Source organism: Solanum stenotomum, chromosome 5, assembly GCF_019186545.1.
Source record: "Solanum stenotomum isolate F172 chromosome 5, ASM1918654v1, whole genome shotgun sequence".
Lineage (NCBI taxonomy): Eukaryota > Viridiplantae > Streptophyta > Magnoliopsida > Solanales > Solanaceae > Solanum > Solanum stenotomum.
This window is the reverse complement of record NC_064286.1, coordinates 19,228,766-19,280,247: the sequence shown is the minus strand read 5'-3', so window position 1 is coordinate 19,280,247 and position 51,482 is coordinate 19,228,766. Positions and strand designations below refer to the sequence as shown.

The 51,482-nt window shown below is 35.1% G+C and overlaps 3 protein-coding genes and 1 long non-coding RNA gene across 15 annotated transcripts; 3 read left to right on the top strand and 1 right to left on the bottom strand.

The window, feature by feature from the left end:
* The first annotated feature begins 8,062 nt into the window (after nt 1-8,062).
* On the top strand, nt 8,063-12,084 carry LOC125864896 (beta-xylosidase/alpha-L-arabinofuranosidase 2-like). Its single transcript, XM_049544998.1, has 7 exons — nt 8,063-8,525; nt 9,719-10,006; nt 10,115-10,284; nt 10,361-10,458; nt 10,534-10,884; nt 10,966-11,376; nt 11,458-12,084. The coding sequence occupies exons 1-7, from the start codon at nt 8,106-8,108 to the stop codon at nt 12,027-12,029; spliced, it is 2,310 nt and encodes a 769-aa protein (XP_049400955.1). The 5' UTR covers nt 8,063-8,105; the 3' UTR covers nt 12,030-12,084.
* Nucleotides 12,085-13,300: 1,216 nt separating this feature from the next.
* LOC125864906 (uncharacterized) lies at nt 13,301-17,412 on the top strand. Of its 9 annotated transcripts, none has more exons than XM_049545014.1 (7): nt 13,301-13,515; nt 13,867-13,929; nt 14,013-14,101; nt 14,179-14,769; nt 14,953-15,012; nt 15,129-15,560; nt 17,170-17,412. In XM_049545014.1, exons 4-6 carry the CDS (start codon nt 14,197-14,199, stop codon nt 15,510-15,512), a joined length of 1,017 nt encoding a protein of 338 aa, XP_049400971.1. In that variant the 5' UTR covers nt 13,301-13,515; nt 13,867-13,929; nt 14,013-14,101; nt 14,179-14,196; the 3' UTR covers nt 15,513-15,560; nt 17,170-17,412. The 9 variants fall into 9 exon arrangements, with proteins under 9 accessions (XP_049400971.1, XP_049400973.1, XP_049400974.1 ...); XM_049545016.1 differs by having other exon boundaries at nt 13,786-13,929; nt 14,013-14,051; XM_049545017.1 differs by having other exon boundaries at nt 13,301-13,571; nt 14,013-14,051.
* Nucleotides 17,413-17,863: 451 nt separating this feature from the next.
* Nucleotides 17,864-24,596, bottom strand: LOC125864915 (uncharacterized). The gene is made up of 4 exons (XR_007446298.1): nt 24,474-24,596; nt 24,336-24,404; nt 24,153-24,254; nt 17,864-18,334 (listed from the first exon to the last, which is right to left on the bottom strand). It is a non-coding gene; the product is annotated as an uncharacterized LOC125864915 (long non-coding RNA).
* A 3,518-nt stretch (nt 24,597-28,114) lies between these two features.
* Nucleotides 28,115-46,084, top strand: LOC125864895 (dynamin-like protein ARC5). Of its 4 annotated transcripts, none has more exons than XM_049544995.1 (18): nt 28,115-28,514; nt 28,603-28,767; nt 28,849-28,971; nt 29,240-29,461; nt 30,989-31,122; nt 31,208-31,300; nt 31,484-31,547; nt 31,799-31,847; nt 35,270-35,352; nt 35,893-36,050; nt 36,166-36,226; nt 38,798-38,860; nt 38,983-39,083; nt 42,517-42,574; nt 42,868-43,218; nt 44,395-44,559; nt 44,647-44,753; nt 45,668-46,084. In XM_049544995.1, the coding sequence occupies exons 1-17, from the start codon at nt 28,164-28,166 to the stop codon at nt 44,719-44,721; spliced, it is 2,316 nt and encodes a 771-aa protein (XP_049400952.1). In that variant the 5' UTR covers nt 28,115-28,163; the 3' UTR covers nt 44,722-44,753; nt 45,668-46,084. The 4 variants fall into 4 exon arrangements, with proteins under 4 accessions (XP_049400952.1, XP_049400954.1, XP_049400953.1 ...); XM_049544997.1 differs by lacking the exon at nt 45,668-46,084 and having other exon boundaries at nt 42,868-42,931; nt 43,046-43,218; nt 44,647-44,934; XM_049544996.1 differs by lacking the exon at nt 45,668-46,084 and having other exon boundaries at nt 42,868-42,931; nt 43,019-43,218; nt 44,647-44,934.
* Nucleotides 46,085-51,482: the final 5,398 nt, after the last annotated feature.

Genomic DNA, 51,482 nt, shown 5'->3' with positions numbered 1-51,482 from the left:
GCACATAATGAGCTCTGATACCAAAATTGTTGGGTTTAAGGTCTTTTCTCCTTCCTATGTGGATAAATAAAAGTCTTATTTGTATCATTCATTTTTGTCCATAAGCCCAATAATATGTGGCATATATAAGACATGTTAAAGTCTTATTTTCAGACACACACGAGAGAAAAATTAAGAAGGATCCGATTTAGAGATTGAGAGAAAGAGAGAAAAAAATTTGTTTGAGAAAAGTTCTGCTCAATCAGTCTATTATAAACATAATTTGCTTCTTTGTTAACCGTTGGATCATGCTCAAATGTGAACTAAGAGTTCTCAGCATCTAGTTCTTTGAGCAAAGTTGAAATATGTTACAGAAATTTCAATCAAAGTTTATGTATGTGTTGAACTATCTTCCCTACATTTTTTTTTACAGAATTTTGGCAATTAGTTATATTGAATACTTACTTTACGATTCTTATAGTCCCTATTTTTGCGTCTTCAATGTCCATTCTAACATGATCTGATGAATTAGTCATTAAATCCATCTTTAGTTCCGCCTTCATACAACTTAATGATTTTTATTGATTGTAGTGGTCATGCCAAGATGTAGGGGTGTAACACCTCAAAATTTCTAAGCTAAGACCCGAACTATTCTTCATTTACGTAAAAGGTCATGTCGGGTGATTCTTAAATTGCCCATATACGTAAAGGTAAATTCCTTAGTGTGGGAATTATTTTGGATATCAATTAAGGTCACTAGAAATTCCTAGCACAAAGTTGAGTTGAAAGTTTCCTTACCGATTAAGTTTTGATGTAAGATTCTCTTTGGGTCAACTTCAAACGATCATATCTCTTAGAATATAAAGAGTTATGTGGCCCATAACCTATCAAATTAAAGGTATTTGAATCTTCTTTCCAACGCCACCAATTTCGTAACAATTTGATTTTTGAGTAAAAAGTTATGACCATTTTAGTAACCTGATATATAGTGCAGTGACGACTTAGCTGACGAGAAAACATTAAAAAGGGTCGTTTTTATCTTTTTACCTCTAAGGAACCCCAAAATATATTTCTTGACTAATTAGAGACCCAAAATAATCAGATTTTCATCTCTTAATCTATCATTATCTTCTCTCTCAAACCCTAAGACAAAACCCTAAGGAAAAATCAAAGTAGAAGACTTCATTCAAGATTATTTAAATCTTTTTCAAGATTCTTTTTCAAGGTAAATCTTTCTCCAAGAATTCCATTCTTTCCAACTCAAATTCATCCATACAACTGTGAATCACTAATGAATATCATAATTCTTGGCAATAGAGTTTCAAGAAACTAATTCATGAAATCTCAAGAAAGGTTTTCTTGATTTTTCTCTTTCAAGCTAGGGTTTCAAGGATTCTAATCAAGTTCTTCTTCAAGAACCTTGTTCTTCCATGTATGTAAAGTTATCATAGAGTTGGACTAGTTCGTCCTCACGCCAACATCTACTTTCAAATCAATAAAAGAGTAATCTAGGATTCTACCCCTAGATTTGAGTATTCTTGAGATAAGTTGATTTTAAGTTCTTGAGTTCCTAATTCTTTTTGAAATTCTATTCCTAATTTTTGAATTGCTATATGTTATGCATTGAGATTCTTGATTTGATTCGTTCATATCTATATTTCATCATGAACCCTATGAATTGAGTATTCTTGAGATGGTAGTATCATTGAGTTCTAAGTTCTTGAGTTCTTAAGTTCTGAATATTGAGTTTTCTATATTGTTATTGAGATCCTTGAGTTGAGTTGTTCATGTCTATATTTCAACATGAACCCTATTTTGAGTTAAATTTTGAGAATCTTTTAAAGTAACATTTTTTTAAAACTGAGTTTTTGAGTAAGTAAAGATGAGTTTTGAGAAAGAGTTTCTAAAACATGATTAGTATGATGATCGAGTATGCCATCAATGTTTAAGCAGTATCGTATCTAGATATACCATCAATGTTTATGCAGTATGACTTTCCGAGTCATTAATGATCATATTACAATATGATTTTGATATGCTTTTGAGGAAGAGTTTTCAAGTATGAGTTAAATAAGAGTATAAGGGGACTAAGTATTCCCAAATGTATCAGTTTTTATATTGATAAAAGAGAAACTTTGATTTTTAAATGAGTTATGAGTTCAAAAGATATTTCAAGAGCATCTACCCATCTTTTAAGACGGTAGCTTGAGCAATTATCTCAAACCAAAGGAAGAGTTATGTTTTTAAACATATGAGCATGAAGTGTATAATATTGGGAGTAGTATTGAGCAGTGATATGGGGATGAGTTCAGACAACTCACATTCCTCATAAATCATGTATGCCAACATGGGTACAAGATCATACTTTTTAGATGAATTCTAAGTGCTTTCGGGCAGATCTTAGTAGATCCACTTAGTTAAGGTGTCATATATTCCGACAAGGTATAGGACAGTTCTGACAGCGTGAGCGAGACATTGTATCATCATGTAGCTCATAGTGACGGTTGTCGGTTAGAAAATCTCCCAATAGAGTTAAAGTGTATTTTTATATATCACTTATTATGTTGAGTTAAGAGATGAGAAAGTATTTTGTAAAACTTTAAATGATTTAACTCATTTATTTCTTTACATTCAGCTTGAGTACATTGTTATCTATTGTAGTCCTTTCTTTCAGTTATTTATTATTCAACTATATCACATACTCGTACATTCAATGTATTGATGTTATTTGACCTGCATCTTTTAATGATGCAGATACAAGTTCTTAGGATCCTCAACAAAAGGATGTTGAGATCCCTTCCTCCGCTCGTCAGCTTTTGAGTAAGACCTCTTTGCTTCCGGAGCACTCCAGTTTTGTGAGTTATTAGTAATAGCTTTTGAGGAGTCATAGGTTGTAACCTCATAATATAGTAGGCTAAGCTAGGGCTAAGTGAGATGGCAAGAACCAAGGAAGTGAGCTTGGGCAACATTCACCAAGTTGTGCCAACCTCTCACGACCACTATGACATCTCGTGGTGGGGACCACGGGTCGTGGTGAGAGGCGTGGTGAGCTAGATAGTAGCTAGCCAAAGCTTCCCAAAAAAGGGACCCTCCCACGAGCCATTTGACGACTCGTGAAGGGCACCACGGGCCGTGGGAGAGGTCGTGGTCAAGAGTTAGTTTTTGGAGGGTAAGTAGTGGCAAGCCAAGCCACTGGTCAAGGGACCACGGGCACCACTACGGGCCGTGTGACCCTTGACGAGTCGTGGTGCCACTCGTGAAGGTGGTTTGACAGACTTTAGTTCAAGGGTTTTTGGGTCTTTTCCGATTTTAATTGAATCAAATCTATGTCGTTTTACCCAAGTCTAGGACTCCTATATAAGTTATTTTAACCCCAAAACTCACCCATTCAAATCATTATTTCCAAAACCCAAAAGAAATCCCAATTTGTTCTCTCAAATATTTCTCTCTCTAAAACTTGAAGAAGAAGAAGAAAAAGTTCAAGCTAGGATCAAGGTCAAGTCTCCATTCCTCAAGCATTTTTGGGCTTTGATATCAAGGTATGATGACTTTTCATCCATGGAATCCTTCCTTCCACGGAGTCCCCAAGATTCCCCAATTAAAAAGTAGAAATTCCCTAATTTGTGTTAGGGTTTTCTTCTAATGTTGTGGGTCTTGATGAATGTTGATCCAAATGATTAGGTTATAATTGCTTATGCTTGAATTGATAGGAATACATATTTTTAGGATGAATTTACATGTACCCATGCTTAACCCATGTCTAGAAAGATGAAATTGATGTAAATGAGTTTTATGCCAACAAGGAGAATTTGTGGGCTTGGATGTATCCTTATAGGATTGATGAGTTATGATTAGAATTGCTTTGAGAGTGAAGCATATATGCTGATTATGAGATGTAGTTCTTTGAGAGTAAAGCTTATGTTATAAATTGTTGATTATAGATGTGATTGTTGTGGAAGGGATAGTTCCCACATGAATTGCTTATGTATGAATGTGAAAGGCATTGAATGATTCTAGGTTTAAAAGGATCGCTCACCTAAAATGAATCTAGACTAAAAGACTATGAATGAGGTATAGGCGATTACCCTTGACCTCTAAATGAGAAAGATATGAGGCGATTTCCCATATTCCTTATAATTGAACAAGAGGCGACTCCCCACGTTCCTATTATGATGTTGGGCATGGAGGTGAGTACCCATGACCCATTAGTGAAAGATGTGGAGGCGAGTACCCATATCTTATAATGAAAGGACATGGAGGCGAGTACCCATGATTCCTTATAGAATGATATGGAGGCAACTACCCATGTCATATGATGTTAGGCATGGAGGCGAGTACCCATGGACCCATAAGATGGACATGGTGGGGAGTACCCATGACCATATATGTAAGGAAAGAGGCGACTACCCATTAGCCTTTATAGGAAGGCAAAGAGGTGATTCCCCGTGTCTATAAAAGATAAGCTAAAGATGAGAATGATAGGTGATGAACTTGGACGATGGCCTAAGGTTGCCTACTATGATGAGTAAGACTAGTGAAGGATTACTCATGTCTTGGCTAAGTATGCTTTGAGGTTACTTGAGAAGCATTCCTTTTATGTTATGATGATCTATTTTATGCATTGATTATGCTTATGACTTATGTTGTCTAACTCTTATGTTTATGTTGATGTTTATGCAAGCTATCATATTTAGTATATTCTTGTACTAACGCATACTCTTGCCTACATTTCTTATCTAAATGTAGGGTTCGACGATCTCGACTCTCATTCCCGTGGCTAGGATCTTAGTAGAGGCAAGACTTCAAGACTGGTGAGTCCTCATAACATTCGAGGATTTGACCACCATTTCCTTATGTTCTTTAATTTTATGTTTTGAACATTGTTGTATGGGCTGTGTCCCAATGAATCTTTTGTATTAGATGGTTTTGAGACAGTTGCATGAGACTTCCGCTTCGTTTTATAAAGACTTTGATATTGTTGAAAAATGTTTTAAATCTTGTCATTTTCTATTATTTTGACTATGAAAGCTAAGTGGCTTATATGAGGCCTCTCGGGGTCTTGTATGCCATGTTACATCTACGGTGTACCCCTGGGTCGTGACATAGATCTTGTCCCGACACTCATTTTTATACGGTAGAGGCTTCATAGATAGACAGTTTTGGAGAGTCTTTCAGTTTCAGAGGTTTTCTTTAAAACTTATGTTTCATACTCAGTATATTCAACAAAGTTTTGAGATTCAGTAAACTGTTTTTAAACGTTTTTTTTCAATTTGATACTTATCTATGCCCAAGTTAGTCTTCTGCTTGTAGTTAGCCAAGATGAGAGTTCGCTTGAGAACCAGCAATGGTTCTCGAGTGCCAGCCACGTCCAGGGTGTAGGCTCGGGTTGTGACAAGGTATTCCTACTACTGATGCCAAAGAAAACAAACACTCATTCATGTAGTATATGACTAAGAGATTTGGGAAGGAGAGCAAGCCATGACTTTTATGGTTTGCTCCTAAGTTTGAATCATAATTCACATCTTAGAGGTCTAATTTGGTATGATTATATCCTTTGAGTTGATGTAATATCTTAGAACAAATCTTTATATAAAAATAGCCCTATCAATGTATGTCTATTTTGAGACAGATCTATTTCACACTTAAAACGTCAAAACACCAATCTTCGAGCAAGTACCCGAAACTAATATGATACTCTCCAAATAAAAATCTAATATGCAAGTCAATCATAAAATATATTCTGGAGTTGTTGGAATCATCAAATCAGCATTTCAAGGTCAACTTGATCAAATGTTGACCATGATCAATCTAAAACTTTTCAAAATACTAGAAACTCAACCAAGAGTACAAATCACTTCCAAATGCTTCAAAATCAATTTGAACAACCTAACTACTAAGTCATTACTCACTTTTCATACCTAACGAAGCTATCAAAATCAATTTCGTAAACTCAAAATCTTGACTTGGATCAAATCTTCAAACATAAAATTTATTCTTTGATAATACATTGGATCGTCTTGGGAATCATGACATCCATCCCTGCAAATAGAGGTAGATCTATATGTATGGCTGGGGTGCCATGACACTCAATAACCTCGATTAAAACTATGTATGCATATATATACATACATATATATGTATGTATAACAAATTGATCATATATGAAACCTGTCAGCCATGAACCAAAATCCTTAATGGTGCGACTGGTAAAAGGCAGAGTCCACCACACTGGTGTCGAGGGTTTGAAACCCCTTGTCGGCTCTGTGTTTTTGGCTTCTTCTTTTTTTCCCCATTAGTGTGCATAAGGCTTCAATCCCCCCTCCCCCCCTCTTTAGTTCTTCCTTATTTGCTATTATTATTTATTAATGCAAACGACTATTTTTTGCTTTAGTTAATTCCTATTTTTTAAAGAAAATTTTGTCTTTCACTAAGTATTTATCTCTTAATTTTAGTATTGCTTGTGTATTCTTTATTAATATTAATGAGTACCAAATTTTGAATATAATATAAATATTAATAAAAATATATTTTAATACTATTTTAATTAAAATAAATAAATAAAATTTAAAAATGATGGATATTATTAATTATTGTTAGAGTTTTTTTGAATTAAAGGTTCTCTTGATTTTTTTATTTTCTCTCAACTATATATCTTAAGCGAAGACGACTGGGTTGAAGCTATAATTTTTTTTGTATTTTCTCTCAATTAAATATTTGTAATAACTCATTGAGGCATTGAAATATGAATAAAATAAAATAATGGTATTAGATGATTTATACAAGTTTGAATTTTTAAGGTGCAAAATCTCTAATTTTCTCAAGGTTTTAGAGAATAAAAAAATTGAACTACTTAGGTATCTTTAATATTAGAATATATATATATATATATATACTAAATATGCATATTTGATCAAGTTATTTATAAATATCGATAAATAGAAGAAACTGATCTATTTAAACACGTGATACTCACAACCTCCGAACCTTAGATCCGCCACTGCAAATCATAAATAGCATAATGAAGCTACTAAAAGGATCAAACGGTGGAAATGGGTTTCAAAAACGCAAACTAATCATGCGGGTTGTTGCACTTGGACTCAACTAAATTTGTTTTTCTTCTAGACAAGTTGCTAAATGATAAATTGGTTATTAAAACTAACTAGCATAATATATTAACATTAATTTACAATGATTTAAGTAATTTAATAAATTAAGAATATATATTAGTTATCTATAATTACGTCATAGTCATAGAAGTGCTGATACATTTCGGATTACGAGATTTAAACAAGTTTAGTTTTTAGCATAAATTTTTCAGATATCTTTTAAATATTTTGAATTATCAACTATTGTGACAGATAATATTTTTTTACGTAGTTTACAAATATATAAATTTCATTTTAAAAAATTTGAAGAGTATATATGCAAATTCTCGATCAAACTTAAATTGTTTGAAACTCAAAAAACGAAATGTATCACACGAATTAAGACAGGTGAGTAATTGTTTTTGGGTATTGGCAACATATAAGTTACATTTTAAAGAAATATATATAGATGGAGGACATTGATGATGACAAATGCATTTGAGGTTAAGTGTTTGTTTAGAGTTTAGTGTCTACATTTACGCAACTCACTCTGTGTAAAACAACCATTTTCTCCACTATCCACTACAAAACCGATAAAACAGCTTCTCCTATCTTTCATCACACTTACATATCAAATAAATACTAAACGTCAATCACCTTTTTCTTGCAACAATTTTTTTATCCAATTCCTTATTGTTTTATAGTTTTACACATTAAAAAAACTTGGAAATCCAAATCTATCACTATCTACAGACTCTGCAAGGAACTTCCAAATTAAAAAAAAAATTGTTATAAAAATTCAAAAAAAAAAAAAAAAAAAAAGCAGGCCAGTCAAAGTAGAAATCTTTCACGGACCCTATTTTTACCCTTTTCTTCATATTTAAGAAAATAGTAATTGGAGATGAAATAGTGTTAAAGTTGGCAGATTCTTGTAATAGAAAAATCACGGGTTACTACATAACAAATTATTTTTATATAACTTTTCCACTTGTTTCCCTCTATAAATTTGCCTGTCTCTCCATTTCAATATATGACATAGGAATGGCGTTTTCGTGTAATAATCATTTCTCTATTATTCTCATTATTGGTTTCATATTAAGTTCAGAATTGAAACCAGTTTTAGCACAAAATTCTCCTGTTTTCGCTTGTGATATCACGAGTAATCCTGCGTTAGGGAATTTAACATTCTGTGATGCATCTTTGACGGTGGAAAACAGAGTGAATGATTTAGTGAAGAGATTGACATTGGGAGAAAAGATTGGATTTTTGGTAAGTGGTGCAAGTGGTGTGAGTAGACTTGGGATACCAAAGTATGAATGGTGGTCTGAGGCTTTACATGGTGTTGCATATACTGGTCCAGGAGTACATTTCTCTAGTCTTGTTCCCGGTGCAACTAGCTTCCCTCAAGTCATTCTCACTGCTGCTTCTTTCAATGTCTCATTGTTTCAAACCATTGGAAAGGTCATTTTTCAACAATTCATTCCATTCTTGCATAATCATGTCATATATATGTATATATAGGAGAACTGTCTATAGTATTAGTTACCTCAAAACAAGAGCAATATTTGTACTCCCTAGCCCTCCTCTTCAATTTGTTTGTTTGATTTTGACGTGATGCGGAGTTTAAGAAAGTTGTGTAGTTAAAATGCACTTTAAATTTGTTTTCTTAAATATGTCATGTGCAATGTTAGAATTAAAAAGTTGTCAAAAAAAAGAAAAGAGACACATTTCATAAAAATAAAGAGAGTATGTTTCTTTGGTTAGTACTCAATCTATTTCATATTAACTAAATTTTTGAGGTCTATTGTTCAAAGTTCAATATGGATGTTGGAATTTTTTTTCCATATTTACCCTTTATTTATTGAAGTTTTATATTTTCTAGGAGATAAATTACACTACTTACAAAGTTATACTCCCTCCGTTCCTATTTATTTGTCACCATTTTTTATTTCAGGTACATTAACAAATTAAGTAAGTTTACTATTTTATCCTTATTTAATTTTTTTTTTAAGTTAACTTTTCAATCAATGAATGAGGAGTAATATATTTTGATTAATTAATTTGACCAATGAACATAAATTATTCACTTAGTTTTTCTATATTGGTCAAATGTATATTTTCAAGGCTATAACTCACAATGGTAAAATATGAAGAATATTGTAATTTATGCATTGATTTTATGAAATGACCAGTATTATGGATCAACTATTTATAGTAAGATGACATATAAAAAGAAACGAAGGGAATATTTATGATTTCACAAAGGAAATAGTGAATCTGATGTTTTTTCTTAATATGAAATTAGAGGGAGTAATGTTTTCCAAAGACATTACTTTTTATGTGCAACACAACAAAAGCACCTATATGATGAAATTTCTATTTGCATATTTTTTTAAAATTCGATGGAATTTCTTTTATAAATTGCTGATTGAAAGTGAAGTCCAACCAATTCTTGACGTACGTTGCCGTCTCTGTACCATTATTTCAATACCATCCTTTAATTCCAGCTTTTCTATTTAAAAAGCATTGGTTGTATTTTTAGAAAATGACACAGCCGTTTGTCCAGTTTTATGGATTATATATACTTAGATGTCGTCTTCTAAACGTTAAGTTGCATTATTAATTTTAAATATTGAATCCGTCTCTGGTTACAGGTGGTGTCCACCGAGGCTAGGGCAATGTACAACGTTGGTTTAGCAGGTTTGACATATTGGTCTCCGAATGTCAATATCTTTCGTGACCCGAGATGGGGAAGAGGCCAAGAAACACCAGGAGAAGATCCAACACTGACCAGCAAGTATGGTGTAGCCTATGTCAAAGGGTTACAACAAACAGATGATGGCAGCACAAATAAGCTCAAGGTTGCTGCTTGTTGTAAGCATTATACTGCTTATGATGTTGATAATTGGAAAGGAATCGAAAGATACAGTTTCAATGCTGTGGTTAGTGTCAATTTTTACTTGTTTACACTAACATATGACATGTTAAATTACAGTGATCGCGTATAATTAATAAGATTATAAGATGGTTGCGCTTTTTGTGACTAATAGGTAACACAACAAGATTTAGATGATACATTTCAACCTCCATTCAAGAGTTGTGTACTTGAAGGAGATGTAGCCAGTGTGATGTGTTCGTATAACCAAGTGAATGGCAAGCCTACCTGTGGTGATTCGAATCTTCTAGCTGGGATTATAAGGGGAGAATGGAAATTAAATGGGTATAATTTGAAGCTTTCTTGATTTTTGCTTTTCAAAGATGAATAAATGCACTTACATAAAGTATGCTTAAAACAGATACATAGTCACGGATTGCGATTCATTACAAGTGATTTTTAAATCCCAAAACTACACCAAAACACCAGAGGAGGCTGCTGCTTTGGGTCTGAATTCAGGTGATCAGTCATTTTCAACTCTTTATGTTTAGCTATTTCAAATCTTATAATCCGAACATTTTTTGTATGTAACAGGGGTGGACCTGAATTGTGGATCTTGGTTGAGTACATATACTCAAGGTGCTGTTAACCAAAAACTTGTGAATCAATCAGTTATTGATAGAGCTATCTCAAATAATTTTGCAACACTAATGAGACTTGGATTCTTTGATGGTAATCCAAAAAACCGTATTTATGGAAACCTTGGCCCTAAAGATGTTTGCACCCCAGAAAACCAAGAGCTTGCTCGTGAAGCTGCGAGACAAGGGATTGTCTTGCTGAAAAATACTGCAGGATCGCTACCTTTAACTCCCACTGTCATCAAATCATTAGCAGTCATTGGTCCTAATGCTAATGTGACAAAAACCATGATCGGCAATTATGAAGGTACATTTTGTATCATCATTTAGAACCGTTGTTAAAGCTTTATTTACAAAGCGTTTTGTCAATTATATCTGGATTTTGCAGGTATTCCATGCAAGTACACAACTCCGTTGCAAGGTCTAACAGCCTCAGTTGCCACAATTTACATGCCAGGATGTGCTGATGTGTCTTGCAACACTGCCCAAATCGATGATGCTAAGCAAATAGCATCCACGGCTGATGCTGTAGTTTTAGTAATGGGATCTGATCAATCTATTGAGAAAGAAAGCCTGGACAGAACTAATATAACTCTTCCAGGACAGCAATCAGTTCTAGTAGCTGAGGTTGCTAAAGTTGCCAAGGGACCTGTAATCCTTGTTATCATGTCTGGAGGTGGAATGGACGTACAATTTGCTGTCGACAATCCTAAGATAACAAGCATTCTTTGGGTTGGTTTCCCCGGTGAAGCCGGTGGTGCTGCCTTAGCAGATGTCATCTTTGGATATTATAACCCAAGTCTGTCTCTTATTTCAACTTTTAAGATGTGTTTATCTTTCCATGCAAAAGTGCCTTAAATGTTTTCGTGTTATCTTGCAGGTGGAAGGCTCCCAATGACATGGTATCCACAATCATATGCAGACGTTGTTCCAATGACTAATATGAACATGAGGCCAAACCCTGCCACAAACTACCCTGGCAGGACTTATAGGTTCTATACCGGTCCAACTGTTTTCACATTTGGTCATGGATTAAGCTACTCTCAGTTCAAACACCATGTAGATAAAGCGCCACAATTTGTCTCCCTCCCTCTCGGAGAAAAACATACTTGTCGTTTGAGTAAGTGCAAGACTGTTGATGCGGTTGGGCAAAGCTGCAGCAATATGGGATTTGACATTCATCTAAGAGTTAAAAATGTTGGGAAGATAAGTGGAAGCCATACAATTTTCTTGTTCACTTCACCACCCTCAGTCCATAATGCACCTAAGAAACATTTGTTGGGGTTCGAGAAAGTTCATTTGACACCCCAAGGAGAAGGGGTTGTTAAGTTCAAAGTCGATGTTTGCAAGCATTTGAGTGTACATGATGAGCTTGGAAACAGGAAAGTTGCATTAGGACCACATGTTCTTCATATAGGAGATTTGAAGCATTCCTTGACTGTGAGGATTTGAGCAACTCCTCAACATATTTCTTCTCAAAAGAGAAGGGAAAATATCACAAGTAGATGCAAAAAAATTCCAAATTCGGAATATGTTTACATAAATGTAACAAGTTTCTTAGTTTTCACTTAATTGTTCATCTTAAGTAGGGAAATAGCCTATCTACCGTCCAAGGTAAGGGTAAGTTCTATGTACACACTATCCTCTCCCGTCTGCACTTGTGGGATTACGCTGGATATGTTGTTGTTGTCCATCTTAAGTAGAAGAATCAAACTCTTGAAGTGAAACAAAGTTTTTTTCTCACATATTATATATATTTGAGATGTCATCTACATTATGGTTACCTCTTGCTACAGGAAACTAGTACTCAAATATTCTGATGAGTTTACAAATTTAAACAAACTAGAAAATGGCAACCAAAGTACATACACAAGAACATTGTAGTGATCTTGTCACTGGAAAATGGCAAAACAAAGTACATACACAAGAACTAGATGGTTTGTTATTAATGAAGAGAACATAAATCAATAACATGATTTGTAAAAAATTGTCAAGTGAGATACAAATATTAATGAAATTCATGAGGAATCTTAGTAGCTTATTTGGTTGGATATCTAAACTCCCACCTTGTTGGTGAGGTTCAATTTCCCATATTGTAATTCCCTCCCCCATTTTCCCTTTCGCACCCACAATTTTTGAAAAAAAATTAAAAAATACCAACGAAATTCATCATTTTTGCATCTTCAAAAGTTATATGATACTCCTTCCGTCTCATCTTATATGAGTTAATTTGACTTGATAATGAAATTAAGAAAGAAAGAAAGAAAGATTTTTTAAACTGTGATCTAAAATAAATGATCAATGCTTGTGTTATTATAAATTATTTCATTAGCATAAAATAGACATTTAAAAGTTAAATTGTTGCTTACTATAAAAATGTGTCATTTATTTAGATGGACCAAAAAAAATAATCAGTCGTATAAACTTGAACAGGGAGTAACATTTATTCATCATGTAAACAAATTTTATAAGGAGTATGTTTTTACAACTTTTATTTATTTATTACTTGATATAATGGTACGCTAACTTGGTATTAAATAAAATGGATCAAAAGAAAAATGGAATTTATAGTTGTATAATATTGTTACTTAAATACTTTATACTATTATTTTAAAAAGTACCTGTTATAGTTCATATTAATTAAACATTTTAAAAATTACGTATATGCAATAATAATCGAGTCACGTTTTGAGATATTTCTATTGCATTCTTGTAAAGCCTGAACCGGAAAATGAAGGCTCTGTTTTGGCAGTGTCTCTCCAAAGAGAAATTGTTGACGAAAACTATAAATATCACGTCTTCTTCACAGCTAAGAATTAGGGTTCATAATGTCGATACCAGTAGATCTCTTTTTCTTCTAAACCTAGACGGATTCTGAAAACTACTCTATCTCAAACATTCTCTCAATTTCAAAATCCGCACAAATCACGCGCATTAGGTATTTCTCCAAGCACATTTACAGATTTGGATGAATGAATTCGCATCTCCTTTGAGGTTTTCTTCTCAATTGATCGAATTTATTGTAAATTTCCGCATGCATTTCTCATTTTCTTAATATACTATTATCCGATTGTTCCTCACAACAGTAAAGCTTTTTAGCGGGAGGTCAAAAGAGAACTGATTTGTGGTTTTGAACATGTTCATTTGATTTCTATCTCGTTGATTATTAGTCAATTTTTTGAATTTAATGTGCTTACAATCGCAGCAGAAATTCAAGGAATAATCATTAGAAAGCCTTAAAATCTGAAACTGCTCATCGCATACATTTTCTGAATTTCAATCTCCTCAGAAATCACGCGCATACGGTGTTTGCATACAGAGTCCAGAGCACAATCATCCAGATCTTCCCGAGGTTCTCTTTTTAATTGATTGTATATCGTAAATTTCCGATGAATTTGTCATTCTCATGTAATTTTTTTAATTTTATTTTGCAAGTACTTCATCTGTCCAACAGGAAAGTTCGAAAATTTGAAGGTAGCTGAAACTCAAAATCGAAATCGGAAGTCAGAGGATCGAACTTTAGTGTAAAGATGATTAATTAATATTCGATTAAAATTAGAGAGATTTTTGTTTTTATGCGCTTATGAATTTGTGATTGCAGAAGAATTTGAAGAACTTCATGGAGTTTTTTTACGGTAGTAGTAATGATATGCAAGCTTCCAATGTTCATTCCTTCGACGGCAATGTTTCGCCGATCAACGCTCAGAACTTCATAGGACGAGGCCGTTTCTATCCTGGATCAAAAACTCCGATCCTCGATCCTTACTCTTCTTCAGAAAGTACTGGTAGTTCTTCCAATAAAGTCTCTCCGCTAGTCCGATACCTTTGTCCAAACTCGCCGGTGCCGTTTATTAGCGATTCTCCAAAGCACCGTTCTCTGGTCAGTACTAGCAGCGGAAGCAGAAGCGGTTCCGGCGGCGGAGTTTCCCGTTCGCCTCTAGCTTCACTAGAGAACATTGAGATTCCGCTTATGTTCAGAACTCCAGTGAAGGTCGGAGAGGATGTGGTAGTCATGGACGGTATTCTGGTTGAGCGGAAACATGGTCCGAGAGCTAAATTGTCACCGTCGACATCAGATTCAGGTGGACGGTTGTCTTCATCGACACCGGCAAATGACAATAGCTTTCACAAATCGGAAACTTGTCGGTGGTGGGAGGATTCCGGCACTTGCCGCTTTGGTTCCAAATGCCGGGTCTCTTTCTTCTCTCCTTTCAAAGAAATATGATCCAAATGCTTTTGGAATATTCGTGCAGTCATGTACGGTTGAGATCAACTTTCTAATTTTGACAGTGATCTCAACCACAAATTTTCTCATTAGTCAAACTTCACTAAAATCCACAACTCTTAAACATTTATTATTGCTTTAATTAAACAGTTTGTACACGGGAAAGAAGATTTACGCCCAACTGCTTTTGCCAACAGAAATCAATCTGAGGTATTATTAACAATTGATCCAATTGTATTTACCGCTGATTTTTTTTATTTTTTTTTATGATGATAATGCATCCATTAAAATTCATGGGGATCACCTTCACATGTTTATGTTTGTAGGCACTGCTCTGCAGATCATACAGTTCAGGACCATCTTCTTATGGACCAAGGGGCCGATCTGTTCATCAGCAGGTCCACTCAGCCGCGTCTCCGGCAAAAGCAGCACCAATGTCCACCCCAACCACTACTACTACTACTACTCTTAAAGTGTTTACTAAAGACAAAGAGCCCTCAAGCAGCGACAGTAGCACCACTTCCACCCCCACCAGTACTATCTCTTCCACTGACTGGTGTCCCCTGGATGACAATATCGAGGTTACCTTGCCTTCTACTGGTGAAAATTGTGTTTCCAGGGAAGATGTTAATGCTCATATACAGACTGTTCTCTATGGCACTTCTGGAAGGAAGAGATTGCCGGCATGCATTGACTTAGTTGAGGAGTAGATAGCCATATTAACAAGTCTCAGTTCAAGCCATCAATTCTCAATAAAGGTAATCAAGAGCTGTTAGTTACTACGTTGTGTTCAAAAAGGGTTGTAGGTGCTTTTGTTGTGTTACAGATTGGACGTCCTAAAAGTACTATCATAACCAAGACAATACTCTCAAATAATATCTAGTATATGAATGGACAACTGGGCATATATTAATACAACATAGAATCACTAATAGAGTGCAGAGATCTTGTTTTTGAATTGCTTTCCTGAATGTTGAGCTTTTGTATCAAAAATCGGGTTAATTAACATCACCTGCATAATTCACAGATAATCCCTGAATACTCTGAGACAGCTTAATTAAGGCGATTAAGTTCAAGATTTACAAACCAATTAAGTGGGATGTTTTGATTTAGAAAAACAAATGAGGTTGGGTTTTATTTTCTTTCTAAATATCCATCTACTGAGAGAGAGGTACTAGATTTGCTTTGATCCTTGCCTTGTCAAGATTGTATTTAGGCAGTCCTCTGCAATTGTACAGTTCCTTTTGTTGTGCTAATATATTTCATTTAACATTGTAAAACAAGTGAGAGAGAGAAACTTCCTGGAAAACTTTAGGCTCCAATTGGTAATATGGAATTCAAATTGTGGCATCTTGACCATTAAGGAAGTACTAGGATTTAAAGTCATATTCAAATTGTGATATCTTGACTATTGTATTGACTTTGTGCTAGTATTTGAAGCCGGTATAAGGTTCACAACATGTAGCTTTAAATTAGTAAACTCTGTTGATAATAAAATCAATTTCTATAGGTTTAGAAGCTCAAGTGTGTAGGTTTATATAGAATTGCTGGTCGTCCTTGCAGTGTTTTTAGCTATGAAACAGTCCTGAAGGTTGGCGTTTATGGGAAAAGAGGTTCAGACTTAAGATCCCTCTTTTATTGGACAAAATATCCAAAACTAAACACACACATTTGCCTGCGTGCGTTATTACTGTAATGTAGTAGTTTATTAGCAGTAATTATTATTGTTAGTGTGATGTTTCCCAATTTCTTTTCCATGTTAGCCTTGGTTTCAGTCATCCATTTGAATCTCGCCTCTTGTGGGTAGCAAGTTTGCCATTACTATTTGAGGGGGTAGGCGTGTTGGTGTTTATCATTGTACTAGCCGTATTATTCTTGCTTATATTATCTATCATCATTTGTTGTTTAATGTGTATCGATGTTCCTTTCATGTAGGCTTTGCACTATTTTCTTTGTTAGTTACTATGTTTTCTACACTATTTTCTTCTTCTCTGTATTTGGATTTGCTGCTCTTGAGTTGAGAGTCTTTTAGAAAAAGCATCCTACCTCCATGAGGTAGTGGTAAAATATACGTACACTCTACTCTCCGCAGCCTTCACTTGTGGAATTTCACTGGTTATGTTGTTGTGTAGCAAGTTCACGTATCCTTTTAAGGAATATCCATAGTCATCTGTTTAAATAGCTCCTCGATAAACCTGAATCTGCGCTCTTCGTCACCAAATTGGCTGAAAAGATTTTTCTATGTTCAAGATAACTACCTCAAATTTAGATGATTCAGCAGATGCATACCATAACTTACTTTTTAGTCTAAGATTAAGGAGTCATTGCTCTGGTTTGAGCTGAAATGCCTATTTGTTCTTTTTTCAGTTTTCATAGAAGGAGTGGGCTCATGAATAGGGAAGAGTAGATGGAAGAAGAGGGGAAGGATGACCATTTTTATGGAAGCAAGCAAAGTCTCATTGGTTACAAAACTTTCATTGGATAAAGGATATTTGGCATTATCCACCATCAATATATAAGATGTCAATCATGTTTGGCCATAGAATTCTGAAATAAAACTTCAATTTGAATTTTGGGATTTAAAAAATATCAAAAGAGCTTTTCACTTTTTCATTTCAAATCACACCGAAATTCAAAAACAATTTCAATGTGAAAACAACCACATAAATAGATATGTGAGCTAATGGCCAAACACTATTAATGGGCTAATGGCCAAACACTAACTCTATTTTCAAATGTCATTTTTCAGCCTGAAAACAAAATATATACTTTTTCAAATTTCACAATTTACCTAGCCAATCATATCTAGACTATTCATAAAGACGACATAACAATGGAAGATGATAAAGTTTCATTTACTCATAAGAACCCCACAAAAGGGGGAATGTACCAAAAAAGTGACCAATTTTCCTTTTGTACATGCCTACGCAATTAAAAAAAAAAGTTCAGGGCCAACACTCCTACCGAGTATTAGGGTCGTTTGGTTAGGAACAAGTTATCCCAGGATAAGTTATTCTGGGGTTAGCTACTTATCCTGGGGTTAGCTACTTATCCTGGGGTTAGCTATCCTGAGATAACTTATCCCACCATGTATACGGGATAACTTACCCCATCACTATGATATAAATGATGAGATAAGTTATCCCAAACATGGCAACCAAACAAGATAACTTTTTTTTATCCCATCACTATTATTTTTAATCTCTCACATGGCCAAACGACCTAGTACTAGACTACTAGCATTATCAATTATACAAACTTAGGTATAATACCATTGATGCAAAAATTATGCTACAACATTCCAATGAAATACCTACTACGTAAACTATTGCCTAATCATCTTCTTGTGTATAAGTAGCCACCGCCAAAGCCTAATCTTGCCTACTGATCGGTAAATATGGCCGCCACGGCCACTGGTTAGCCTCCGCCGGAGAGAGGTATACCAGTAGCACAACCAAGTCCAACTTACGCCGTGTCTTTATGTCGACCAAAAGCTCAGCACAAACTGTTACCATTGAAACCTATATCATACCTGCATGGAGAACCACAAGTTATATGGGAGCAGGAAGAAGTGAACCAGATGATTATTAATGAAAATTTGGAGTATGTAGTAATTGAAAAATTCTCATATGGATGGCTGGAGATTCAGGTTTTGAGGAAACTTATTCCTAAACAGTGTGAACTAAAAGGAGAATGTAATATTGGGTTGTTGAGTAATAGACACATTCTAATCAGAGCTACTTTGTTGGAAGACTATGTTCATCTTTTATCTAAACCTGCTTTCTATATTACTCAGAAGAATTGGTCATTCCCAATGAGAACATTGAAGTGAGATCCAATGTTCAATCCTGAAGAAGAAACATCCATAGCGATTGCATGGATTTCGTTCCCAGCATTGCCTCCAAAAAATTTTTGGAAAGGAAGTTGTCTTCTCTCTTGCAGCCGCAGTGGAAAAACCTCTACAGGTCGATATGGCCACTAAAAATCAAACGAGGCCAAGTTGTGCGAGGGTTAAGGTAGAGGTGGATTTGTTAAAAGAATTTCCAAAACGCATTAAAATTGGAATGAGGAGAAAGAATGAAGAAGTTGTAGAAAAGTGGATTAGAATAAAATATGACTATGTCCCAAAGTATTAGAAGACGTGTATGATCCAGGGACACAATGAGCAGGTATGTTATATAGAGCATCCTGAATTATATCCTACCAAACAAAAGTATGATCAAGAAACCAAAACAAAAGAGGCAGAACATAGCCAGGAGCCAGGAAAGGCCTCACTGGTGGATAGAGGTGCACAAACAAATGAGAAGAAGGCAGAGGAATTCATGGAACAAAAAAATAAAAAAGGAGGTGGAGGAAGAAAGAGACATCCAGAACGTGTTTGGAACAAGGCGGGAATTACTACAGGAAATCAGTTCAACGCATTGGAAATGGAAACTCATGAGATGGTTGAAGGGCAAACAAACAATAAATTAAAGATCAAAGAAGATGACAAAGAGGTATTAAACACAACACCAGGGTTATAGAGCAGTAACATCAAGGACATGAGGAGCAACATACGCGTGATAAGTCACACTACTTCTTGTGACAAACTGAGGGAAAGGGCCTTGACAATATCTGATGACACTAAAAGTGGTGAGAATGGAGGAAGCAATAAAGGGGCGGTGCAGGAAAGTAGTAATGAGGGTGTAGGGTGGTTATCAATAGATAATGAATAAGGTATGAGAAAGGAGAAGGAAATCACAACACCAAAGGGGACATCAAGAAGTTTGATTGAGGTAATAAATAACTCTGAGGTACTGGTGGCAAAGCAGGTCATGGAGGAAGGGACATACACATATGTTGATAACAATGTGATCAAAAGTGGGCCGGATTTAATTGAAGAAACAGAGGAGGAAATTCAGCATAGAAAAGATACAGAAGAAGGTGAGGATATGGAGTACAACATACAACATATTAGTAAAGCGGGAGATTTATCTCCTAGGCACACTAATAGTCTAAAGATAAGGGCAAATAAAGGAAAAACAACAATCCCTTTACAGGTGAAAACAAGGAGTAGGAGAGATAAGGTGTGTGTTAGTGATCAATGATTGAGAAAATACTTTTCTGGAATATTAGATCAGCTAATACTCAAAAATCTTTTGAGAGATTGATGGATCTAAATAGAAGACACCATTATTCATTCATAGCTCTTATGGAACCTTTCTAAGCTCCAGATGAGTTAGATCATTACATAAGAAAGCTGGGTTTTAATCATGTGGGTGTAAATAGTTCTGGAAAATCTGGTTCTTTTGAAAAGAAGAGTGTGATGGTATTATTGTGTTGGATTCAATCCAACAAGTTACATTGAAATTCAGCAAAAACAATAAATTTTTCCTTATTTCAGCAGTGTATGCAAGATGCAATGCACTAGATAGGCTGGAACTATGGGATGAACTGGAGAGTATTGTTGAAGATAATCAGATTCCTTGGATTATTGGGGGAGATTTTAATGTAATTGTTAGTGAAGAGGAAAAGTTGGGAGGGCTAAATTTCACACAACAGGAAGCTATGGACTTCTCCTTCTTTATCAGTAATTGTGCATTATCAAAAGTTAGATTTGTGGGAAGTAAGTATACGTGGTGGAACGGTAGAATTGAAGAAAAGTGTATTTTTAAAAGACTCGATCGAATACTGGTGAATCAAGTCTTTCTGGAGCTTTTCCCATCATCGGAGGTTCATCATCTTATACGACAGGGTTCTGATCATGCTCCTCTGCACTTAATATGTAATTCAGAAGAAGAACCTATTGTGAAGCCGTTTAGATTTTTGAATTTCTGGACTAAACATCATCAGCTCAAGGAAGTAATTAAACAGAACTGGATGGTGGATTTTGTTGGAAGCCCTTTTGTGGAATTTCAAGTTAAAATGAAGAAAGCCCTAGCAAGTTGGAGTAAAGAAGTGTTTGGTAATGTATTCCACCAGATTGCCACCATTGAAGATGTTATAACGGTAAAAGAGACGCAATTGGAGTTGCAACCTTCAACTACGAATAGAGCGGAATTAAACAGAATGGAGGTGGAATTGAAAAAATATCTCTGAATAGAGGAAGATTTTTGGAGGCAAAAGGCGGGGATGAAATGGTTCTCAGAAGGAGATAAGAATACTAAATTCTTCCATTCATACGTGAAAGGGAGAAGGAAAAAATTACACCTATCAACGATTGAAACTGATCAGGGTGATATTGTGAATACTAATGAACAAATTGGGGATGCGGCAGTAAAGTTCTATGCAGAGCAATTTCGTGAAAAACATAATGATAGGAATTTTGAAATGCTTGAGCATATTACTAGGAGCATATCAGAAGCTGAAAATGAGAAGATGGTGAGGCACCCTGACTCAGATCAAGTGAAGAAAGTGGTGTTTGACTTAAATGGGGGTAGTGCATGTGGACCTGATGGTTTCTCAGGACTATTCTTCCAATGTTGCTGGGAGATAGTCGGGGAGGACATTACTAAGCTGGTGAGGGCATTCTTTTGTGGACATGAGTTGCCAAAGTATATTACTCACACAAATTTGGAGTTGTTGCCCAAGAAAGAAGTGGTGAAGAGTTTTCCAGACTTAAGACCGATAAGCTTAAGTTCCTTTACAAACAAGATTATTTCCAGGGTGGTACATGAAAGGCCGGTAGTAGTTTTACCCAAAATCATATCACCTACTCAATCGGGGTTTTGAGAGAGGTAGAAGCATTACAGAAAATATTTTGTTGGCACAAGAAATAATTAGAGACATTCACTTGAGGGGTAAAAATGTCAATGTGGTAGTCAAGCTGGATATGGACAAGGCATATGATAAAGTATCGTGGATTTTTCTAACTAAGGTGTTTCGAAAATTTGGTTTCTCTAAGGTTATCATTGATATGATTTGGCGACTGATGTCAAACAACTGGTATTCAATACTCATTAATGGCAGATCACATGGATTTTTCCAGTCTACAAGGGGATTAAAGCAAGGAGATCCACTTTCGCCTACCTTATTTATTATTGTTGCAGAGGTTCTTGCTAGAGGACTGAACAATTTACATAGGGTTGCGGATTTCAAAGGTTTTGGACTACCTAAGTGGAGCCCTGAGATTAATCATCTCTGGTATGCTGATGATACTATTCTTTTCTGCTTTGGAGATAGAACATCAGTGATTAAAATGATGAAGGTATTAAGGGATTATGAAAGGACCTCTGGACAGATGATCAACAAATCAAAAAGTTTTTTCTATCTATATGATAAGACTGTTGATTGTGGCAATTAGAATGAGACGACTAATAGGTATAAGACACGGGAATTTTCCTTTTGTTTATCTTGGATGCCCAGTATTTTATGGGAGAAAGGTTGCTAGTTATTTTGAAGACCTGGTTAGGAAAATTGCAAGGAGAATCTTGACATGGTATAACAAATTTCTCTCTTTTGGGGGAAAGTTTGTACTTATCAATGATATACTTCAATCTATGCCAGTTTTCTTACTGTCAGCTATGAATCCACCACAAAAAGTAATGGAGCAAATACATCAAATATTTGCGAAATTCTTTTGGGGAAATTTGGGTGGAATTATAGGGAAACATTGGATAGCTTGGGATGAGATGTGTTTGCCTAAAGAAGAGGGAGGTCTTGGTTTCAGATCTATCAAAGACATATATAAGGCGTTATTTGCAAAATTATGGTGGAATTTTAGAGTCTCCACAACTTCATTATGGGGCAGATTCATGTGGAACAAGTATTGCAAAAAATTGCACTCGATAATTACAAGAAATGCAGGAGCTTCTCATGTATGGAGAAAGTTGTTCAATGTGAGGGAGGAAGTGGAGCATGATATTTGGTGGCAACTTAAGGCAGGTAACCTAGTTTTTGGTTTGATAATTGGACTAGACAAGGGGCACTATACTTTACTGAAGAGAAGTTGCTGAATGGGGAGGAATTGGAGGTCAAGGACTTCATTATGAATGGAGTATGGGATATCAGCAAACTGAAAAAGCATATATTGGAGGAAATGAAAAATCACATCATTGAAAACATAAAGCCTCAAATCAATGAAGACAATACAGATAAGGCCTGGTGGACAGGAGACAACACAGAGAGATTTACCATGAAGTCAGCCTTTAATAATTTGAGGCGGAGAAGAATGGAACAAGAATGGGTACAAGAGATCTGGATTAAGGGTCTGCCTTTCAAAATTGCTTTCTTTCATTGGAGAGTGTGGAAGAGGAGAAGTGCTACTGATGATAATCTTAAAAGAATGAGGTTGCAGGTGGTTTCGAACATGGAGAAATGGAAACAATGACACATGTTTTACTAACAGCTCCCATAGCTCAAAGACTATGGAAGCAATTTGCTTCATGTGCAGGTTTAAACATTGAAGGTATGCATTTATAACAAATCATTACTGCATGGTGGGAACACAAGGCCTCACACAAGTTAACACAAATATTAAAGGCAATTCCAGCTATCATAATGTGGGTACTTTGGAAAAGGAGGAATGCTAGAAGACATGGAAAAAATCACTCTTTTAACTAGATGAATCATTACTGTCAGGTGACAATACATCAATTGATTAGAGTGAAGCTCCCTTGTCTAAAAAAGGTTCCATATAAATGGACGGAAATTGTGGACATGCTGCAGAGATACAAACCTACTCTTCACTATCATATAGTGAACTGGAAACTACCGAAGGAAGGATCGATTAAATGCAACACATATGGTGCTACTAAAGGTAACCCAGGACAAAGTGCATATGGATTTTGTATGATAAACAACAATGGATATCTAGTGTATGCTGAGGGAGAAGATAGGGGTGGCTACCAATATGGAGGCAGAATCAATGACTATATGGAAGGCCTTGCAATTTTTTCTAGGGAATGGATTTCAGCAAGTCATCCTTGAAACAGACTCACTTAGTGTAAAGAACATGCTAATCAAAAATTGGAGAATATCTTGGAAATAGCTGAGAGAATGGAAGATAGTTAGGAGATAATGAAGCATATTAATGTTCAAATCAGGCATAAATTCAGAGAAGAAAATCAACTAGCAGACTACATTGCTAACATAGCTATTGGAACAGCAGAAAAACAACAATTTCAAGAATTTACTCAGTTGCCAAGTTGGGAAAGGAGAATGGTGAATATAGACAAACAACAGATTCCTTCGATAAGAATCAGGACAAGGAAAATTAACAACAAAAACAATGATTACCATGCTTAGATGCAGAACAGAAGCAACAGAGTTCCACAACTATATTTACACATTTGATGATTTCTTTATCAGGAGTAAAAGAGTAGTCAAGGAACTATACACCCTAAGCTATGACAATAATAAAAAAGCAATACCTGCACTAGCAAAACAGGAGAGTGAACCAGATCTGCGTTTTTAGCATGCATCCAGCTAGGAGATGAAAAAGAAGTACATGAGCGATTCTTCTGCTGCTTCAACTACAGAATGGTGGGGAAATGAGAACTTCAGTAGACAAAAATGGTAGGCAAGATAGTACAACTTTCATAAGATCGACAAACCTGGAATACAAGGTTCATAATTTTGATCAAGCTCATCATAAGCCCAAGCATCCAAATTGGGTATTACACCTGCAGAATGAGACGAATCAACAGAGAAATGAAAAGAGGTAGTAAGCAAAAATGGTAAAGGACAAACACCTTTGTCGGCTGATATTGACAACAACCTTCAATGAAAAGTGTTAATCGGCCATAGGAGAAGGAAGAGAAGGTCAATGTTAGTGGGCACAAGGCAAAACATTTTTAAGTGAAGAAGGAGTTGAAGATTCAATTTGGAAACTCTTATTTCTTAGGGTCTTTGTTGTTTTTGTTTTTATCACGGTTGGTCACTTTTGGGCTGACCAGGTGTGTTGTTTTATTTTGAACATTTTGAGCCCAATGGCTTGAATTAATAAAGGATCTCGAGTCCAAATCAGTTAAAAAAATTCCTAATATGTAAAATTCAACCATATCAAGTTGTAACAGATTTACTACTCATCAAAATCTACCACAAATGAAGTGAAGGCCGCTTTGATCAAGAGGTCTGACACTCTGAGGTCCAATTTCATTGCAGTGTGTTTATGTCCAAGTTTTAGCTAACGTTTGACAATAGTTTTTCAAATGTTCTTGGTAAGTCATTTTTGGATAAAATTTTACCATGTGTTTGGCTATACATTTTGGGACGAATATTTGATTTTTTAAAGAAATATGATTATATTTATTAATTCTAAAAACTATTAAAAATACTCGTAAATTTGTATTATCATTTTATAATGAATATGTTTCGTAAAAAGTCATGATAATGAACACAATTGATATAAATCTGAAAAAAAGGGGAAGAAAATAAAAGAAAAATAACATTGATTTGTATACAAAAAACTACTATTACTTGTAATTGGAAGTGGCTTCGAAGAAAAGGCTAGGATAAAAATCGTATAAAATATATATATAACTATATGATTTTTGTACGACGAAATTCAGTCCAACACTATAAATTATGGGTGTTTTTATAAAATACAAAAGTTTGGAATAATTTTTAAAATTCCCAAAAAAATAAGAAAAAGTTGGCCCAAATACATTTTTTTTTTCTAGTATTACAAAATTTGAATTGTTTGCCAAAAATATTTATCAAATAATAACAAATTTTATGGCCAAACAAAATTTGCCAAGTTTTTTCACAAATATTTTTAAAAATACATATGACCTAGCGGGTCCTCAGTAATTTCCTTGTGGTTTGTGCTGGATGGTGTAAATTTGCACCGGTTAGTGTTCAATAAATATTTTGTTGAGGATACCTTGCAATTTACTATATATAGATCAAATTTTAGTAGACGTTTGGACATAAATTTGGTTAAAACTTAAAAAAAAAAAGAGTTTGTTTAGTTGATATTGAAAAATGGTATTTGAAAGTTAACGTTGTGTTTGGACATTCATTTCATTTGAAAAAAGTAATAGTCTTGTGAGTAAAAAAACTTATCTTCCACTATTAACAAAAAAGAAAGAGGCATAATTGATTTTCTCCTTTTTCATGGAGTAGAGTTAGGGGTCGAAATAGTTCCCTCATTAGCAATAACGCCAACCTCGAGAACAGGATCACCACGTGTTGTTGTACCTCATCAATCACCATAAGAAATAAAAGTTTCTATTGTTCGCAATACATATAAACTTTTTCACATACCTACACAAAAAGGTATTATAATAATCCAATGGTCTTGATAATAAACTTCGAAGAAAAGTTAGAAAAAGTACCATGATTCTTTACTTTTCAGCCTTGCTCTTGAGAATTCTTTTTACATGATCGATCTTTGGACACCGTATATCCAAAATCTTGTAAAGCTACCATCAAATGACATTGAGTAATAAACTTCTATATAAAACTATAACACAATATCGAGAGTAATAAGCTTATATATATATATATATATATATATATATGATCAAGAGATTACTGGACTTTAAAGTCATCATCAAAATTAATTTTTTTGGGGACTATTGTACTGACTAAAGGCTTAAATACCTAGGCGTCACCTTTTTTATATTTTTTTTTATGTCCATGTCGAGAAAAAAAGATTTGTTAAAACTTGAAGAACAAGAAGACATAATTGATAAAATTTGTGAAAAAAATAAGATAACAAAGTTTGAAGACGAGGAAATATCAAGATTTGAAAAAGAAAAACTTTAAAGATTCAGAGAAATAAAGAAAGTTAGAGATCATGAAAATTAGAATATAATGTGAAGGCCTTTGTTAAGGCAAGAAAAAAAAATCTTAACTACCTCGATCGATTTGCCGTTCTTAGTTCAATATCTAAGTTACACATGAAAAGTACATTTAAGTGAGTGGGCTCAAGGTCCTTTCAAGTGATAGAATACATTTCAATTGCTTTCTTGCTTAAGTTTTGAAAATATTCATCTTCTCTGTCATAACTAGCATCATGTTCAAAAAATTTGGAAGGGAGGGGGGAAGGGGGGCTATATATATTAGGGAAAAATGACTTCTACACAAGGATACATGTGGGTGGACACATGGCATTGTGATTATGCCTAGAGCTGACATGATCTAAAGGATCAAAGAAGAAGTATCCATAAATGTTTCATTGACTGAGTGTTCGACTCGAGATTAGCCATTTAACTTGATTTTTGTCTCATTACTGAGTTTACTATATGGTCATTATCATGAAATAAGGTGAGAATTTGTAGCCGAAATCAATGAAAGACTCGTGTTTCGGAGATAAAATAAAAGGAAAAAGGCTAGGTATGCCAGATATATTTGTACGAGATCCCACAAATTATAGATGAATATTAACCGACACACTTAATAATATTCTCAGGTGAAAAAATTTCATCAGGCGTAGTGCTTTAGGGCTCGAGTGAGGTTTTCTATTAGCTGATGTATTATCCTTGGTGCCTATAAATAGTAATTTCTATTTACCTGTAAAGGGCTAGATTCTTGATAATACAAATATTTTTGTGGTCTATGTTTTTTAATATTTTCATATTCTTTGCTCTCAAATACTTACATCAAATCATCTTAGACGATCACGCTTCACTATCTCCAAATCCAGCTGAAACATCAAGCAACTAAGCTCTATTGTGTCATTTGATTTACTTTGTTTTAATTTTTTTCTTATTAAATTCATTTATTAGCATATTTAAATTTAAATTCTATTAGACTAATAAACAATTTAAATTGATACATGTGTTTTTGACCTTATAACAAATTAAATTGGGCCATACCAAAAGAGAGAGATCAAGAAAATAATTAAAAACTTGGTTTATTTTATTGATTATCCTTCTTTTATCTTCACAATTTTTGTAATTTAGGAAAGATAATCATTGGAAAAAAGAAGGGAACACCTCCTATTTGTTAAGGGCGGGTGGTGTGAATTCTGATTCGATTAGGATATTCAATTTGCCGTAGAGATGCTCAGTTGACTCCTTAACCTTGATAGAAAAATGATTTATCCTAAAAATATTTTAATTAATAGATAGGAAGAAAGAAAGCACGATTCAAAAAATCGAATATTTTCCTAATAAGAATAACTCAGATTGCAACTCTACTCTAAACTCTACAATACGTATCACCTAAATATATGATTATTCTAATTTTTTTTTAAGAATCTTTTTTCAATAAAGAAAAGTGAACCATTTGAAAAGAAGAGGAAGGAAAAGATCCAAAACAAACTTTGTTTTGTTGGCCCAAATGAAAGCACAGCCCAAACATGTTTTTTTCCCAATCAATCCTTTCGAAATTATTTGGGTGGTTCCAAAATTCAATTGAGATAAAGGCTTCACAAATAGTCAGTCACACATACACACTCAACTCACTAGTCTGTAGTCTCTGGATCTTTGAAAATGGCGGGCGAAGAAAGTTCACCAGATTCCGCTACCAAAAATATTGACGAATTGGAGGGGCAATGGAGGCTATATGAGGCTTACAATGAGCTGCACGGTTTGGCTCAAGAGTTCGACACTCCATTTGATGCACCAGCTGTGCTTGTAGTGGGGCACCAGACAGATGGAAAAAGTGCACTGGTGGAGGCTCTAATGGGGTTCCAATTCAATCATGTCGGTGGTGGAACCAAGACTCGACGACCCATTACTCTTCACATGAAATACAACCCCGAGTGTGACACTCCCCTTTGCCATCTCTTGTCTGATTCTGACCCCTCTGTTTCTCATGAAAAATCTCTCCAAGATATTCAGGTATCAACCTTATATTATGGTGGATGTGTCAAAAGTTTTTTCCTTACATTAGGGAGTAAACTTTTCCTGATTATATTGTCTCTTGTAGGCATATATTGAGGCTGAAAACATGAGATTGGAGAAGGAAACATGTCAGTTTTCTGCAAAAGAGATAATCATCAGAATAGAATACAAATATTGCCCCAACCTTACTATTATTGACACTCCAGGACTTGTTGCTCCAGCACCTAGTCGGAAAAATCGGGCTTTACAGGTCCAATTATTTTCCACTATTTTGAAAATTGTGTAATATGAAAACACAATTATTTGAAGCTTGAGACCATATACATTGCAGGCTCAAGCTCGTGCAGTGGAGTCGTTGGTGCGAGCCAAAATGCAGCACAGAGAACTCATTATATTGTGCCTTGAAGATTGTAATGATTGGAGCAATGCAACTACGAGGAGGGTAGTGATGCAGGTACTGCCTGTTTTATTCTAATTTTGCCAAAGGTGCTCCTGATAAGTTATAGCCTAAAGTTTGCACAATGTTTTTACTACAATATGATATGTGCTGGCAAAAATGAAGGTAAAACTCCTTTATGTATGCCGAAACGGTTAAAATAAATCTATGAAGATTGATGCTTTTCCATGTCACCGTGTTAAACACAGCGTGTTCAGATGTTTGTGTGCTCTTGAGTGTTCTCTATAACATCTTTACTTTTTTCATGTGTGGAATCGTATAACAGATTGATCCGGAGCTTTCAAGGACTGTGGTTGTTGCTACAAAGCTTGATACCAAAATACCTCAGTTTGCACGAGCTTCTGATGTGGAAGTTTTCCTTTCCCCACCAGCCAGTACACTTGATGGATTTATGTTGGGTGATTCTCCCTTTTTTACATCTGTCCCTTCTGGGAGAGTTGGTTTTGGACCTGAATCAGTTTTCAGATCCAATGATGAGTTCAAACAGGTTTGATTTCTGACCTCTCAATCCCCATATGGCATATGCCTTTCTTTTTCTATGAGAAAGTTACGATAATGGGGAATGTTACTTGAAATTTGTGCTGCATCATTCAGTGAAGGACAAACTGTATTTCAATCTTGGTTCATTTTGGCATTTCATAGGATTACTCAGTGTAACCGGGATTTCTTCAAGTTAACTCCTTGTCGTGTGGTCGGAAGGGCTAAGGGTGAAACTTCCATGTTGACCAAGTAAAAGATCATTAAGTATCCAGTAGAAATTTGTGATGCTTTTACCTTATGCCATTTGATTTTGTTTTTTCGGCTCTTCACAAAAACAATGCCCAAAGGAGAGTGCAAAAATTGACTTTCTGTTCCGTCATTGTATCGATAACATTGTTTGTAGAACAGAAAACATAGTGTACATCTGGAAATTGGTGAGTGTTCCGTTGGTCAATTAACTAATCCAATTGTAAAAAGCATAAAAGCTCTTAAATATGCAGTCCCAACTATTTCTTCAGGAATACAACAGCCATTTATGTTGATCCTGTGATGTGGCTTCTGTGCCTTTGAAGTGATTCTTGCAGCTAGGTATGTTATCTGCATCCATGTTGGTTGGATTTCCATTCGGTGGTGCAATAACTTGAGAATCACTAGATAGAATGCATGCTATATTACATTCTGAGAAAGTCTATTCCCGTTGGTTTTTGTATAACAAGTACTGATATCACAATGCATGTTATCAGGAAAAGGTTTTGTGCAATTCTTTTTATTGGTAGTCTTCTGAGGGGCATCCTTGGAAAAGGTAAAGTTATCTCCCTGTGACCTATATAGGTCATGGATTCAAGCCACTGATGTTTGCATTAGGGCACCCCATCTCCGGACCCTGCATTAACGCATGATGCTTCTTGCATCAAGCTGTCCTTTTGATTGGTAGTCTTCTGCTATTTTTTTTTTTTTTATAAAGTAAATTTAATTAATATGGGATAAATCCCATTACAACCTGTTAAAGAACCTACACCATGGTATGGTTATTTAAAAAACGACACCCAATCTTCTATATGAATGTGAATCTCATGGGTGCACCAAAAATTAACTAAGAATAGAAGGTTATTTCTCAAGTGTACAAAATCATTTTCCATCCCCTTGAAAGCTCTTTTATTTCTCTTTCCACAAGACCAAAGCATGATGGCTAGCGAAGCAACGTTCCAGGCTCTGCATCTTCCCTTCTTCTAGATTACCAGCAAATTCAGGATTATTGTATCACTTCAAGTGTATTACCTTATTATAGGAGCTATTTAGGTCTTCTTAGCTGCAGTTTAAAATATTTGTAAATTGTAGATGAGCCTGAATCAACTATAACAAGATCTGCTGAGCTATTTACTTGAGATGTACCTTTACTATTAAAAATAAAAAAAATTATAAGAATTTGTTTGACAGGTATACCGTATACCACTATGATTCAATGTTGAATGTAGATGAGTAGAGCTAGGTTGCAATGTCCTGTGGAATACATCATTATTGCTGTGATTTACAGGCTATTTCATCAAGGGAGGTGGAAGATTTAGTAGCGTTGGAGGAGAAGTTGGGCAGAGCACTTTCAAAGCAGGAAAGAAGCAGAATAGGTGTTAACAACCTTAGGCTGTTCTTGGAGGAGTTGCTCTTGAAAAGGTACATTTTTTTTTCTCCTTTTTTTGGGCCTCAAGTCTTTCATTTGATTCCAAAACTTTAACCTTCAAAATGTAATGTTACCCAGGTACATGGATAGTGTGCCATCAATAATTCCCCTCCTCGAGAAAGAGTACCGGAGCAGCACTAGAAAGCTGAGTGAATTAGATCAACAACTCAGGTATGCAGCTACTCTCTTAGGCTGGATAACGCAGAAGAAACAATTTAAACTGACAGTGGTGCATATTGCATTTTAACTGTTCATAGAGGGATCTATTGTCATTTTTCCTGGCAAGAAATATTTAATGCATCTCTGTTATCTTTATATACTTTTCCAAATTTGATGTTTATTCCATTGTTCCAGCTCTTTGAATGAAGCAAAACTGAAGGAGAAAGGAAGAACTTTCCATGATCTATTTCTGACCAAGGTGTGAAGTTTGCCCCAAACCAATATATGCCTAAATTCTATCTTCATCACATAATATCTTTTTTCATTTATGTTGAAGGGAAAGACCATTCTTCAAGTGGTCTGCATTTAGTTTATACACTGGACATGTTTCTTTTGCTTGCCTAATGGTTCTTACTGTTCACAACGGTCTTACCATTAGCTCATTTTTAAAAGTTTAGTGGTGTCATTTTAGTAGATAAGCCACCTAACTGAAGTTTGGTTGTTTCTCAGTTGTCACTGCTGTTGAAAGGAACGGTTATTGCACCACCAGACAAATTCGGTAAAATTACGTCCCAGCTTGGTATTCTGATCTATAAAGGCTATATCTTTTAAAAGCGTTACCTGATGTTAGTTTCAGTTTTAGCAAATGAAATTTTCTTTCTTGACATAAACCAAGAGTGACCATATGTTCTTTACCTTTTCTTCTCCTCTCCAATGATCATTTGTCTTTTTATGGAGATGATTCTTTAATCTGGAGTTAATTGGAAGTGTAAATCATTTTCTGCAAAGTAGATTGCCTACAATTTTGCATCTTGGAATGCCATTTTCATAAAATTGAAGATTTTAGATGTGTAGACTTTCAGCAACGAGAAGGTTGGAAATGCGAAATTAAACTGACTATGTGGAGTATTAAATTTTAGACGTCACACTGTTCATTTCTGTCCCACTTTATTCAGTCCAGTGTTTTGGACGGCGAGAGGAGACAAAAGGCGACAAGGGCCTGCCTCGCCACGCGGCGAGGCGCTCGCCTTTTTGAATCGAGGCGCCAATTAATACCAAATAAGTGGATATATATATATATATATATATATATAATAAAATATTACTAAAAATATTTATGAAATATATATAATAATGAATTGCATATTTTGATATAATTACATACAAAATAAGAGGAGTATAATTGTTAAAGAAGAGAGAAAATATAATAAATATTAAAAGTATAATTTATTTTATAAATAAAAAAGGACACACTTATCTAGAGAAACTCTTTGTCTCTAGTTTTCTTTTTCAAGAAAAGTTGAAAAGACTCTACTTTTTGAAAAAAGATAAGAAAGCTGTGTACTTCCTTTACTTTTCAAGAAAAAACTCCTCCTCTTCTTCTTCTCTCTTCTTCTCTGTACTTTACTGTACTTTTCAAGAAAAAACTCCTCCTCTTCTTCTTCTCTGTACTTTTTCAAGCTGAGCAGCAGCAGCAGACGCGAACTCGCAGCAGCAGCAGTCGCGAACTCGCAGCAGCAGCAATCGCGAACTCGCAGCAGCAGCAGTCGCGACAGTCGACTTCAAGTTTCCAATCGCAGCAGCAGCAGTCGCGAACTCTAATTCCAGTCGAGGGATTGATTTCAAGTCTCCGGTCGCGAAATGAGGAGCAGCAGTCGCGTCATATGTTTGAAAAAATACCCAAAAAAAACCCTAATTTGATTATTTGGCTTTTTAATTATTAAAATTCAGACTTCTAAAAAAAAAAGAAGAAAAAGGCGACGCCTATTGCATCGCCAATTCCACGTCACCCCTCGCCTTGGCTCGCCTTTTTGATCTCGCCACGCCTTGCCTGAAATAGGCGCAAACCCCTCGCCTCGCCTCGCCTTGTCGCCAAAGGCGAGAGGCGCTCGCCTTTAAGAACACTGATTCAGTCTAGTACTAAGTTTTTAGTTTTCAAGAATCCACAACTTAACACTATTTAGCTAGATCCATTTAGTCTAGATGGGTCTCTTTTTCTGGCTTTATTTTGTTGCTTCAAATTTCACTTTGTATTTCTTATGTTTGAAAATTCTACTGTGTTCTCACTTTTGTTTCTGCAACCAACTAATAATTCCTACTCAGTGAACAGACATGTAATAACTATACCAGCTTGAAGATCAGCTAATACTACACCAGAGTAAAATAGCATGTCAAAAAGTAGTCACAAATTGCCCCCAAGGCCTAGCTCAAGTGGCAAAAGGTAGAGGATTTGTGGCTTAGGTCGCAGGTTCAAGCCCCACACCATGCAAAGCGAAGCCCGGTATTTAAGTGGAGAAGGGTAGAGGGGCGGGCCCATTATCCACTGAGTTTAGAAGGCTGTGATTGGTCCAAAGGGCTGGTCACAGACGGATTTCTCGGTTATCAAAAAAAAAAAAAAAAGTAATCACAAATTTTGAAAGGCTTGTGTTCCATTGATTAAGGTCTTCAAAGAACTTGAACAAGCAAGCAAAACATGAGATTTATCTCTGAGGAGTCCTACTTAGTATAAGCAATTAAAAGTTCTATAAATTAAGCTATGACTTAAGTTTTGTTTAATTGGTGTATGTACAAATGTTAAGCTGTTAGAGAGGGGACATATTATATTTATTTTTGTTAGATGTGCAATGCGTTCCATCATGTGCGGGCATAATTCTTTTTCATGGGTTATGTACTAAGAAGTTTGTTTTACCTTATAAAAAAAGTGTTTAGATGTTCATTTTGATAACGGGTGACACTTTGAATTGAACTCAACTCCTTTGCCTGCTTTGAGATCATGAAAATAAAAAAGGACCTTAGACTTAACCTCAAAAAAGTAAACTCATGAGATGAGAACTATCAAAAACCATACAAAGTGACTTACAACAATATCCTCAACCAATGTCGGATTCACATCATATTAGAGTCAGACCCATCCCTAATGTTGAGTTACCCAAAGTTGGACCCCCATATTACGTATCCACGTCTGAGATGTTTTAGTGTTCGTGGAGGGGTGGAGGGTAAACAAAAGGGTGTTAAGAGTTCCGCATTGGTTGAAGGTATGGGCCATAGTATCTTTATATGGTCTTGGACAAGTCTCACATCATTAGTTAATTTCGGGGTTGAGTTAAGCCCAAAATTCATTTTCCTCTCATTTTGTTGCAATAATATTGAATATGTGATTAAAAAAAAAGAAATAAAAAACATGTGTAAAATAAGCATGATTGGGCTGCTTGCCTTCTGTCATTGCTCCATAGCCGATGGCTATGATACTAGGATCAAGGCCCATGAGGGTGATCACTCAGCAGAGAATGCATGAGCAGCAGCATAAAACAGAAAATGAAACTAAGGAGTCAAAAGATTGAAAGTGTGAAAGACTAAAGAAACAAGTTAGAGACGCAGAGTGACATTAAAGAGTGAAAATGAGATGGAACTTTGGAATAGGAAACCAAATAAAGAAGTGGAGTAGGAAGTCAGAAACCCTATTGGCTGTACCTTGTAGGCTCAGTGTATATTCTATGCATGTGTGTGTGTGTTTATAGATGTATTATTCTATCTTGTCCTTCCTCCGTCCCAATTATGTAGTACTGACTTGGCACAAAGTTTAAAAAAGGAAAACTTTTGAAATTTGTGGTCTAATACAAGCCTTAGATATTTGTGTGGCTATAAATAATTTCATCAAGGGTAAAAGGGGAATTCTAAAGTTAAGTTGTTTCTAATTATAGAAAGGTGACATTTTATTTGGGGACAAACTAAAAAGGAAAGTGTGCCACATAAATTGGGACATAAAAGAGTAATATTTTAATTGAGGTGTCCGGTATTTTGGTTATTTAAAAAGACGGAAAGTGAATCGTAACAACAGAGCAGAACTGACTGAACTAACCCAACTGCAGAAGTTGATTTTTATGATGAAGTCAAACTACACACTTCTAATATTTTTGGAGGCAGAAGCCTACTTTATATATGTTCGGGTTTCAACAAGCTCAATTCTGTGTATGGGTGCAGGAGAAACCCTACAAGATGAGAGGGTCAATGGAGGGGCATTTATTGGATCTGATGGTCTTCAGTTCCCACACAAACTGATACCTGTAAGCATTTATTTATCTGTAAATTTTGATTAGTTTTTGATCCTGTGGTTAGATTAAAAAAAAAGGGAAAATTTTGGAAGTCGATACTTAGACATGCAGTGCAGATGTGACAGTTGCTTGAGGCACAACACATATTGTCCTGCCAGTGATTCTAGTATTGTTGAGGGGATATTGGATCATTTAATTGGTTTTAATTAATTCTGATGGAAAGCAAATTGCATACCTTAGACCACTTCGTTTGTTCTGTAGGTGTTGGTTACAAGATTGAAATACTCGTTTAGCAGTTTCCTACTAATAGTAGATGCCGGTTCCTATGCTGTTTCCACAAGTTTTTCAACTTTTCATCTTCAAAGCTGTCTACTAGGAGTATTTTGTAAATTGGAGCGAAATAGGAGAGTGAATCACTTTCAGAATGTCTTAATTGTCTGCTTAATAGATATGTTATTGTCTAAGACAAGTCTATCTAGTCTTCTGTCAAAAGGCCGTACCAGGAGTTTCATCAAAATTACTTATTAGTGAAGTTATTGTTATTCCATGCAGAATGCAGGTATGCGTCTTTATGGAGGCGCTCAATATCATCGTGCAATGGCTGAGTTTCGTTTTGTCGTTGGAGGAATTAAATGCCCTCCAATTACACGGGAAGAAATAGTGAATGCATGTGGAGTTGAAGACATTCATGATGGAACTAATTATTCCAGGTGCCTATACACTTGGAGTTCATGATTTTACATTTATATCTAGGTCTGCTTCTTATTTTCTGATTCCTGTTTGCTAATTCTTGTTTTACCTTTGCTTGAAACATTGAGCATTTAGAACAGCCTGTGTAATTGCTGTTGCCAAGGCTCGTGATACATTTGAACCTTTCCTTCATCAGGTAACTTAGTGCTATTTTCGTCTATTATTATTTTCTGAATATTCTGTAATTTCTAATTGTCATCTGTTATGGAGTTAAATCATCTGTAATTCATATATGCTAGGTGGTGAATTGATTCAACTCTCAGCTAAGTTATGTAGGGCTAGGGCTAGGCAAGTATTCTAAGTTTTGGTGAGAGAATCTGTGTCTCAAAGAGAGTGACAAAGATTAGTTGTTCCTTCTAGAACTTAAGATGTGGCAGGTATGAGTCTTATGACTAAAATACAAGGGTAAAAAACTTGCACCAACAGAACACCTCTATGAATTACTGACCTTTAGTTGTATGTTGGCACAGATGGAAATGGGCAGGGCATGGGTTGAGTCTTAAAAGATCCATGCTCCACTTTTAAAAGCTCTCTATAGTCTATGCTTATGCTACCCATACCAATGGTAGGTACTAAACTTTCAATGTAACCCTCCTCCTATCCACCATGTTATCCTAAACTTGCGGGTAGGTTTGGCGAGAATATTCGCGGGTACAATGAAAACTGTCAACGCGTCCAAATGTCATGACCCAAAATCCCAAGCCACGATGACACCAACCCAAACCCCGTAGTTGAATCAGTTACACTACTAAGTCCCTTTTTAGCAACTTTAAAAACGGAAGTACGATAAAAGCTGATAGTAGGGTCAATACAAGACATTCATAATATAGGAAGTGCGGAAAATACAGCAGACGCTATCCAAAACCTAGTGTCAGAAGTACTAGTGCCTCTAAATAGGATTACACTCTCAATAAGTACTACGATTGTCCGATAAGAAAAGATAGAGATAAAACAAAAAGGGATGGAGTCCGGTGCTGCGGAATAAACAAGCAGCTCACCCCGAATACTCCAGACTATCACCAAATGGATGCAAGATAACCTACCACTCAAATTTAGGAAAAAATCTGCACACAAAAGGTGCAGGAAACAAGGGTGAGTAGGGAAAACATGTGTGCTCAGCAACATCGTTGACCAACCCTAAATGAAGCGATGGCGAGGGCTGGTCTTACCATGCTTACTTCCACACTTCTCAATAATCATATCAATCATAGATATGGATAATTCAACAGGTAAATGGAACAAGATAGTCACAGTTCTCAGAAATAACTGGAAATCAGCAAGTTAAGCAAGTAGATTCAAATAACCTCAACCAAACAGGCAAAAATCAATATCAAGCAAGGTAGCCAATCAACTGAAATGCAGTGGAATATAAGTAATATGAGATGAGATGCAATGTCCAATGCACCAGTATACACACGCTCCTTCTGTAGGTAGTTGTGACCCATGGGGGACTTGCGCGGTCCATGTACTGCCCCAAAAATCCGGTCTGTAGATCCATAGGGTAAAGTAGTATCATCACTCCATCCAGAATCTGGTCTCCCATCCCACGGGGGACTCGCATGGTCCGTGTACTGCCCCCGAAATCCAGTCTGTAGATCCATCGGGTAAAATAGTATCATCACTCCATCCAGAATCCGGTCTCCCAGACCCATCGGATAATCACCGTATCATCTTTCCTTCTGGAATCCAGTCTTCTAGATCCATTGGACAATAACCGAATGATTTGTCATGTACATTATGCACGAGACAACATATGAAAGCATGATAAAATGCTACAAAAGTACAGATACGGAATACATGAACTATATATGCAAAACATCCGACTAGGTCATAGATCACTCTCTGAACTTAATGGAATCGTCATAACTCAAATCTAACTCAAAATAGACTTTGGTCAAAACTTCTCAAATTCCAAATATCCAAAACTAGATTCTCCGAGATGCATCCGATCACATCGGGAACCATGCTGCACATCCCTGCAAGTCATAAACAACAAAAGAAAGCTACGGAGAGGGTCAGATTGGGGAAAATAAGTCTAAACTACAAAACGACCATACAGGTCATTACATCCAAAGTTATATCTAACGAAGTAAAATACCATATACAGCTTGCTGGTAAGTTAGATTACACAGTTAATGATATAAAATCTTCACTGTATTCATATTTTGACTAAAGGGTAACTACACTGCGTTCATATTTGCAGTGGATACTTGAATGTTGATCATCACCACCTGCTAAGCCACCTTTTCTTCCAAATCACCTTCCCATATGGATAGAGTTTGAGAAATTGATCCATACATTATCTGTGGCAGTCAGTTTCTCAAAATTGTGCATGCACCCAAAAGAAGTTGGGATGTGTAATATGGGCTGAAACTGAGCTTAAGTTAGGGAAAGAAAGAGAATGGTGTCGCAAATTTTAATAGTCCATCTATATTATAGCTTGTAACAAACATGTAATTCTCCAATATGAAAGATTCATTTTAATTGGAGATATCAAGAGCTGTGCATCAGTTCTGATAAGTCGCAAAATGATTTGAAGAAGTTAGCTGGAGAAAATTCGCCAGGAATAAAAGTACCCTTCTTTTGGCATGTTACAGATTTATAATATTCTCAGTAATTTTTCTTGCTTCTCTATGATCATTTCATTCTTCTTATTACTCTCCCATATTTATGTAACCTTACCAAGTCTGCCACTGTTTGCTTACAGTTGGGTTGCAGGCTATCACACATTCTGAAACGGTTACTTCCAATTGCTGTTTATCTTCTTCAGGTACAAATTACTTTGTATTGTTTGTTTGCTGTTCTTCCCTTGCAATATTTGAGGATTCATGCAATTAATGTCATCATGTTCCTCTGAAAACTAATGCTTTGATGTTTGACTTGTTTCCATAGAAAGAAGGGGAGTACCTGAGTGGCCATGATGTATTTTTGAGGCGTGTAGCAGATGCCTTCAACAATTTTGCAGAATCCACTGAAAAATCATGCCGTGAAAAGTAAATGCTTTTCTCCATTTATACTCTCATGTTCAAATTACTTTTCACAATTATCATTGTCTAGAATAGCTTGTGGTGATCATAAGGTTCTTCAGCTCCAACTGTCAAAACACAAATGATCCTAGCTTTTTTTCTTTTTAAAATTTTAGTTTAGTTTCTTTATTTTATTGGATGGTTATCATCAATGTTTTAAAAGGTTCGAGTGCAAGGTGAGGCGTTTTACTTGATACACAGTGAGGCATAAGCCCTGTGATTATGTTATTTCTATTATTTTATAAATTAATATAATAAAAATAGGTAATACTGAAAAAGATAAAATTACATATAAAATTACTCCCTCCGTCCAACAATAGTTGTCTACTATACTATTTTGGGATGTCCAACAATACTTGTCCACTTTATGAAATCAATGGATAATTTTATACTTAGTTCTTAATTTACCCTCATCATTAATCATAGTCATTTTTGTAGACATTATATTTATCACTCCCTCTGTTCTTTTTTATATGTCATCCTTGCTATAAATAGTTGATCCATAATACTTGTCATTTCATAAAATCAATGCATAAATTACACTATTCTTCTTATTATACTCTTGATAGTTAATTAGTTTTGAAAATAAATATTTGACCAACCTAGGAAAACTAATAAGTAATTAATGTTCATTGTAATTACTTCATACATTGATTAATTACTCTCACCATTGCATTACTATATAAAATAAATCTCAACAAACAAATTAAAAATAAAAGATAGATTTATTTATCATTTATTGAAAAGTTGACTTCAAAAAAACATTAAAAAAAGGTAGAATTGTAAACTTGGTTTCTTAATGCAAGTGAAATCTAAAAAGGTGACATATAAAAAAGAACGAAGGGAGTATATTCAAAGGATGATACTCCCTCCGTTCCTTTTTATATGTCACCTTTTTTTTAGATTTCACTTGCATTAAAAAATTAAGTATACAATTCTATCCTTATTTAATGTTTTTTTAAAGTCAACTTTTCAATAAATGATACATATGCTAGATTTCAAAAATTGAAATGCATTTGGATGACTATTTAAATTTTTGGAGCCAAAATTTTTCAATACGAATTAATCCAAAATTTAAAAAATTAAATTTTTCCCAGCTCAGTTTTCCTATATATTTTGTGTAAAAATGATTTTTTATAAATTCATAAAGCAAATATGACAACATCACAAAATATTCAAATTCCATTACTTCAAATTGATTTAAATATTCCTGTTAAATATGATGTTATTGATAATGAAATTAGACGAGAAATTCCTGATCTTAATATAGTTACACTACCGACATCTTCCTTGATAAAATTTGTTGAAGCTTCAACTTTCAAGATTATTTTTGATTTTTTCTCCATCTTTTATTTTTAATTTATTTGTTGAAATTTCTTTCTCAAAATCAGATTTTATAGAGTAGTGCAATGGTGAGAGTAATTAATCAATGTATGAAGTACTCCTAGGTTTTATTATGAACATTAATTACTTATTAGTTTTTCTAGGTTGGTCAAATATCCATTTTCAAAACTAATTAACTATTAAGGGTATAATAGGAAGAATATTGTAATTTATGCATTGGTTTTATAAAATGACAAGTATTATGAACCAACTATTTATAGTAAGGATGACATATAAAAAGGAACAGAGGGAGTATAGTAAATTAGCCTTCTATTTATAGTTTCTTAAGAAGTGTGCAAAGTCAATAGTGGACAACTATTGTTGGACACAGGGAGTATAGAATTTTCAACAAAATATAAAATAAATGAAAATGTACATAGAAGTGCTACATCTCAAAACAATAATCACAATCAATAATTGACTAAACAAGAGACAAAACTGGTCATCTCGAAAAACTAATTCGACTTTTTAAAAAATTGAGTGGAATTTTATAAATTAACTTGAAAAAGAAAGCAAAGACGGAACAAACAATCAGGAGCATCAAACCATAGCAAGTGATGAAGAATGATGTGTTTTTGCTTTGTAGTTTGCACATTGATCATTTTTCATCTATACCCGAAGGAGGAAGAGAAGGAATAAAATCAGGGCCTGAGAATAAAAAATATTTATATTTTAAAGATTTTTATCTGCTTAAAATTTAATAACAAGTTGAAATTTTTAATTCAAGGACTTAATTAACAATTTTAATTTTAGTTAGGAGAGGTTTTCTAGGCTTACGCCCCAAAACAAAAATTTGCCCAATGCCTAACTGTACACCCAGACTGATGGGGCTTACGCCTTATGGTACTTTCACCCCCCACAAATCTTCCCTATGCGTTCTTACTAGGGATGGCAATGGGGCGGGGCGGGTTGACTTAAACCCGCAAATTTTTTAATCCGCCCCGCATAATTACCTTTTTCATTTTCAACCCGCTTTGCATGAACCCGCTCCACATGAACCCGCTCCGCATAATTTTTATAATATTTTCTTTTTCTAGTTAAGTTTGATACTAAAAATAAAATTCATACAAATAAATTCATTTTTCATTAAGTTGTATTAATTTAATAGGATAGTGACTTAGAATTTATTTTTTAGAGGCCAATTGAGAAACAATGTAAGAAATTGTATTATTTTTTATTGAACAATTTTTATTTACTATCTTGAATATTTTAGTAGCTTTAAAGAAATTATCTTAATAAATAATGCCCATGTGAAAAGTTAATATTAAGCTTGAACCCACATAGAATCACATATACCCGCCACCCGCCCCGCATTAATTTAAAAAAACCCACTTCAACCCGCCCCACATTAGTTTTTAAAAAACCCACCTCAACCCGCCCCACATTAGTTTTAAAAAAACCCACCTCAACCTGCCCTGCATCCCATCCGCCCTGCACAACCTAAAACCTGCCCCGCCTTAAATCCAGCCCGCCCCGCCCCATTGCCATCCCTAGTTCTTACTGCGCTCCACCCTGGGCTCATCTCAAAAATGCCTTTTAATAAATGGCAATAATTAACATGATTTCCTTGCCCCCTCCCCCCTCTTTCTATCAGTTTTATTATAACTTTTATGTTCCGTAAACATAAAGTGGTGTAAACTGTGTGTTTGATAAAAAGACTTCTATCTTGGTAAGCTTGTTATCTCTGTTTTCTCTTTTGATATCACCAGGATCTAAATTTCAATCCTTGTCATTACTAACTTTTGTGTTTCCAGATATCCCACTGAGCTTAGCGATTTATTAGAATGGCTTCAAAATCTCTATCCTTACAATTTTTAGATTAACCTAAGTGCGTGTGGTTCCCATTATGTTTTCTTGGTTTTGTATTTCCTTACCTTTTTGCTGTATGACCTGTGAGACTTCATTTCTAATGCTCACAGAGGATACTTCTCATGTACATTTCAGATATGCCAAGAAAATTGCTTTCAGTTTAGCATTTGATTAATTTCTAGTCTTTTGTTGTTTATACGTGTTCCAGGTGCATGGAGGATTTAGTGAGCACCACTCGCTATGTGACATGGTCCCTCCACAATAAGGTCAGCTTACTGCATGTAAATTAAAATATAATGGTTGTTGACCCATTCTATATCTTTTATCGATCTTTGGGTTTCAGTCCTTTGAATTGATGTGTTTTCTGAAAATATATGAGGTAAAACATAGTGGCATCTAAGTTGGTCCTCTGTCTATTGATTTCTCTTTTCCCTCTGCCTGGTCTGAGTCCGTAGTGGCTGACATGCATTATTTGCTTTGGTAACAACTTGTTCATTGTTTTCCTGTCATAATTCTTTGCTGGTCTAATCTATCTGCATATATACTGTTACCCTTCCAGAATCGGGCTGGATTACGTCAATTCCTAGATTCATTTGGTGGATCCGAACAGTCTGCCATTATTGGTAATTCCACATCTACTGGTCTTTCTCAAGATTTGTCAACTGCATCTGTAGCCAGTGATAACAAGCAGGATGTTAAGCCCAGGACAGATGTAAAGCTTAGCCATTTGGCTTCAGGTAATGATTCAAATATGAGTACTCAGACAACAGAAACAAGACTGGCCGACCTTTTAGATAGCACACTTTGGAATAGGAGGCTTGCTCCTTCTTCTGAAAGGATTGTTTATGCATTGGTTCAACAAATATTTCATGGCATAAGAGAATATTTCCTTGCATCAACAGAACTAAAGGTACACTTTTCTCAGCAGAACTAAATATTCATGGCTATAAAGATATTTAATGGTTTGAATCTGAATGATTAATATAAATTATACGCATTCATATGTTGAGCAAACAATCTTAAATGTTTATTGGTCTATTTCAAATAAACCCCTAATTTATTAGAACTCAACTCATTACCCGGGACCCAACTAAAATACATACCGGCCTGGTTTGATTGTCCCATCTAAAAAATATATTATTTTCTATTAATGTAAAATTTGCTATCAGTTACCTAATTGTCTTGTTCATTCTTTTTTCTTTTAATCTCTTCCTAATTGTGAGATTCCATTGGGTAGGTCGTTGTTGTTCCTAATTAGGATATTCGGGACTCAAACTCAGAATGAACTTACATGTTCATATTCTTTTGATTTGTACTATTATCATGGGGGAATGTTGAACTAATTGTTTCTATATGAATGTGGTTGTCCTTTTCTGTTCTGTCGTAAGTTGAAAGAAAACTTAATTTTTTTAATGGTGTCTGATATCCAAGAAGAAAAGTGCGGGGGTTGTGGGGTGTGTGGGGTGGGGTGGGGAGTGAGTGTGGAGAGCGGACTAACTTTTTTTTAATGTTTACTATGGAACTCAAAATTAGGCCAATCATATGAGGCCACATATTAGGTAATTTCGAATTGTTTTAACGGGGAAGGGCCTAAAATTCCCATGAACTATGAGATATGGTACAATATTGCACTCCATCCACCTTATGAGTGTGGGCCATTAGAAATAAGGGCATTTTTAGCTTGAAAGGTTAATGTCGAGAGCACTTTTGGCCTGAAAGGTAAACGAAGGACAATATTGTACCAAATCTCATAGTTCAGGGGTTATTTAGACCCTTTTTCGTTTAATCTTTGAAAAAGAAAACGGGTCTTAAGCCTTAATCCCAAATGAAGTGTTGTTCATAATATCTTGCTATTAAAATTCTAGTAGTTATATGTAAGTCTGAATGATATCACTAATTTGCTAATCAAAGTATCAGATACCAGCTTGGACCCTATCCCTAGAGGTTGCATCAGCTTTCAGTATGGAGCAAATGCAATTCAATTATGTTTGATCATTTACTTAGTCGAAAATCATTTCATATTAAGTTAGGTTGCTTCAACTTCCTCTTTTTGTTTGTTTTCTAAAGAAATTGTTGTTATCTGCAGTTCAACTGTTTTCTCCTCATGCCTGTTGTTGACAAGTTGCCTGCAATGCTTCGTGAGGACTTAGAATCTGCTTTTGAAGATAATTTAGATAATGTTTTTGACATCACTAACCTGCGGCATTCAGTGGCGCAAGACAAGCGGCAAACTGAAATTGAGCTAAAAAGGGTATCCATTCCATTCTCCTTCCTGTGTAATTGTCAATCTTGGAGTTCTTTCTCCCTTTCGGTTTCTTAATATTGACAAAATTTGCAGGTACAAAAGCTTAAAGAGAAATTTCGCTACATACACGAACAACTTAATTCACAGCAGGCCATGTTTGGGCAGTAACTAAATCATCAGTTGTTGATGTCTCCTGAATGGTACAAAATGCAAGAGTAATATTCTGTAATTATGTCTTCTGAATGCATGCTTCAGTTTATTAGATTGAAAGAAGAAATGACAAAACATCTTGTACATGATTGAAGCTTCTAGTATGATTCCCTTATTCACAGCTGAAGACTGTAAAATTAACCAAAACCTATACTAGGTAATTGCTTGAGTAATGTAGTTCAATTGGGTTTTATCCCTTTATTTTGTTAATGCTGCAAAATGACTTCATGCATGCTGTTTTGTACACCCATAATGCATCATGAAGCTTTAAGGATCAATCCTTCCTTTGCGCATTCACAATCTTCTGCAATCTCTGCTTTACTTCTCTGTTCGACACTTCTACTTGGCCACACTAATGAAATGCTTTCCTCCATCACTAACAATAGCTCTTGGAGTCCCAAATCTAGTGAATGTGTTTTTTCATGAACTTTATGACAACCTTTGAATCATTGGTGGGAAGAGCTACAACTTCAACCTACTTAGACACATAATCCCCCATCACTAGAATGTATTGGTTTCCATTGGATGGTGGGAACAGACCCATGAAGTCGAAATTCCTCACATCAGATATTTCTACCTCAAGATTGATATTCAGTAGCATCTCATGTCTCCTCGAAATAGCACCCATCCTCTAGCACTGGTCACTGTTTCACATAGTAAGTGACATCTTTTGATAATGTGGGCCAAAAGAATCTTGATTACAACACTTTGTGGGTTGTGCGCTCACCTCCATGATAGCCTTCATAAGGTGATGAGTGACCACTTTCTTGCACTCGATTGACCTCATTCTCTGGAATACACCTCCTTACTACTTTTTCTGGCCTTTACTTGAACAAGAATGACCCATCCCATATGTAGATTCTCACATCATGGTTTAACTTCTTTTGTTGTGTGGTTGCTGCAGGTGGAAACACTTCGCTTACCAACAAATTCACTATATCCGCATACCAAGACAATTGAGTGATATCTAGGGCCAACAATTGCTCATCCAAAAACTCTTCATGGATTTGTCCTCCATTGTGTACATGTGAAGAATCCTCCAACCTCGAGAGATGATCGACAATTTGATTTTGGGTGCTTTTTCTGTCTCTGATCTCTGGATCTAACTCTTGGAGCAACAAAATCCACCAAATGAGCCTTGACTTTGCATCCTTCTTGTTGAATAGGTACATAATAGCAGCGTGATTAGTATAAACAATAACTTTAGTACCTACCAAATACGATCTGAACTTGTCGAAGGCGAACACTAGAGCAAGCATCCCCGTTTCTGTCACTGTGTAGTTTGCCTGTGCAAAATCAAGGGTCTTGCTCATATAATAGATTGGATGGAACACCTTTTTTTTTGACTCAATATTGCACCCACTAATACATCGCTAGCATCAGACATGAGTTCAAATGACAACTCCCAATTAAGAGCAATCAAGATATGAGCTTCAATTAAGTTTTTCTTTAGCAACGTAAATATCATCGAATTTAAATTTCACCTCTTTCTCCAATAGACTACACATAGGTCTGGTAGTCTTGGAGAAGTCCTTGATGAACATTCTATATAAATCAACATGCCCAAGAAAACTTCTTACCCTTTTCACCGAAATTAGAAGCGACAACTTCTCTATCACTTCAACTTTGGCTCTATCAACCTCCAGCCCATTCTTCGAAACTTTGTGACCTAGAACTATATATGCCTTCTCGAATCAAGAAAGGACATTTTCCCAATTTAGCACTAGATTCATCTCTTCACATCGGGCAAGAACCCTATCAAGATTGTGCAAACATAGCTCAAAAGACTTTCCGAAGAATAAGAAATCATCCATGAATATTTCCACCATATCCTCCATTATGACGTGAAAAATACCCATCGTGCATCTCTGAAAAATGACAGGTGCATTGCAAAGTCCGAAGGGCATACACTTGAAATCATAAGTGCCATAAGGACAAATGAACGTTGTCTTTTCCTGATTCTGGAGGGCAATCACTATTTTGTTGTATCTAGAATACCTATCTAAGAAGCAATAATACTCTTTCTCGGCTAACTTGTCAAGCATCTGAACAATGAAGGGACTAGGTAGTTGTCATGCCCCGAGGCTACCCTTAGGCGCGACATGGTGCTTAGTGGCACAAGTGACCCCAAGCTAACCCATGGCCTAACATACCTATACAAGTTCAGTTAAATCATGCACTGTGCGGAAGCTAAAAATAGTTAATAACTGAAATAGGGAAAAACCCAACAAGTTTGAATATATCAAATATATGAAGAGTATAGTAATGACTTAAACAATACTTAACAACTCAAGCTGAATCTAATATATGTCTGAAAGCCTCTAACTGAATTGAGTTGTTGGGACATGCCCCCAACTAACTCTAACAAGACTGAAACTGAAAAGTAAAGTATGTCTATTGTCCTCGAACTATGAGGACTCACCACTGAAGCTGCTGAATACAGATTGAAAGTCGAGCTAAGCGTGATCTGGATACTGAGCGCCTAAACCTACATCATACAACGATGAAGCGCAAAAGAAAGCGTCAATACTTTGAATGTACTAAGCATGCATCATATATGCTAAGCTGAACAATATAACAACTAAACAAGGAAATAGATATACTGAACATAATTGAAAACTGAGCTGGATGCAATGACCAAGTACTAATCATGAAGATATCATGCTGAATTGAATATTAAAGTAAATATTGAATACATGGTCAATGTAACATGAATCCGACTATGGGAGATACTATTAACAAACATAAACCATGTGAGCTAAACATGGAGTCCGATGTATACGCTCCATCGAGAGGACCCAATATACCTTGTCGGGGTATAATGCACAACATAGGGGACTTATAAACCTACGCTACCACGTAGTTCTAAGACTTGAGGGTCGGCTGAACCTTAGTCCAACTCGGTGCTAAGTCTACTCCCAACTGAATATGTATAGCTAAAACGCAACTGAAATACTGAATAGCTTAAAATGATGATAATTATCTGAGAATGCAACAAACATATACAGAAAGATATGACATTTGAATTTTGAAGCATGATTTTCTGACTCATCTACCTAGCAAGTATAATCATGAAATACTGATAATTAACACAAGCTAGGGTTCTAAGTTCTATACATGGGACTATACTAATTCTCCAAGAAACATGTGATTAATAAAATAGTAACTATAACAACTAAATTTCAATGGATCCCTAAGATTTAGGAACCCTAGGTCTGAACAATTTTATGGAGAAACTGAAGAATTTACTAAATTCTAATTTCTAGGGACCTAATGGGTGAAAGGAACCCACTAGTCAAATCCCACATACTTGGTGACGAAAACTACGGAGAAATCCTTTGGATTTCAGGGATAAACATGAAGAAGACCTCTGCTTGTTTTTTGGGAGAATGAGGGTTTTAGGCAGTTTCTAACTAGATAACTAGGCTTAGACAGAGTAAAACGACGTAGTTTAAGCACCAAATGACGTTGTTTAGGTACCAAACACATAAGGAAAAAGACCAATGTGACCCTGATGTTGTGTTTAGCATTTGACACGTGCCAGCATTCTCTTAAATCGTTGCATATGTTTATATAATATATAAACTAGGCCATTTATAATCTCATTAAGATTTTGAACATCCTTTACAATATTTGACTTTTATATGAAAAAAGAGTAAATGATTGACATTATCACATATCTCAAGAATTGTAAATATAGAATGAATGATTAAAAATATCTTAATATCTAATCATTTTTATCTTTTACATAATTTATCATAATATTTGGTGATATAATTGTCTTGCTAAAATTGAGTGATGTTTTTATGAAGCAATGAAGCATCACTTTTTCTTTACATGAAAAATATAGAATCTGATAATTCTATGGTTAGAATATACTCCTTGTGAAAAAAAAATATTTATGTGAAAATTTTCGAAAATCAATATAAGTTAAAAATAAGTTAAGTCCGCTAAAAAATTACACCACAACAACATAAATAAAAAATCTAGAGACAATCTACTTATCCGAGGCCAAACGCTCACCACTTTTCGTTATTGTTACTTTGTTACTCAAACAAAATTTATAGAAGGAGAAAAATAAATTTGAAATAACAACAAAATAATATTTTTGACCCCTTTTAGAAATTCATTCTTCGTTAAAATTACTGCTCTCAAGACTCTTCTAGAAGCTTTATCTGTGCAACTTTACAACTTTTTTAGAAATATGTATGTATACTTATTGCATTATGAAATTACATGTAGATCAAAATGTTGAATTTTAGACTTATGTTAAAAAGATATTCTCGAACATGAAAAAATTGAAAATGATTCTAACCTAGACAACTCAAATGCTCAGTAATGACTTGGGACATGAAGGACATCAATTTCAAGTTGATAGATAGAATCTTTGTAGCTTAAGTTATTACCTTTATTTAGAGTACATTTTGTTTAAGAAGGAAAAAAGGGAAAATATTAAAAGGACGAAAGCCTTGTCCAAGTGAGATCATACACATGTTAAGCGAAAAATAATCAATACAATTTTAAAGAGACAAAAAAATATTGAGAAAAAGCATACATTAGAGAGAGTAAATTATGAGGTACCCAAGGATGATAACAAATCATTATAACCAGAAAAGTTCCTAAGTTTTGGAATAACATACCTCAAAAAATTGACTAACACTTCAATCAAGCTTCAATCTTTAAAGTACTCATAACATCCAGTGATAAAATTTAGTAAAAGTTGATAAAGATAATTTAAAAACCAACGCTCCGAAAATTTCTAAGTTAAGCCCCAAGCCATTCTTGAATAACATATAAGGTCGTACCGAGTGATTTTTAATTGTTCTTAGATCCTTAAGTCAATTCATGTCTATAGTTCAGCATGAACTTATGAATAGAGTATTCTTGAGATGAGTAGTATCGTTGAGTTCTAAGTTCTTGAGTTCTAAGTATTGAGTTTTCTATATTGTTATTGAGATCCTTGAGTTGAATCGTTCATGTTTATATGTCAGCATGAACCATATTTTGAGTTATAAAACTTCAGAATCTTTAAAAGTCAACATTTGTATTTTAAACTGAGTTTTTGAGGAAGTAAAGAGGAGTTTGAGAAAGAGTATAAGAGAATTAAGTATTTTCCAAATGTTTCATTTTACATGAAGAAAGAGAGTAGTATTATTAGAAAAGAGAAACTTTGATTTCTAAACGAGTTTATGAGTTTAGAGATATTTCAGAGTAGTTACCTCTTTTATGAGGGGGTAGTTTGAACAATTATCTCAAACTAGAGAAAGAATATGTTTTATACATTTGAGCATGAGTATATATATATATATATATATATATATTATTGAGAGTAGTATTGAGCATTGATATGTGGATGAGTTCAAACAACTCAAAATCCTCATAAACCATGTATGCCCACATGGGTAAAGGATCATACTTTTTAGATGAATCCTTATTGCTTAGTGGATCCACTTAGTTGAGGTGTCCTATATTCTGGCAAGGTATATGATAATTATGGCAGCGTGGGTGAGACACTGTATCATCACGTAGCTCATAGTGATGGTTGTCGGTTAGAGAATCTCCCAAATAGAGTTATGATGTATTTTCACTATACCACTTATTATGTTGTGTTTAAGAGATGAGTAAGTATTTTTGTAAAGTTTAAATGATTTCATTTCTTTAATTCTTTAAATTCAGTTGAGTTTATGCTATATTTATTGCAGTCTTTTCTTTGAATTATTTCGCCTCAGCTATTTACTTACTCGTACATTCAATGTACTGATGTTATTCGACTTGCATCTTTTTATGATGCAGATATAGGTATTTAGGATCATCAATAGGCGCTTTGTTGAGATCACTCTACACTCTAGGTAGCTTTTGGTGAGCCTCCTTGAATTCCTGAGGACTTCACGTTTACTTTCAGTTAGTTGTTTTGAGGCGTCGTGGGTCTTGTCCCTACACCTATCTTAAACATTAGAGGTTTCATAGATAGATAAAATTGAAGAGTCTTCCAGTATTCACTTTTCCTTGAGATGTTTTTACAAACTATTATACATATGTTATTGAGTATTTTACCGATAGTTTGAATTGAGTATTTACTTTGAGTTTAAATGTTCAAAAATTCTATTTTAAGGCTTTTATCTCTTGAGTAAGTCTTCCGCTAAGCAGTCAGCCATGCCAAGAATTCGCTTGGGGACTATCAATGGTTCTTGAGTGCCGACCACGTCCAGGGTGTAGGCATAGGGTGTGACAAACTTGGTATCAGAGCACAAGTTCCAAATGTCCTAGAATGTCTATGAAGCCATGTTAGTAGGATCTTATTTATGGTTGTGAGGGCCCCACTTCTATAAATGAGGGACTATAGACATTTAAGAAAAGTTTCCATTCTTTCATACTCGAAATCATGCAATACAATTGTTCCATAAGAAATTTATTCAAACTCGTTCGTTTCTTAAATTTGTTCGACTACCCCTCATACTTAAGATGGTTGAAAAGTAAAGTCCAGATCCTTATCGATGAGTTACTCTCAACAAAAGTCTTGCGAAAGTAATGAGACTGTAGAGGGGCTTGAGAGAAGCCCTTAGTTAGCTTAAGTATTTAGATTCGAATGAATACACTCTTATTCATATTAATCACGCGTTTGAGCTAAAAACGAGATGTACTCTTAGACTCTCTTCTTTAAGAATCTTGTTTCAGATGATACCCTTTAAAAGAGAAGTGTGTTTTAGAATGCTTGGGTT

What these genes read in the sequence shown, in the direction of transcription:
- LOC125864906 (XM_049545014.1), top strand. Translation starts at nt 14,197, where the DNA reads ATGGAGTTTTTTTACGGTAGTAGTAATGATATGCAAGCTTCCAATGTT. An exon ending in GCTTTGGTTCCAAATGCCGG is followed by an intron (nt 14,770 to 14,952) that starts GTCTCTTTCTTC and finishes TTAATTAAACAG; the next exon opens with TTTGTACACGGGAAAGAAGA. An exon ending in CCAACAGAAATCAATCTGAG is followed by an intron (nt 15,013 to 15,128) that starts GTATTATTAACA and finishes TTATGTTTGTAG; the next exon opens with GCACTGCTCTGCAGATCATA.
- LOC125864895 (XM_049544995.1), top strand. Translation starts at nt 28,164, where the DNA reads ATGGCGGGCGAAGAAAGTTCACCAGATTCCGCTACCAAAAATATTGAC. An exon ending in TGCACCACCAGACAAATTCG is followed by an intron (nt 31,848 to 35,269) that starts GTAAAATTACGT and finishes GTATGGGTGCAG; the next exon opens with GAGAAACCCTACAAGATGAG. An exon ending in TTGCTGTTTATCTTCTTCAG is followed by an intron (nt 38,861 to 38,982) that starts GTACAAATTACT and finishes TTGTTTCCATAG; the next exon opens with AAAGAAGGGGAGTACCTGAG.
- LOC125864896 (XM_049544998.1), top strand. Translation starts at nt 8,106, where the DNA reads ATGGCGTTTTCGTGTAATAATCATTTCTCTATTATTCTCATTATTGGT. An exon ending in TGCTTTGGGTCTGAATTCAG is followed by an intron (nt 10,459 to 10,533) that starts GTGATCAGTCAT and finishes TGTATGTAACAG; the next exon opens with GGGTGGACCTGAATTGTGGA. An exon ending in CATGATCGGCAATTATGAAG is followed by an intron (nt 10,885 to 10,965) that starts GTACATTTTGTA and finishes TGGATTTTGCAG; the next exon opens with GTATTCCATGCAAGTACACA.